Source organism: Helianthus annuus, chromosome 8 (genome assembly GCF_002127325.2).
Source record: "Helianthus annuus cultivar XRQ/B chromosome 8, HanXRQr2.0-SUNRISE, whole genome shotgun sequence".
Classification (NCBI taxonomy): domain Eukaryota; kingdom Viridiplantae; phylum Streptophyta; class Magnoliopsida; order Asterales; family Asteraceae; genus Helianthus; species Helianthus annuus.
In genome coordinates this window covers 34,240,451-34,312,539 of record NC_035440.2, presented here as the reverse complement: position 1 = coordinate 34,312,539, position 72,089 = coordinate 34,240,451, and the positions used below count along the sequence as shown (strand labels likewise).

The 72,089-nt window shown below is 37.5% G+C and overlaps 2 protein-coding genes, 2 long non-coding RNA genes and 1 other non-coding gene across 5 annotated transcripts; 3 read left to right on the top strand and 2 right to left on the bottom strand.

The window, feature by feature from the left end:
* The first annotated feature begins 31,290 nt into the window (after positions 1-31,290).
* On the top strand, positions 31,291-32,561 carry LOC118481246. The gene is made up of 3 exons (XR_004865009.1): positions 31,291-31,329; positions 31,674-31,743; positions 32,378-32,561. It is a non-coding gene; the product is annotated as an uncharacterized LOC118481246 (long non-coding RNA).
* A 2,725-nt stretch (positions 32,562-35,286) lies between these two features.
* On the bottom strand, positions 35,287-39,503 carry LOC110872602 (scarecrow-like protein 14). The gene is made up of 2 exons (XM_022121418.2): positions 37,019-39,503; positions 35,287-36,933 (listed from the first exon to the last, which is right to left on the bottom strand). Exon 1 carries the CDS (start codon positions 39,210-39,212, stop codon positions 37,125-37,127), a length of 2,088 nt encoding a protein of 695 aa, XP_021977110.1. The 5' UTR covers positions 39,213-39,503; the 3' UTR covers positions 35,287-36,933; positions 37,019-37,124.
* Positions 39,504-50,709: 11,206 nt separating this feature from the next.
* LOC110869851 (cyclin-B1-1-like) lies at positions 50,710-53,886 on the top strand. Its single transcript, XM_022119062.2, has 5 exons — positions 50,710-50,763; positions 52,746-52,779; positions 52,935-53,182; positions 53,345-53,495; positions 53,678-53,886. Exons 1-5 carry the CDS (start codon positions 50,710-50,712, stop codon positions 53,884-53,886), a joined length of 696 nt encoding a protein of 231 aa, XP_021974754.2.
* A 499-nt stretch (positions 53,887-54,385) lies between these two features.
* On the top strand, positions 54,386-54,873 carry LOC118481245. The gene is made up of 3 exons (XR_004865008.1): positions 54,386-54,469; positions 54,599-54,678; positions 54,792-54,873. It is a non-coding gene; the product is annotated as an uncharacterized LOC118481245 (long non-coding RNA).
* A 3,142-nt stretch (positions 54,874-58,015) lies between these two features.
* Positions 58,016-58,122, bottom strand: LOC118481429. Its single transcript, XR_004865638.1, has one exon. It is a non-coding gene; the product is annotated as a small nucleolar RNA R71 (small nucleolar RNA).
* Between the last annotated feature and the right edge of the window lie 13,967 nt (positions 58,123-72,089).

Below are 72,089 nucleotides of genomic sequence, written 5' to 3'. Positions count from 1 at the left end.
CAGGCCTACTGCAACAACCCAGGATACCACAGTGGAAATGGGAAGAAATATCCATGGATTTTGTTACCGGTCTGCCTAGATCTCAGCGTGGGGAATGATACTATATGGGTGATCGTGGATCGACTCACCAAGTCTGCACACTTCCTGGCTATTAAGGAAACGGATAAGTTCTCCACCCTCGCAGACGTTTATCTTAAAGAAGTTGTTTCGAGGCACGGGGTGCCCATCTCCATTATTTCGGATCGAGATGCACGATTCACCTCAGAACTTTGGCAAGCGATGCACAAGGCATTTGGCTCTCGTTTAGACATGAGTACAGCTTATCACCCTCAGACGGATGGGCAGTCTGAGCGCACGATTCAAACTCTAGAAGACATGCTTCGGGCGTGTGTTATCGATTTCGGCAACAGCTGGGAAAAAAACACCTCCCTCTAGTGGAGTTTTCGTACAATAACAGTTACCACACCAGCATACAAGCCGCTCCATTCGAGGCATTGTACGGGCGTAAATGCCGGTCACCTCTCTGTTGGGCAGAGGTGGGGGATAGTCAGATCACGGGTCCAGAACTTATAGTGGACACCACGGAAAAAGATCGCACAAATACGACAACGCATGGCGGCAGCACACGACCGTCAGAAAGACTACGCGGATAAGCGTAGGAAGCCATTGGAATTTCAGGTCGGGGACCGGGTATTACTCAAAGTCTCACCCTGGAAGGGTGTGGTTCGTTTTGGGAAACGGGACAAACTAATTCCACGGTATATTGGACCGTTCGAAATCACTGAAAGAATAGGCAAAGTGGCCTACAGACTAAACCTACCAGCTGAACTCGGTGCAGTTCACAATGTATTCCACGAGTCGAATCTGAAGAAGTGCCTGTCAGATGAGACCCTCATAGTTCCTTTTGAGGAACTCACTATCGACGGGCGGTTGCAGTTCGTCGAGGAACCAGTTGAAATCACGGACCGGGATGTTAAGGTCCTCAAACACAAGAGAATCCCTCTTGTTCGAGTTCGTTGGAACTCCAAACGTGGCCCAGAGTACACCTGGGAACGCGAAGACCAGATGACAGAAAAGTACCCCCAGTTATTCGGAACCAATGCAACCACTACTGAGGCTGAAGCTACTACTACTGAATTTCGGGACGAAATTCCAAATCAACGGGGGGATGATGTGACACCCCAGGAAAACAAGTAAACGATACAGCTTACCTAGCTTCCTCAGTGAGTGCGTACCAAATTTCGGGACGAAATTTCTTTCAAGTTGGGGATAATGTGACAACTCGAATTTCCAAGATTCCTATTTTGCATTTATTGCACGTTCATTTATTGGTTGGTTGTTTAATTGCACAAATAATTGGCTATGGAATTGTATACGTTTCGATTCAATGAAGTGAATTGTGTGTTTGTGCATGGTTATGTGTTAATCGTGATAGACTTGTCAAATGCATAAACTTGGTGGTGAAACTGTGAAACTGTTTGAGATGGTGTAATATTGTAAAATATAATAATTGAGGGTGTGTAGAGTGATTAGTGAAACTTATATAATACTTAACCCTAATCTTTCACTAAACCTCACACAAGAAACAAGGCACGTACTTTCATTCTTTGGTTTTCTCTGGCAATCATCACATCATCATTGGCAAGCTATTCATCACTTTCGATTTCACATTTTCTCTAGAATCAACACAAGGTAAATGATTACTGTTTATTGATTGTTTGATTGTATCAATTCTTGATTATTGTAATACTTGTAAACCCTAGCTTTCATGTGATGTTCTGTGATTGTTGTTTTTGAATTTTGAGTATTATGATAATGATGTTGATTAGTGAATGATCATTTGCATGATGTTAAGACTCAAGGCATGTTAGAATGATTGACTGATGATTGAGTGTATGAATTAGGGTTCCTGTTCGTAAGAATGTAACTGATGAACGAAAGAAAGCGTAACTGTTACAATCGTGCTTGAATGATTCGCATGTTTTGATGATTGGCCAACCTTTGAATGTTGTTTAAGTCTGAACTTTAAATATGTGATGATGTCCGAGTTTTATAAAAGGGTAACTGGTCCGAACTCTTTAATAAACACTATGGTCCGAGTTTTGTAATGATGTTAAGTGTCCGAGTTCTTTAGCTTATGAACGTCCGAAGTTTACTTCATTTAAGTGTAGTCCGAGCTTTAAATTAAAAAGCGGATCCGAGTTTTGATTAGATAACCTAGTGTCCGAGTTTTACATACATGCAATGGTCCGAATTATTTGTATGATAGCCTAAGGGTCCGAACTTCATTGGATGCTAAAGGTCCGAGTTTTTTCAAATAAGGAGGTGGGATGTCCGACTTTTTAATCCCCACCCTTTGTCCGAACTTTATACCAAAAGGAAAAGAGGTCCGAACTTGTGGACTAACTTAGGAGGTCCGAGCTTTACTAACACCACATGTGGTCCGAGTTTTGTTAACATCACATGTGGTCCGACTTTAGAGCCCCTCTTGTCCGACTTTAAATTGATATGTATCTAGTCCGACTTGTAAACAGGGGAAGCCCCCCCCCCCACACACACACACACTTGTCTGAGTTTTAGAATGGCAAGGCCCTGTCTATTTTGTGTATGATTAATATGAGGCCCTGAGTTGTATGTTAATTGATGATTGTATCTGTTAGGATGTGTATGTCCTTTGTTAAGCCACCAACTCCGTTAAACTTGTGAAATTATTAACGCTGCTAAATGTACGAAGGATGTAACAGTGGCAATTAGGTTAACATCCACGTTAGACTAAACGGTGTAAACAAAGACATGACGCATGAATTACGTGAATACGGTTAACTGTTTACGTGGTGAATGATTCTTTATATATAATCGTATGATACTGAATGCAACTGTATGATCTTGCATGTATGAAGTATTCTATGTGATATCATTCTATACACGATAAGCACACAACACACAGTTGCTTGAATATCAATGACTTGCAAACCCTAATTGGATGCAAACACTTACATCGTATCATGTGCAATATAACCTAGGTCGTGTGTAACGGATTTAGACACTTGATAAACCCTAGAGCATAGCATACCGAGCAAACCAAGGTGAGTTCACACAGCCAAGGCATGGGGTTCCCAGGGTGGGAATGGGATTAATTTATTTATTTGTACTTCTCTGGATAATGGAATGTAGTGATGTGATCCTCGGGTGAGGAAGGTGATTGGTTAAGATACTGCTAGACTAGTGATGCTTATAGAACTGATCTTCGCACACACGCCGGGGTTGGCTGCGATAATATGACTGATCTTCGCACACATGCCAGGATTGGCTGCGATAATATGACTAATCTTCGCACACATGCCTAGGAAGGCTGCGAACTATACACTAAAACTTCGCACAGGTGCCGGGTGGCCGCGATACAAACATACCTAGTCTAGAATACTTGAGAACTTTCCCTAATCTTCGCATACATGCCTAGAGGGCTGCGATACGAACTACTACGATACATGACTTAATGAACGAACACAAGGTTTACTATACTATTACAATTACTGAACTATAAACTGTGAACTCGCTCAACTAGTTGTTGATCCTCTGTTACATGCCTTGCAGGTCGTTAGGTACATGGAGCTTGCACAGGGAGGAGCAGGTCGTTGTGGAGCATGGATCATGAATGCTTAATTAAATACTTATGACATTTTATACATTTTATTATTTATGTTGGGTTTACTTACATGCTTCCGCTACTTGATCAATGTTTGGTTTTGGACATCAATCATGTCGTGATGAATTACATTATCTACTTTTATTATTAAATGATGTGTTCGATATGATTGGTGGCTTGATCCTGGTCAGTCACGCTCCCAAGCGGTGATACTCCGCGTGTGGATTTTGGGGGTGTGACATAATCAGCTATCATAAAATCAAGATATAGTATCAGGATATGGGCTCAGAATTTCACCCATAACAATTATTACCACCCGAACTTTAAATGTAACTTATGTATTTTCAGAAAATACTCTTAATTGCGTATTTTCATAGAAGTATTATTTTGGAAATGGTATGAAGCAAAATATAATATTTTTGGGAGAAATATTTATATTTTGGAGATAGAAAGTTTTAGACAAATGAATTAAAATATATTTTATTAAGTGGGACTTAATAATGTATTTCTGAAGTTATAAAAACGTACATGTATTAAAACCCCCATCCTTGGGAAGGAATATAATTAATACATAATTAAGAAGTGTAAATACGAAATAGTTGCCTAATATTTCCCAAAAACGTTAAACCTTAATCCAAGGCACGGTCGTCCGTCTAATAGAAGTTAGTACGTGTAGGTCGTCACGCAGCTGGTTGACAGGGAGATTACTATTTCGAGACGCACTTCAGTGAGTTCATGTCCCCCTTTTCCTTTAACTGTCTTCATTTTTTATACTGCGGGGGTGAAATACATGTTACTATGATTACGAATACTTTTTACATGGTATGGTTAGCGTAAGGAGGGTTACTACTTAGATCATGTGAGTGGGTAGGCGGGAACTGGAGGCCATTAATCCTCATTGTAGGACCGAGGGTCTTTAGCGGTAGATCTATCTGGGTGTAGCGAGCCCAGCCCCAGGCCCAACAGTACGGACCTCGGGGTGACTTGGACGCAAAAATCTGCTAGGTTTGAGTCTTCCTACTGCACTTCACACATATCAATGGCCTTGCAAACCATTGGTGATCTCTTTATTTCCTTATTTGCTACATACCAGGGATTTTTATACTTAAAAAGGTTTTACATACTCACTACATATGAACTCGCTCAACATTTTTGTTGATTTTTCCAACTTACATGTATTTCAGGGAATTAAGGATCTGGCACGGTATGCTACGTTCTCATGTTGCGTAAGAGTTATGGGATCATCCAAGTTTAGGGGTTGTGGCTTTTACCTGGATGAGTCACTGTTCTTAAACTGCGTCTGTTTTATGTTTGTGGTTATGTCTTCTGAACAATGTTTTTATTTTGTTATGTTGTAATTCCGTTGCATGTGTCGACATTTTAAAACTATGTTGTGGTACTTTTATTTTAAAACTTTCAATGGATGATCTGCATGGTTTTACTTTCATATAGCTTGGTTGTGATTAAGCTATGGTATTAAGAAGTCACACCAAATAAACCCATGCTTCCGCAAAGCCAGGGTGTGACATCGTAAACATGAATGTCTTAATATCTGCCCAAAGCTGATTTAATTCCTCCATAGATGGCATACTTAACAAGTGCATAACTAAGGTGATTGTCTCAATTTCTGGCCAAAGCTGATTTGTTACAACCACTTTGCACATATGCTTAAATTATTACACTTCTGGCCAAAGCTGATTTGTCTTCGTTTAAGTAGAATTTTTTAACTAATGTACAATGGTCATTATTTATGTCTGCTTAGTTTAACATGCCCTTAGATCACATTAGAACTTCTTCCTTAGTATCATAACTTGCTCATCTTATTTCCACTATCAGCACCAAATCAGGGGATTCCACCTTTGACTGGTGATAACTTTGCTGCATGGAAGGATGCTCTCATGCTTACACTTGGATTGCTGGACTTTGATTATGCTCTAAGAGAGAATAAGCCAGCGGACCTTACCACTCAAAGTACTGCTGCTGAGCAGATTGTTCATGAAAAATGGACTAGGTGTAACCGCGTGTCTCTCATGTTCATGAAGCAGTCCATCAGTAATGCAATCAGAGGAGCTATTCCTGATTCTGAAGATGCTAAAACCTACTTGGAACATGTGGAGGCGCAGTTCAAAGGGACGTCTAAAGCACACACTAGTACCCTTATCCTCAAACTTGTGACAACTAAGTATGATGGGAGGAGCGGCATTCGCGAGCACATCATGATGATGAATGACATAGCCAATAAGCTGAAGGGGCTGGAAATGGAGATCAGTGATGGTTTCCTTGTTCATTTTATCATCACTTCGCTTCCTTCGTCCTTTGAAGCATTCAAGATCAATTACAACACTCAGAAGGACAAATGGACGATGAGTGAGCTGGTCGCCATGTGCGTACAGGAGGAAGAGCGCATAAGGATGGATCGCACTACTGATGTTGCTAACTTCACCACCTCCAACACTAAGAAAAGGAAGAACCATCATCAGAGGAAGGATGCTTCTAAAGTCCAAAGGCCCAATCCTAATACAAGTGCACCTTCCAGCTCTAAGAACTCTTTAGGCAGAATCCGCTGCAAGTTCTGTAAAAAGGCAGGACATATGCAGAAGGAATGCCCTGACTTTAAGGAGTGGCTGGCTAAGAAAGGTAACGATTATTTTGTGATACTTGAGTCCTATAATTTAAGTGTTCCTGCTAATTCTTGGTGGTTTGATTCTGGTTCTATGGTTCATGTTACCAATTCAACTTAGGGATTCCTTTCAATCCGGAAGCTGGAAAGAAACCAAAGAACGCTTAAGGTTGGGGATGATCGAGAATTAGAAGTGAAGGCCATTGGAACATTACAATTAGTTATGAAAACTGGTTTATGTATTAAACTTTATGATACCTTATATGTTCCTGAGGTAACTCGGAACCTTGTATCAGGACCAAAGTTAGATATGGACGGTTTTATTGTTTCCCATGGTCATCGCAAACTCTCTATCCTCTATGATTCTGTTCTTTATGGTACTGGTATTCTGGATGGTGGTCTCTATAGATTAGAACTAGATGATGGCTTTTCCAAATCTTTTTTGTCATATAACATTAATGAATCACTCACAAAGATGAAAGAGAAACGAGACTTAGAAACTTCATCCATGTTGTGGCATCAACGTTTAGGCCACATTTCAAGAGAACGATTAAATCGTCTCGTAAAGGATGAAGTCTTACCTCCTCTCGATTTCTCTGATTTTAGAACATGTGTCAAATGTCTTAAAGGTAAAATGACATTAGCGAATAAGAAAGGTGCCACCAGGAGTTCTAATTTATTATAACTCATTCATACTGATGTTAGTCGTCCCTACCAAATCACTGGCATTACAGGACATACTTCATTTATCACTTTTATTGATGATTATTCTCGTTACATGTACTTGTATCTTATTAAGGAGAAATCTGAATCTCTAACAACTTTTAAAGATTATAAGGCTGAAGTTGAAAAGCAATTAGATCGTCAGATTAAAGTTGTGAGATCAGATAGAGGCGGTGAATATTATGGAAGACATACTGATGTGGGTCAAGCTCCTGGTCCATTTTATGAGTTTTGTAAGGGCCAGGGGATTGTGAACCAATACACCATGCCTGGTACACCTCAGCAGAACGGTGTCGCTGAAAGAAGGAATCGTAACCTTATGAACATGGTGCGTAGTATGTTAGCCAACACTAATTTACCATTATTCCTCTGGACTGAAGCGTTAAAAGGAGTTGTTCATATACTCAATAGAGTTCCTTCTAAGTCTGTCCCTAAAACTCCTTATGAACTTTGGACAGGAAGTAAACCGAGTCTTAAAAATATGAAAGTATGGGGCTGCATTGCTGAAGCAAAACTTTACAATCCTTTCCTAAGGAAACTTGACCCTAAAACAGTTACCTGTTTCTTTACCGGGTATCCTGAGAACTCTAAGGGTTATCGTTTCTATTGTCCTTCTCATGTCACCCGTATTGTTGAAACCAAGCGTGCTGCGTTCCTGGAGGATTTCAAGGTCAGTGGGAGCAGTACCAACCCTTACGAAGAATTGCATGAAGTACAAGACGCGGGGGGAGTGACTCATCGCTTACCATTACTCCGATTACTCCTCTTGTACCCAATGCAACTACTGTACCTGAAGCTTCTGCACCAACTCCAAATTTACCTCTACAATCAGAACCCATTATACCTCATGACGAAGGCACATCAAACGCACAACACCAAGACAACGCTGAACCCGATAATCCACTCAGGAGGTCATCTAGGCAAAGAAGGCCTACTAATTGGGATGATTATGTTACCTACCTGACTGAAATGGATCCCGGAAAGCTCAATGATCCTATCTCTTACAATGAAGCCATTAGCAGTGATCAGTCTTCTGAATGGAATAAAGCAATGATTGATGAGCTTGAATCCATGAAGAAAAATGACGTTTGGGATTTGGTAGAATTACCCAACGGTGTCAAACCAGTAGGATGTAAATGGGTGTTCAAAACAAAACTGGATCCGAATGGTAACGTTAAACGCTTCAAAGCGAGATTGGTTGCAAAGTGCTACACTCAGAAAGAGGGAATTGATTATCAAGAGACATTTTCACCTGTCTCTCATAAATATTCATTAAGGATCGTCATGGCCCTAGTAGCTCATTTCGATTTAGAGTTACATCAGATGAACGTTAAAACCGCTTTCCTTAACGGAGACTTGGACGAAGATGTTTACATGAAACAACCTGAAGGCTTTAAACCTGAAGGTCAGGAGCATTTAGTCTGTAAGTTGAAGAAATCCATTTACGGGTTAAAACAAGCATCACGTCAGTGGTACCTAAAGTTTGATGAAGTCATGAAGAAACAAGGTTTTATGAAGAATCAAGTGGATTAATGCACCTACCTCAAGATGAGTGGGAGCAACTTTACTATACTTGTCCTTTACGTAGATGATATTCTATTGGCAAGTAATAGTTTAGACATGTTGCATGAGTCGAAGCGTTTACTCCCGCATAACTTCGACATGAAGGATCTCGGAGATGCTTCTTATGTCATTGGCATCGAAATTCACCGAGATAGACACAAAGGGATCTTAGGATTGTCCCAAAAGGCTTAAATAGATCGTGTCCTTACACGGTATAACATGCAATAGTGCAAACCCTCCGTCGCTCCAGTAGTTAAAGGAGATGTTTTCGGTTCATTCCAGTGTCCGACAACAGAGGTTGAGAAGGAGCAAATGAGCCAGATACCTTATGCGTCAGTAGTCGGGAGCTTGATGTATGCTCAAGTCTGTACTCGCCCAGATATCGCTTATATTGCTGGAATGCTAGGCCGTTATCAGACTAATCCTGGCCTAGATCACTGGAAAGCAGCTAAGAAGGTACTTCGATATCTGCAAGGGACAAAAGACTATAAACTGACTTATAGAAGAAGTGATCATTTAGAAGTGGTGGGCTATTCTGATTCTGACTTTGCCAAATGCAAAGATGACAAGAAATCCACTTCGGGCTATATCTTTATGTTAGCAGGCGGCCCAATCTCTTGGAAGAGTCATAAACAACAGTTGACTACAACTTCCACAATGATGGCAGAGTACATTGCTGTTTATAACGCAACCTGTCATGGAATGTTGCTTAGAAATCTGATCACTGGACTCAAAACCGTTAATTCCATTTCTAGACCATTGAAGCTTTATTGTGGTAACTCAGCTGCCGTTAGTTTCTCGAACAGTAACAGTTCGACTGGAGCTGGTTTATATCTCGATACAAAATATCTGTCCGTACGTGAATGAGTTAAGGAAAATAATCTTTGTATAGAGTATATTAGTACTAAAGATATGCTTGCAGATCCGATGACTAAAGGTCTCCCTCCTAAGGTTTACGAAGAACATGTTCGGAATATGGGATTTAGTAAAGACCTTATTTGAGCATATTGTACTAGCTTATGTTTTATGATTAATGAAATTTCCTCAGTTTGATTTTGTATGTCTCTTAGAATATGTTCAACCGGTATAATGGCATATGGACAAATAAAGTTACAAATCAAATAAAGGGCTTATGCGTATTTTGATCATGACGATCAGGTTTTAAATTAAGGCTATAGTATGACTAATGGGGGTCCTAAGTCGCATAATGATTCAACGGCTGTATTTCTCTGCTATAGTACTTGTTTAAGGCTAAAATGAGTGTTAACTCCTGATCAGGCTTATCTAATACTCATGGTAAATGATTACTCGGCTAAGTGGGAGAATGTAAGATTAAATATATTATGTTTTAATATTTAATCTAGTAGCCATTATAATCATTTACATAATATAGATCAAAATATATAATAACCTATTAAATAATTAGTTGGTAATTGTTGATGGACCATATTACCCTTATTAACTAATTGGGTTTCCTCCTGGGTGCTTATATAAGGAGACTTATGTAGAGGTTAAGGGGTTACTCAGTTACACACTTAGACATAACCTATTAGTCATAACATCATCATATTCGACCTCTTCTCCATAACCGAATTCCCTTGTTCAGTTCTCATCATCACCATCATCAGTTAGCACCCTAAGGAGGAACCAGATCACACCGACAACTATGTCGAACTCGATGTCATCTTCTCTGACTGGATTCTCCACTGCACTGTCTGCTGTAATAGGTATGTTTTCATGTTTTCTATTATGAATAAACAGAACTGAACCAACACCTCATCATCTCCGCCATTTTCACCGCCGTTCTCTACCTCCTATACCATCCTCATCCTCCTTCATTCTCCGTCTCCAACCTCCATATCTCACAGTTCAACATCACGTCATCTAATCAGCTCACCACTAGATTCAACCTCACCGTTTCAGTGACGGTTAGTTCTAACGGAGGTGAAATCGGTGACGGTTTGGTAGCGACGTTTGTGGCAGGGAAGAAGAGTACGACGTCGTTGAAGGCGTTGGGGTTTCAGGGAACGAATGAGGGTCGATTGGGATAATTTGGGGTTAAATGAGGGAAACAGATGGGTAGATTAAAAGACATTAACGTCCTCACGTGGGTGTCACATGACTACAATTAACTGGGAAAATTAACTGGGTTTGAGGTAAAGCATATAACATGTTAGGATTTGTAAACATTAGGTATGATTAATGTAATTATTAAAGACAAATGACATGATTTGGAATAACATAGATACATAAAGGACGAGTTTTGTAATTTACTCCATAAAAAATACATGAAACAAATAAATTGAGTGAACAATTTCACATATATAGAGAATCATTATTCGATCCATATATCTATTCTCTATTTCAAGGAATTAGATAGAGTGCAAAAATAGATAAAAACCTCAAAAATTTCCTTTAATTATAGGGTTGGAATGATATATGGATTCTTAGGTGAGTACTCTTTAGCAATCTGTTTATGATCCTTATCAAATAGGATGCTTGTGGTTCACTGGCTAGGTTTGAAAAACCAAATATATCATACTTAATAATTTGCGTAGACAATGAATGGTAATTTTCTTAGAAACTATTACCCTTTTTATTTTAATATTTTTCTAATTCAAGTTTAAGTTAACTTATAATTTAAAAAATATACACCATTAACCAATTTAGTTTTCATTTAATTTTATTTTTCTTTAATAACTTGTGTTCATTAATGGAATTGTATTCAAGTTTGATAACGTAAACTATAACAAGTGCTGGTACCGTAATGAACCAAATCGATACCAACCGAAATCGAATTCCCACCATATCGTGTGGAGTCTTGTTCGCAGGTTCAATTAGTTCAAATAGACTTAATCAAACTGGTTATGTAGTAAGTTCATTGCTCCGCCGACCAGTCAGGCTCTAAGTACATCAAATTTAAGGAATACCAAATTAGCTTCTACATAGTATGAGGCTTTTTAATATAAAACAAAAGAATTAACTTATGTTTAAGTAGAGCTGTTCAAATTGCTCGTCGGTCGACACTCGTTCGATGCTCGCTCGGAAAATGCTCGGAGTTTGCTCGTTCGATTCAGCTCGATTAAAAAATGTTCGGTTCGGTTTGGTTTGTAAACGAACTGAGCACGAGCAAAGGTCCGCTCAGTTCGGTTCGGCTCGATTTATCTTTTAAGATATATGTGTGTGTGTGTGTGTTTGTGTGTGTATCATTTTTATTGAAATGACTAAAACCAGCATCAACAATGTTTGGTCCAAGATCCAAATTGTAACACCTCGCAAAATTACGTCCAATATAATAAAGACACGTGTCATGAAGATTAAACGTGTAACACCTCGAGAATTCATGTCCAATAATATATCGACACGTGGCATGGACTTAAAACGTGTAAAGGATTGATCTAGAGGGACTAAAGTTGACAAACAAGGAATATATGTGTGTAAAAGGATTCAAGGTGTCAACAATGAATAAATATATCTTTCAATAACCCTACATGATGTTTATACCCTTAAACGAATGAGTCATGGATCATACGAAGCTAATTGTGGAAGAAAGTGAGAAATTACAAACTACAGGGGTTAAATGTGTCAACATGTTTAAAGTATACCTCTGAGTGACCTTTTAGCAAACCCGAAGCTTTGTAATGATTAATTATACTCACGAGAATAAGTGATAAAAATTTCACAAGGTTTCGTTAAAGTATGAGAAAGTTATGACAATATTCGTATATGAGGGGTTAAAAGCGTCAACGTTGGAATTTAAGACTTTTCGGTGATCACAAAGTTAACCAAGGACTTAAAAAAGTTTTTATATGTCTTGGAGCCCTTAAAAGTTAAGTTAGAGGGCCAAAAATGCAAGAAATAAAGTTAAAAACACGTTTACAAGGACAAGGGACCTAAAGTGCAAAGTTTAGAAACTTGTAACCTGAGTCTGGACTTCACACGGGGCGCGTAAGGGTTGCCCAGAACCTTACACGGGCCGCCTAAGGTGCCCAGATGCAGATTCTTTGGACAGGTGTCTGTTTCAGCAAGTTACACCGACTTAGGAAGCTTGTTTTCGATTCTATGGGCTTGTTTGATGGTTTATAATGGCCTAGGGACACTTGGAATGATCAAGAATCATTCATAGACTTTGATGGTTTATATAAAGGCCATGAGTTGAGTTATTCAAATGCTCATTCACTTGAAAACTTCACAACTTCACTTCTGGAGGATTTTGGAGCTCAAGCACCCTTCCTAGTGATCTCTAGTCGTGCATAGGACCTTGGTAAGTGTCATTAACCTTCCTTAATTCAGTTTTGCTTAGTTAATTAGCCTAAAGTCAAACCGTCGTAATTAAGATTTGACTTCGTCATTAATCTTAATTTGTCCAGTCAAATTTCAAATTGAAAGTACCTATGATTTGGTAATTATGTGGGCAATAAACCCTTAAAAGGGCACCCTCTGATTCCCACTCTATCTAGGTCAATTGTCGGGTCAAACTTAATTATAAAAAGTCAACAGAAAGCTAATTTTCAAATAAATGCATAATTAGCAATGTAGAAGCTATGCAGCCTGTTTTGTCATTAATATAACTTGGTAATTAATGTAAGAACATGTCTAAACATGTTCAACTCGACAATTTTCAGTTTAAGCTCGGTTCGGAACAGAAAGTCGCAAAAGTAGACTTTTGCTTTGACTTTCAGTTCTGACCCATTAGAGCATAGTTTAGAAATGCCTTAGAGCCTTATTAGGACCAGGTTACATGTTAGTACAACCCTCTGTGATTATACAACTTGGTTGATTAGTTATCCGATTCATATGCATGTTTCCGTTAAATGCTTAAATGTTGACTATTATGCCATTTTGACCTTATAACATGATTTCTGAAAATATAAAAGAATAGAAACTTTAGTTACTAATTTATAAACTTGTACCTAAAATTTGACATCAATTTGAGGTCTAGATTAGGAGTTATGCTCAATAGCGTAATTAGAAAGCTTTTTAGTAAATAAATGGCGTAATTAGCATATAGCCTATCTAAACCCAAATTTTGATACCAAAATTTTTACCCACTGATATAAAATAATATTTTGGGATTTTTGGAGATTTTTATTTATTTTTTAGGTTTAGCATAACATAGAGTTCTAAGCTTGATTCGGTATTTGTCGGTTTTGTCCTTTTTGGCTATAAAATGAGTTTTACAAATCCTTTTGATACCAAACCTTTTTCTACTGATCCAATATGATAAATAGAATATTTTAAGCCTTTTGGAATAATAAAAATATCAGCTTTTCTTATAAAACCCGGAAATCGCTTAAAACTACCTTTTTACGCGTTTTAAGCGCATAGTATGTATTAAAACTATTTTAAACATATAATGTTTGATGCCTACTGATATGTTCAGTACATTTTTATATTTTAACAGTAAGCAAAAGTTTTAAATTCATATTTCCAGTTTGACCTTTTAGGCTTAAGTGAAATTACCAAAATGCCCCTACGGTGCATAGTTTAGTTATAAAGGATAAATTTCACATATATACAATACCCTACTGTTATAACTTATTGAATTAAGTATTTTTACTGATTATATCAGACCTGTAATTCAGATTAACATTTAAACTCTTTTATAACTTTTAAAATGACCAAAATGCCCTTACGGGGCATAATTTGAGTTTAAATCCGTTTTGGGCATAATAGAAGATATCTTACTGATGTCACAACATATTTAAGGCATATTAACTTAGGAAACCTGCATATGACTCATTTGGTTACCCGTTACACATTTTTGCGTTCGGATCGGCTTATGTGACTAGTTTGCATAAATTAGCCGAAACGGGTCAAACCTTATCATTTTCATCTCAAAATCCAGAATGTGTTTAGTTTACCCTTATTAAACAAGTGTCCAAGCTTGTCGGGTCAAACCCACATTCTAAACCGGTCTTCGTTTTATCATGCGTTTGAATCGTGTCTTCCTTTTGAAAACTAACCGGTCTAAGTCTAAGCTTAATTAAAGACCCGTTAGGATTCTAATAGGTTATTAAAAACCTTCGTTCCAGATTAGGATCCCAGTAAAAGCTACGTGCACTTGCTGTATTTGATTTATACTTTGCTCAGGTAAATACTCTTAACTTATTTTCCCTATACGGGCTTGGGATACGGTATTATAATAATACCGCTTGGTCGGGTATGTAGTCATTTAAATCGGATTGTGATTGATGTATTTACATAACTCGTTTTATTCTGTATTATTTGGTGTATGGCCTTTGGGGGTTAAATGACCATGTCCCGGATATCCTTGGCATCATTCAAAGAAATGGCCACGACCTAAGCACGAGGTGTAGGCGTACACCTGACAGTGCATATGTAAAAACTGGTAGTCCACTTAAAGGAATCAACCTTGTGGGTATTATACATGTGGCGTGTCAGTTAAGCTAGACCGGCCTTATAAACCGGCCCTAATGGACGACAAATAAGTAAAACTGTATACAAGATTATTTTAAATAATTGTCCCAAGTTATAAAAATATATTTTTTCCTAATTGCATTCAAATTAATTTTCAAACTCTTTTCAAAATGAGTCAGTTAAGTTGTATATACCAGTGTAAACTGACGTATTTTCCAAAAAGGCTAAGTGCAGGTACTATACGTAATAGGCTGGCTACTCCAGGCATCAATAATCAAGTCTTGCAAGGTTGGATGCATTAAGTCTGTTGAACTATGTTTTCTTTTCTTTGATCCTCCTGTGGATCTGTTTCAACTACTTTGTGATACTTAATATTACAATTTATTCAGTTGAAATAAATATATCTTTTGCTTCCGCTGTGCATTTAAATTTGTGTTGTTTGACTATGATGATATCAACTACGTCACGATACTCCCCACCGGGCCCACCGGTAATACGCGGAAATATCGGGGTGTGACAATGTGACAACCCTCATAATTCCATGTATCCGTACAATTTATTAATGATAATTAAAGTGCTTGATGACTGTGTTGAATCATTTAACTGCTCTCTGATTTCTGTGTTATACTTACATGTGCTTGTTAACATACTAGTAGTGTACAGAACATTTACTAAATAGTCCGTTATGCTTTCCTGAGTGTTGAAAATCAAAAATGTTACAAATATATATATATATATATATATATATATATATATAGTGGAGGGTTCAAATGAGAAGAAATTCTTTGTAAGAAGAAAAAAGAAGAAATTTCAACCAATAGAAATGCTTCACTAGACTTCATTTAATATTTGTACTTAATGTAACTATAAGGGTATATTAGTAAACTTACATACATCATTAATTGGTAGTTTCATCTTTAATAACCAACTATAATAAATTTGTAACTTATTTTTAAAATATATATTTTTCCCAAAAAATAAAAATAAAAATTCATTTATAGTGTAGGATAAATACGAGGCGTGTAGGATAAATTACGAGTTGTGTAGGATAAATTTCAATATGCGTAGGATAAATTTCGAAATGTGTAGGATAACTTTTGATGTGTGTAGGCAAAAATATTTAGTGTGGAGGATTATAGTCTTAATGACTAATTAATTAGTCAAACATAATAATAAATGAAATGAGAAAAAAACTATTTAATGTTTTACAATTATACCCTTTTATTCTTTTTCTTCTCAATAAAATTTTCTTCTCAAATGAACCTTCCCCTATATATATATATATATATATATATATATATATATATAGGACACTTTACGGATTAATTAAGCACTTTAACGGAACAGTATCAAACCGAACAACCGGACATTACCCGGAACACTAAAATATTACCAGAGGCATTGTCTTTATTTTTCTGAATTAGTTATGGTCCCCGAATATCATAACACGCACTACATAAATATCTAGTAACTAATACCTAACTAGAATATTTGGATTGTAAACATAAGCTAACTAAATTAGTTGAAACCCAACCAAGCACCCCCCCCCCATTTGATGGTCACCCTAGAGGGAACCACCCTTGATTATCTTGATTTATTTAATGTATATGTAGTGTACTAAAGGGGACATTGGACCTAATAGACAAAGATGGGTTGGAAGACTCTTTATTTAGCCATAGGATCACCACCACTTTCACCATCTTCTAACTCAACAACACTTCTCTCCTCCTCTCTTATTCATCTCGGCCGCCAACCACCATCACCATACCACCACCTTCAACTCATTTTTCATACATTCCACAAGCATACAAAGGTGTTAAAGTGCATACAACGAAGCTCAGTGTGTTCGGAAGTGGAAGGACCTTCTCTATTTGCTATTAACCACCACATTTCTTCTCTTGAACTTCCCTAGTCTTGAACTAGTGGTAATAACTTAGATCCGTTCATTTTTCATGTTATTTAAGTGGTTAATAGTTAGATTATTATGAAAACTTAAGAACACTAGAAGATCATAAATAAAGTTTTGAACATAGAGCTAACCTAATGATGAAATGTTGTTGAAATGTGATAAAGTGATGTTAATATGAAGTTGTTTTGATTCTTGTTGATTACCTGATGATTTGCTTGTTAATATTGATGTTTGATGTCGTCGTGATCACTAAACATGTTAACGGAATCAATCGAACACGAGTTAGAAAACTAAAAGCTGAAAAACAGCTTCTGTCCAAGCTTTTACAGCCAACTTCAGTTGGCTATAAACAGGTCAATATTTAACGAAAAACTGATTTTCTTGAGTCTATAACGTACTATTTCGAAATACGGTTCTAATGGCACTGGAATCATAATTTTTGGACTTCGTTTACTATTTTTAAAGATCTATTTTTGGACAGTAGCTCAAGCTGCGTTTTTACTGCAGAAAATATGTGTTATGTTTTTCATCATAACTTGAAATCTGTGTAGAATTAGGTCATGAAATTTGTACTGTAGATGGACACTGATGTCGCCGTAGTTCACCCACTGGAATTTCGTCAATCGGATTTACGATGAATTTTTAATAAATTATTCCGTGGACTGCAGTCAGAAAGTAATGAATCCGATTGCAGTCTGGTAAATGATTTTTTTATAAAATGTCGGTAATAAATCGGATCCCGAGATTTTTACATAGTAATATTTGGATAGTTTAGCACCTTCTGTAAAAAGTTGGGAATTTTTGGAGTAAGATAACTATTTTATTAAAATGCCCGAAAACAGCCCAGTTTTGGATATTAAAGCTGAAATGACATAAGTAGTAAATTGCGTGTCTAAATGTCGAGTATGTTATCTGAGAATGATCTAACATGTTATATGTCAATGAAAGTAATATGTGCAGTATCGTATGCTCGTTCTTGAGTAGCTATAGGTGGAATGTTTATATGAGCGTGAACTATTAAAGTGAATGCATGTTATGTAGTAGATACGTGTAGGAAATTTGTGCTCTATTTGAAACCACTAAATGACTAACTAGTAATCATATTAGGACGTGATTGACCGACCTTGACTGTTAGCTATTTTTGAGAGCCTAACCGAGCAAACCGAGGTGAGTTCACACTTTTCTACAAAGCATGGTAATTCCCGGTGGGAATGGGAATGGGTTCAGGAATAGGGATTCCTCGTCCTGTTGGGACGGAATTAGACTTACCAGACTAGAACTCTATCAGGGAAGTCCCTCCCTTTATATCGACTTAATCGCCGAGGCTATGGTGAGCGGGTCATTAGTTAATAGCGCTATTAGGTTTAACAAACCTCACACCGTACCAGTCGGACGGGCGTGTTCTAATGGACTATGGCACGTCGGTGATGATAGACACCGACGCTAGGGCACAAGTAAATTTTCGTTAGTAGTCGATATGATAAACGAGTCTGGTAGTTTAAATAATGGGGTAGCCCCCACGGCCGGAGTGCCGGGCTGGATAGCCAGTGAAGGTGGACATGGGATGGTTAACTAATAAACGTTTTTGAACTATGGGGTAACCCCCACGGCTGGATAGCTGATTAAGATTAAACTACGTTTTTTGGAAACAACTCTAAAATGGACAACCAACCGTGAACTCACTCAACTTTGTTGTTGACTCGTTGTTACATACTTTGCAGGTCACTAGATGCTATGGGGCTTGCACAAGGAGGTGGTCGTTGTGGGATGCAAACTGTTATGTCCCGTACTTAATAAATAAACTTTATGAATTTATGAATCTTATGTTCTGGGTCTTTAAGCTTATGAACTACGAACTTATGTTTTGGTTTAACGTCTTATGCTTCCGCTGATTAAATTGAACTTGGTTAACTTCCTTTTGGTCACCAATTGTATTGTGGTTGGTTTTATTTACTTAAATACGTTGTTCAATATGATTGGTGGCTCGATCCTGGTCATGTCACGCCTCCAAGCGGTGATACTCCGCATGGTGGATTTTGTGGGTGTGACAGACAAAACATGTAATGAATTGATCTGGAGGGATTAAAATTGTCAAACAATGTATATATGTATGTAAAAGGATCCAAAGTGTCAACATGCCATTCTTGTGCCTCTAATTGACCTCACACGACGTATGTATTCTTTAATGGATAAATTGTCGGTCATAGAAAGCCGTTTGTGCTTAAATTGAGAATTTTACAAAACATAGGGGTTAAATGTGTCAACATGTTAAATGTTACCTCTGAGTGACCTTTTAACGATCACAAAAGCATTGTAATATTTGTATTTTTGCTCTCACGAATACCGGATAGTAATCTAATGGAGTTTCGATGAAAACAAGACTTTTTGGGTGATCTCACAACTAACCAGGAGCTTAACGGAGTTAATATGTGACTCAAGGCACTTGATAGTTAACTTTGGGGTCAATAGTGCAATAAAAGAAAGTTATTTAAACTTAAAATGGACCAGGGACTGAAAATGCAAAGTTTTCAAACTTTTAACCGGAACTAACCATTGTCGCGGGCCGCATAGGCCATCTCCTTTTCCTTCGTGGGCCGCGTAGAAGGTGTCAGCGACCAAAAAATGGACAGCTGCATGTTGCAGCCTATCCACTGCCTTTGCATGAGTTCTGAGCAATACCTGGGGCTTGTAAATGGTTTTTACTGCCCTAGGGACACTTGTGAACATCTGATAACCTCCTAGGGACAGCTGCAATGATCCAAGAGCATGCATTTTCCTATATAAGAGCTTGGGTTTTCATTTGTTTATGCACACTTTGAAAATTTTACTCTCAATTCACTCTCTGGAGCCTCCTGGTGTTCAAGGAAGCTTTCTCAAGTTCAATATTCGTGCTAAGGACTCTTGTAAGCGTTCTTAGCTTCTATAGTTAAGGTTTTATTAGCTTAATAACCGAAAGTCAAAGATATCGTAATTACGCTTTGACTTTGTGATTAATTACTAACGGTCCAGCCATTATTCAAATTGAAAGTGGCTATGTGTTGGTAATTACGTAGGTGTTAAACCCTTAAAAGGGCACCTTCTAATTATCACGTTATCTCAGTCAATTGTCGGGTCAAAGTTATGAACAAAAAGTCAAACGAGTCAGTTTTTTACAAAATAATTCATAACTGATAATGCAGAAGTTATGGAACATATTTTAACACCTTAATAACTTGGTAAATAATATAAGAACATGTTTAGGCATGTTCAACCCGACAATCCTGAGTTTAGGCTCGGTTCGCAACCGAAAGTCGCAAAAGTAGACTTTTTCTTTGACTTTCAATTCTGACCCGAATTAGCTTAGTTTAGTTATGCCTTAGGGTTCCTTTGGGACCACATTGTATGTTAGGATAACCCTCTAAGTTTATGCTACATGGTTCCTTAGAAATCTGAATCATTTGCATGTTTCCGTTAAATGCTTAAAAAAGGACCATTTTGCCCTTTTATCATTAAAACGAGATTTTTGAAAATGTGAGAGGACAAAAAACTTTATTACTGATATATCAGTATGTCCTAAAAATTTGACATCCGTTTCTGGTCTGAAATAAGAGTTATGCACGATATCGTAAAACGAAAGCTTTTTATTAATTAAATAGCATTTTTGGCATAAATCATATTTAAACCTAATTTTTGGCACCAAACTTTCTACCCACTGTTATAATATAATATTTTGGGATTTCTGGAAATTTTTGTTAAATTTTATACTAATCATAACATAGAGTTCTAGCATAAATTCGGTGATTGACGATAAAGCCCTTTATGTTAATAAAATGAGTTTAACATATGATTTGCATACCAAACCTTTTCCAACTGATATCATATGTTAAATAAAATATTTTAAACAACTGAGACTGATCAAAATCTCAGATTTCCTTAAATAACCCGAATATCGTCAAATACCGACTTTTATGCGATTTAGGCACATAGTATGGTTTAAAACCATATTTAGCACCTAAGACTTGTTACCTAGTGATGTTATGAATAAATTTTTATACTTTAACAGTAAGTTTAAGTCTTGAACTCAGATTTCCAAATTTGACCCTTAAAGCATATGTGAAATGACCAAAATACCCCTACGGTGCATAATTTGGCCATAAATGATAAATTCCACATATGTATGATATCTTACTGATGTTACTTGTTAAAATAAATATTTTTACTGATTGTTTTAGACCAGAACCTCAGATTACTATTTAACCTCTTTTATAAACCTTAAAATGACCAAAATACTCTTACGGGCTTAAGTTGGTTTTAAATTCGTTTTGGGCATAATGGAATATATCATACTGATATCATGACATATTTAAAGCATATTAACTTGTGGAACTTGTACATGACTCATTTGGTTACCCGTTATGCATATTCGCGTTCGGTACGGTTTATGTAACAAGTTTGCATAAATTAACCGAAACGGGTCAAACCTTATCATTTTTACTTCAAAATACAGAATGTGTTTAGTTAACCCATTTTATACAAGTCTTCATACTTGTTGGGTCTAAACCACATTCTAATCCAGTCTCCGCTTAATCTTGCGTTTTGAACCGTAAACCTTTCATTAAAACTAACTGGTCTAAGTTAAAACTTAAATAAGACCCTTTAGGAATCTAATAGGTTATTAAAACCTTCGTTCCAGCTTTAGGAGCCCGGTAAAAGCTACTTGTACTTGCTGATTTGAAATACGACTGAGAATAAAGTAATTTTAGCTCAGGTAAATACTTTTAACTTATTTCCCTTATACGGGCTTGGAATACGGTAAATTATTACCGCTTGGTCGGGTATTGAATTTTTAATCGATTAGTGGTTAAATCATTGAGATAACCCGTTTTAATCTGTTTGGTTTGATATAAGCCTTTGGGGGGTTAATGAGCGTGTCCTGGATATCCTTGGCTCATTCATTTGAAATGGCCACGACTTAAGCACGGGGTGTAGGCATACACCTGACAGTGCGTATGTAAAAAGATATACTCACTTGATGAGGATAACTCGCCGTGGGTTTATATTATGTGGTGTGTCTATTAATCTTGTTCCGGCTTCTATCCCGGGTCCTAAACATACGACAAACATATAAATCTGTATACAAGATTATTTTTATAATTGTCCCAAGTTATAAAAGAATATTTGTGCCTTGTGCATTCAAATCAATTTTCTTAAATATTTTCCAAAGAGTCGGTTAATTGTATTTACCAGTGTAAACTGACGTATTTTTCAAAAAGACTAAGTGCAGGTACTATGCGTAATGGGCTGGAAACTCCTAAGTATTAAATAAAGAGTCTTGCAAACTTTTGATACTTAAAGTCTATTGAACAATGTTCTCTTTCTGTTTTAAGATCCGCCTGTGGATCCATTTACAATCCGTTGTGTAATATTTTATTATACTTTCAAATTCGGTTTGTATTATTATTTTAGACTTCCGCTGTGCATTAAACTGTGATTATTTGACTATGATGATATCAACTACGTCATGATACTCCCCACCGGGCCCACCGGTAATACGTGGAAATATCGGGGTGTGACACAAATAGAGCTCATTAAAGTAATCAGAATTGAAATCCAATACCAATAGTTCATTCTCCAATACTTAAATGTCCATTTGAGTAATTGAGTCTAAATTTCAAATACTAACATGTGAAGCGTCGATCAATACTTAAGTCTCAACCCGCCATTTGATTCAGAAGTGCAAGACCCTAATAAAAACCCCCCATTGGCCATCGTTATTCGATTTCTCCATCGCCACTTGCCAAGACGCCAACTCACCAGGGTTTTGCTTCAATCGATTCATTCAATTTCAAACTTCCGATACAACAACGGTATGTTTCAATCGGTGTAACGCCCTAACACTTAATAACTTAAAAACGACGCAGTGGAAAAAAAGCCTTAAAAATTTCTTTCACAATTAGACACATTACTTACATAAAGGCTCAATCACAAAATGTCAAGCATTAACTAAAGGAAATATACAACATTTACTTCCAATTAACACTTTAAGACGTTGCATAAATAAAGCTATGTGACCGTTCTTTCCGTACAATCCTTGCTCTCGACTCGATCTATGCTCGCTTCTCTTCGTTAGTGGTAGAAGAAATCCGTGTAATACCTGTGGACATCACATACAACATAACCATTAGTCATTAACAACATCATACGACATGATTCTCATATAGTCTAATAATGAAAGACATTTAACAATAGGAACTTTGATTCATTCAACTATCCTCTCGTATTTTCTTGTTCCGAGTTTGACTTCGATACCTCATGAACCCGGTGTTCTTATACCTGCATTACATTTCAACCTCAAAGCACACCATTAGCAATCGTTAATGCCCAAACAGAGGGAAACCATTCCTTCGTACATTTATAACATCACGCATTCACAAACGTATACGTTCCTAATTCCTACGTGCATTCATAGCAACCCACCTTCGTACATACATACGTTATAACATACGACCATACAATCTTATTTAACTATATGAGTGCATATACGGTTACGGGCTCCTGCTTACTACTTTTCACACATACTCTTACGTTATCATGTCAAAATTTTAACTTTCTTAACATTAGGCATTATACATATCGACATACACACTCACTTGTTTCTAGATACGTTTACTTATAAATTTTCCTTCACTTACATGAGGGAAATTCCATACTTTTACTATCCGGAGAACAATAACATTCATTTATAATAAAACCACTATTTAAGGTATTTATTTGCAAACATATACGCGTTTACAATCGAGTCCGGGTACTGAAACGAACTAGAAAAACAAGTTTTGCCAGCTTACTGGCTCTCACGGGGCGCAACAGATACAACCCCGGGCGGTCGCGGGGCGCGAGAGTGGTCGCGTTGTGCGACGGTAAAGCTGGTTTGATGTCGCATAGCGCGACAGCCCCTTTTCGACAGAACCATTTCTTTTGCTGCTGCACTTTTTGCCCAACTATGCATTCTAACCAATTCTCAACTTAAAACTTACATAACTTATGACCTAGACGTCCGTTTTGAGTAATTCTTGTTTCTATGCGTCCGTAATTTAATTACAGATCCGTTTATCATCCTAACTGACATCAAAAGCTGAATTATAAGAAAAAGACTTATAGATCCTTCATGCCATTATTCGACCCGTTTAATTTCGTCATTTTAGTTCCGACGTAACTAACTACTTTCAACCCCATTAATCTTTCCTACCTTGGTAATTCCAATCATTACTTAATCAAACAAGATTTCCTTGCATTCGTAATTATTAAATAATCCCCTACGCATACTAATAAGTGAGTCGGAAGTCACTTACCTCGTGCGTCCAACTTTGTGCGTAGCTTCCTTATTTACCCTTGACCCATTGCCCTTCCATGCTCATATCCATGTTGACATGGCTCCTACACTTTCATGTTATCATCAACACTTTCTAGTTAGCACACATACCATTTGTACTTGATTATGAGCATACCATTTGCATAATTCACATTTGACTTGCACTAATCAATCCTAACAAGCATACGACATGTACCCGATTTCACATCCTTTTAAACCCATATAATCCATCGTGTCATTACATTATTACATATTTATATACCATGTACCATACGATTATCTATAATCTTATAATCACAACGAAAAGTCTAACCATATTCCTTGTGCGTAGTTGACTTTCAAAAGTCAACGATTTATCATTTTAACTTTCGGCTTAATCTCATATACTCATGACATCATAATAGGCTGTTTTGGGGCATCCGTTTACTGTACTTATGAGCTTGCAAAAATTACAATCATTTTATGTGACGTGCCCCTCGGAGGGGTTATCCTTGTGTTAAATTTTTAGAGTCTAACTCTTTACCAAAAATTTATAAAAATTCATTTACTAAGCTGCAATCAGATTCGTCACTTTTGACTGCTGCTTACGGAAAAATTCATTTAAAATTCCTCGTTTATCCGATTGACGAAATTCCAGTTGGAGATTTTTGGAATCACCCGAAGCTACCAACAGTAAAAATTTGAGATCATAACTCAATTCCTAAATTGAGTTATGACATTCGTAATGGGCTGCAAATTCTGCCAGAAAACGCAGCCTGAACCTTCGATACGGAAAAATTGATAAAACGTTCATTTTTCGTCGAAAAAATGCAATTCCAGTTGGGTTTGAAAGGTTTTTCCTGGGAGTTCATCTTCATCACAAACTCAATAAACATTAGTTTTTGACAAGATTTGACCCAGTTACAGCCGATTACATTCGGCTGTAACTTTCTGGACATATTTAGTTTTCATCAAATCTTTTCTAAATGTCTCTCATTCTAACTTCACCTAAACATTTCATCATACACTTGGCGTGCGTACTAACATCTAAGCATAATGTACATGTATTTTCATTCTTTTTCTTCCTAATTCTTTAGTTTCAATTATCAACTCAACAAAGCATCAAACTAACTTCATACCATATTCAAGCTAATTAGCAAGAATTCATCATCTATAACATAATATCAAGAATTTAACAAAGATTAGACATGGGTGACATACCCATGTCGCCATCTTCACTATCTATGGTGGGTTTCACCTCCAAACACCTAATTGATCAAAATCATGCATAACACATACTCCATACGAGGATTATAACACTTATTCATGCTCAATTTTTGCATCAATTCATGGATTCACCATGACCCATAACATCAAACATCATCAAAACATAAAATTAAACTTACTTAATGTGAAGAACACATGGATGATCAAGAATCCTTGTACATGCAATATAATTGGCTGAATTCTCCTTTCTAATTTGATGATTCTTGTGAATTAGGGTTTCACCCTTTTTCTTCTGCTTGGTTCGATCCCCAGACAAACACACACAGTGTGTGTGTGTTTTTTATTTTCATTTTTTTATTCTTTTAATTAATTCAAGATTCCACTTTGGCAACCTTAGTCCCTTAGGTTTAATACATCATCATAATTGCCACCAATTTCATTTCCTTTACTTATCTTGTAGGCATTTAACTAAGTTTAATAACTTAGTTATTGTATTTCATTTATTTAACATGGTAGCACACCTACACATTTAATAATTTGAGTCTTGGGGTGTTACAATCGGTCAACGATTGATCTTCCTGCTTAGTCAATCTCGATAAAACTAGTTGAATGTTTTTGTATTCCTTGTTATTTGTTAAATTTTTACTTGTGTTCTATTGGACGAAATATCAGGGACAAAAACTGCACTTTATTCTAATAACTAGCACTCCCATTGTCACTTTCCTTGTTTATTTTGCGACGCTCGATACTCGCTCGACGTTCGTTTGAAAAATGTTCGAATCGAAAGACTTCGGTTCGGATCGGTTTGTAAACGAACCGAGCACGAGCAAAGGTCTGATCGGTTCGGTTCGGCTCGTGAACAGCCCTATGTTTAAGTGTTATGTAGTTCGGTTATTTATTTAAAGTTCATTTTGTCTTAAACATTAAACAACTACGTAAATGCATAAAACATATATGACTGGGCGGACCCAAATAGAGCGGGTCGGGGTCCCTGGACACCAATATTTTTAAAAAACTAGTAGATCCGGTATATTAAGGAGTTGTTTGTTTACCTCTTAATGAGACTCTTAATAGTTCAGACCTCTTACTGGTTCAACACTTAATGGTTCAGACTGTTTGTTTCGCGAGCTGATGTCTGAATGGTTCAGACATTTGCCTCTGAATAGTTAAGCATTATACTGAGTCTGAATGGTTAAGACCTCTAATCTGAATTGGTAAGACATTTGCCTCTAAATGGTTAAACATTATACTGGCTCTTAATGGTTCAGATCTCTTACTGGTTCAACACTTAATGATTCAGACCTCTTATTAGTTCAGCACTTAATCATTCAGAAGTTGCCAACCAGCCCCTAAATTTTATAAGGGCCCCATAAATACAATTTGATGGACACATAGAAAGAAAATCAAAGCTGGTGTAGTGGTAAACCCCCCTTCTTTACCAACAAGAGGTCATAGGTTCAATTCTTGTATAGCCTGTTTTTTTTGTTTTTTTTTTAAATCTAATTCAAACCTTACTCTGACCCGACTCAAAAATTTTAACATTTTGTTATATGATAATTTTAAACACAAAAAAAATGAACCCCATTAAAAAAAATCTCGAGTACTCCACTAACTGAAAACGTAATAAGCAGACTTATATAGAAAGAAACAGTTCATGAAGTTATTAAATTCACCCAATATGAACAAATAATTACAAAATAAAATCCAAAAAAGAAAATTATTATTATTAAGCTAAACAAACCAAACAGAAGAGTCAAACACATGTTTCTCTTCTGGGTCCCTTTGCAAAGACCATCTCAAGATCAGGTGGCTGGAAGTACCCGTTTTCCGGCGGATCCCTTTGCTTCAAGTACATCTGTTTCTTCCTAGGCGCGGGTGGGCACGTCATCCGGATCTCACACCCGCTTCGCTTCGGTGTCCTGCAACCTTCTTCAGGTTCCATCGAGTCAAATCAGAGACTAATTCTTTGTAATTTGGTAGTGAGTGAGTTGTGATTTTTTGGTGGATATAAATTCGAATATATTTAAAACCACATGAACACTTTTCTAGCTTGTTCCGGAAAGGCCAATTTGACTTGTCAAAAAGCGCGGGAGAAGCAAGCTGACGTGGATCCTAGGTGGAAAAAGGGGCGGTGGTAATTTGCTGATGTGGTGTACACGTGTGGGGATGGGAGTGGGTGAGAGGGGGTTTAGAGAAGATAGTGATTTCTGAAGTGGGCCCACATGAACTTTATTTGGCGCGCTTTTATATTTGTTTAGTGATGGAAATGGGTGCTTTATCTTTTGTGGATGTGATGGGTCCACGTGGCAAGTTTTTGTGGTGATGGAGGCTGCGAGGGGCATGCTGGATGAGACCGGTTGGTGCCGTTTTGGTGGATGGAAAGTGACCGTCGGTTTGGATTTATCCATGTGTTCATATTCAGATTAGTTAAAGTGTATGGTTGTAAGTTTTATCACTTGTTAGATAGTGTTTTCTTATCTAGGTTAAAGTCAATTGTGTTTTATTGCTTTATAGGTTGCATTTAGAATAATCTAAATGGTTGTTTGATAACATCTGAATGGTTAAATGCTGAACTAGTAAGAGGTCTGAACAATTAAGAGTCTGTATAATGCTTAACCGTTTAGAGGCAAATGTCTGACCAATTGAGATTAGAGGTCTTACTCATTCAGACTCTGTATAATGCTTAACCATTCAGAGGCAAATGTCTGAACCATTCAGATATCTGCTCGTAAAACAAACAGTCTGAACCATTAAGTGCTGAACCAATAAGATGTCTGAATCATTAAGAGTCTCATTAAGAGGTAAACAAACAGCCCCTAATATATACACGCAGTCTTAGATTCTATTGTTGTTCCATTGACCTACAAGATTACTTATTTTTATACTTTTATATTTTAAACTGAAAGTCGGTTCACTTTTACGGTGACTTCGTCTTATTGTCTACACAATTAAGTGGAATTGAAATTTGAAATGTATTTGGTTCAAAGAATTTGATAGAAGTGAAATTTTATTTGTGTAACTAAAATAAATTTGTCTGTTTACAAGGGGGGACGGGGCACCCTCACGGGTACCCTTCCCGGGTTCCTTCTTGTGCCATAAAACCACCGCCACCCACAAGGGTAGGCAAGGTGGGTATGTTTTCCCACAAAGACTAGACTACCCATGAACAATTGTGAATGTTGATGCAATTATTTGACCATTGGGATTGGTGGTGTACTAGAAGTGAGATGTCTTTCGAGTTTTAATTATGCTCTTCCCCAAAAGTGGAGTTGGCGGTTTGTTTCGAGAAAGAATGTTTTACGAGTGAAAATTATTAAAGCTATTAACGGAGATAACGTAGGGATTGTGGATGGATAGGGGGTGGCAATTCTAATGGGGCGTGGAACCGTATTATTAAGTCTAGTAGATTATTGAACAATAAATGGATCATTATGTGGTCTACGTTAAAGAAAGGGGTGGGAAATGGCGAAGGCATGTTTTGGAAGGGTCATGTAAAATTATATGGCTATTATTGGGCTTATAATTTGATTCCTAATTCATCCAGTCGTGTGTATTTATTGGGCTCATATTGAGCTTATGTGGGCTTATTATGGGCTGGTCCATGTCTTGGTGTAAGTTGTTATGTTTGTTACTGTGGAAGATATTTTGGGAAACTTGTTGCAACCACTTATGGGCCATTATTGTTATTCCTGTTTTTACTAAGGACTTGTGTGTAAGTTTCAGGGGTTCCGGATAAACATTGGGAAAGAAGTTGGGCTTAAGTGTAACTTTGTCAAGTTACATCATATATAATGAGTTGTTGCAGCTAGGGTTTCATTATTGATCACTTCCAGATCCTTCTGTCTCTCTCTCTTGTTCGTGCACTCAAAGTTGTAGAACTTGAAGGTTTCTTCAAGTTCTGGGTTGCTGCTGTTGAAGATCATTCATAGATCTTCAAGATCTATTGTAGATCAGTGTTTGTTGTTCATTCTGTCGTTCAGATCCTGTGGATCTCAGTTGTTATGGTTGTATTGTTCTAGATAATCAACTGATTTATCATCAGTTGATTACTTATACTTGTATTGTTCATTAGATCTTACACTTTGTAAGATCAAGGGTGGTTGGGTGTTTTTCTGGGTTGGTAAATAATAAAAGTTTTATGTCACCGTTTTATCACTATTTCTGGTGTTGTTGTTGTTGATTGCTTTGCATAAAACTGTTCATACCATTTTTACATGGTATCAGAGCTTCATCGCTCCTGATCTGTTATTTCCGCTGTTCATTTCTGATTTTTTGTTGCTTGTTTGTGTTTAGGTTTTCCCTGGTGTTCTAGGGTTTGGATCGGCTTGATCTTGGGCATATTGTTCAGATCTGTTTACTGAAACCCTATCTTAGGGTTTCTTTGGTTGTGAAAGGATTTGTGCTGCTGGTGTTCATACTGCGTTGGTCTCTAAAACCCTTGAAGGTTTTAGGGCAAACTAACCTGTGTGACACTTGGTTTTCTGGACATCAGGTTTAGTAGTTCTTGAAAACTACGAACCTGATATACTTTCAAGTATTGCACCCTCTGTAAGATCGTTCTATCCTATTTCTTTTCTGTTGTTGGATAGTTGAAGTCGGGGTAGTGAGGACCGGCACATATTTGTATTGTTTGTGTTGATTTTTGTGTTGTTTTTTGGTTGGTTATTGTTGCTGTTGTTACTGTTAGGGTTCGGCTCCTGAGTAAAGGCTTGTCCAGGCACCTTGAGTGATGAACCTGGAATCTGGTCCCTGACTCAGTTTCGCCTTGTCTTTAGTTGATTTGGTTCTTGTGTTTGTTTGTTGATAACTTGTTGTTGTCTGTTTGTATATTTGGTGTTTTTTGTTGCTTGTCATTATGCCTGCTGAAACTGCTCCTAGTACTTCTCAGACGTTGATTAGTAAATTGGATATAGGAGATCCGTTGTACTTACATCCTAGTGATTCCAGTAGTTTAACTATTGTTAGTATTAAACTCAAAGGAACTGAGAATTATGCTGTGTGGTCTAGTGCCATGAAATTGGCTTTAGAAGCTAAAAACAAGTATGGATTTATAGATGGTAAGGTTGAAAAATCTAAAGATGATGAAGTTTTGGCAGCCCAATGGGATAGATGCAATTCTGTAGTACTTACTTGGTTATTAAATTCTATTTCAGAAGAATTGTTTCTTGGTCAAGTTTTTTCTAAACTAGCTTCTGAAGTTTGGACTGATTTAAAAGAATCCTTTGATAAGATTGATGGTTCAGTTGTCTATGATTTGTATAAAAAAATAAATTGTATTTCACAAAATGGTAGTACAGTTGCAGAATATTATAACAGGTTGACAACAATGTGGAAGCAGTTTGATGCAATGCTTCAACTGCCTTCATGTTCTTGTCAAGCTGCTAAGGATTACAATGATTTTTCAGCTCTTATAAAATTAATGCAGTTTCTCATGGGGCTTGATGATGTTTATCAGCCTGTGAGAACTAATATTTTGACAAGAGAGTCATTTCCATCAGTAAAAGTGGCCTTCTCTATTGTATCTAGAGAAGAGTCACACAGGCTTTCTAGTAATGGATCTAAAAACCAGAATGTGTCATTTGTCTCTAAGGCTAGCCAAAGTTTTGAGAATAAGAAAAGGTCAACTAGAGGACCAAACAATCTTAAATGTACTCACTGCAATATGTTAGGTCATACCATAGACAGATGTTTTGAGATTATTGGTTATCCATCAGGGTTTAGAAGAAGAAATAACAATAATACTAATAATAACTCTTCTAATAGAGTTAATTCAACTAGTGTTAATAATAATAATAATAAGTCTAATTCTTCTGTTGGTAAATCTGCTGCTTCTTCTGTGTCTGGATTGCCATTTACTTCTGAGCAGATTACCAAGCTGTTAAATCTTGTTGGTGAAAGTTCTCAGTCAGAGTCTCAGAATCCTAATATAGGAGGTGAGTGTTTTAATGTGTCTAATTTTGTGAGTTGTTCTAGTTCTAGTGTGTTTAACAATAGTCATGTTTGGATTGTTGACTCAGGGGCGAGTCAACATATGGTTAAGTCTGATAAATATTTGATAAATGCTGTGGATGTCTCTGAGTTTAATATTACTGTTAGTCATCCAAATGGTACAAAGGTTAAAGTGTTAAAGATTGGTAATATTGAGCTAACTAAAAATGTTATGTTACAAGATGTTTTTTATGTTCCAGATTATTGTGTAAATCTGTTGTCTTTACATAAGTTAGCTAAGGATAATTGTGTGTCTGTTGTGTTTAATGAGGATAGTTGTTTGCTTCAGGATTCCAAGTCAAAGAAAATCCTGATGAGTGGTAGGCAAGATAGTGGGCTGTATGTTGTAGGAATTAATGGTAATTCCACTTATGCTTGCTTTAATAGTGCTGTGAAATCTGTTACTTGGCATACTAGATTGGGACACCCCTCTGATCAGGTCTTAGCTGTGTTGAAACAGTGTCTTAACTTAAATTTAAATGGTCATAGTCCTTGTGATATTTGTCACAGGGCTAAACAAGTTAGAGTCCCATTTCCTTTAAGTGAACATAAAACCAAAAGTGTAGGTGATCTTGTTCATCTGGACTTGTGGGGTCCATACAAGGTCACTAGTTATGAAGGTTTTAGGTATTTTTTGACAATTGTTGATGACTTTTCAAGGTCTGTTTGGTGTTATTTTATGGCAAGTAAAACTGAAGTGTTTGAAAACTTAAAAGGGTTTTATGAATTGATTCTAACACAGTTTAAGAAAAAGATTAAAGTGTTTCGTAGTGATAATGGGACAGAATTTGTAAACAATAATATGAACATATTTTGTAAAACTAATGGAATTTTACATCAAACTACGTGTTCCTATACACCACAGCAAAATGGTGTGGTGGAAAGGAAACATAGGCACCTTTTAAATACAGCTAGGGCTTTGATGTTCCAAAGTGGTGTTCCATTGAGGTTTTGGTCAGATTGTATTCTAACTGCTGTGTACCTGATTAACAGGTTACCCTCCTCTGTGTTGAATAGTAAGAGTCCTTTTGAGGTTATGTTTGGTTTTAAACCCTCCTTGTCTCATTTAAGGAACTTTGGATGTTTGTGTTTCACTACTGTTTTAAATGAACCTGATAAGTTTGCATTTCATGCTGATAAGTGTGTTTTTCTTGGTTATTCTAACATAAAAAAAGGGTATAAAGTTTGGAGTTTAGACAGTAAAAAAATTTATTTTTCAAGAGATGTAAAATTCTATGAAAATGTGTACCCTTTTAAACTTAAAGGAATAGATAATCAAGAAAGAGGCTTTGAATTAAATCTAAATCATTTAAATTTTTTTGATATAATAACATCTGAAGTTCCTAACACGCCCAATGATGAAGAGGGTACAAGTGGTGCACATGATCCAGTTAGTGATGATCAGCAACCACTGCAGCCCTCTACATCAGCCCCTGTTTCCGGGGTTGAGACTAGTCAACCGGTGGAACAGGTTGGCAGTAGTAGGTTAGGTAACAGTGGTAGGGCAGAGGACACTTCTGGGTCAAATGATGACACCAACCAGTCTGAGGGCACTCAGTCTGTTAGACGTTCTTCTAGAAATGTTTCTATGCCAAAAAGGTTTAATGAATATGTTGTTGAAGGGAGGGTTAAGTATGGCATAGAGAAATGTGTTAATTACGCTAATTTGTCTGTTGAAAATATGAGTTTTGTGTCAAATCTGAATAAAACAGTTGAACCCACATGTTTTAGTGAAGCTGTTAAAGATCCAAGGTGGGTGGAGGCAATGAATAAGGAAATGGAAGCGTTATATAAAAATGGTACTTGGGTTCTAGTTAATTTGCCTAAAGATAGAAAAGCTATAGGCTGCAAATGGATTTATAAAGTGAAATATAAATCAAATGGTGAAATAGAGAGGTTTAAGGCTAGGTTAGTTGCTAAGGGTTTTAGTCAACGTGAGGGTCTAGACTTTGGTGAAACATTCTCTCCTGTTGTAAAGATGGTCACCATTAGATGTGTATTAAGCTTAGCCATTAAAAATAACTGGAAAATTTATCAACTAGATGTTAATAATGCATTTTTGTATGGTTCTATTTCCGAAGATGTTTATATGAAACTTCCACCTGGTTATTTTTCTGAAAATGAGACTCGTGTATGCAAATTAGTTAAATCCTTATACGGGCTTAAACAAGCCCCGAGACAGTGGAATGAGAAATTAAATGAAGTTCTACTTAAAATGGGGTTTGTTCAGAGTTTGTGTGACCACTCTATGTACATTATGTCTGTTAGCTCTGTTTTTGTGGTGTTACTTGTTTACGTTGATGACATAATTGTTACGGGGAATTCTGAAGTTGACATTATTAGAGTTAAAACTGTTTTGAGTGAAAGTTTTCAAATAAAAGACTTAGGTGTGTTGAAGTATTTTTTGGGTATTGAAGTGCTTTATGTTGATAGTGGTATGTGTTTGAATCAACGCAAGTATTGTTTAGAATTGCTTAGTGAGTTTGGTTATTTGGGTGTTAAACCAGTAAATACGCCTATAGAACAAAGTCATGTTATTAGTCATAAATTGAGTCAAAATCAGTCTCTTGTGAAGGATGTTACTGGATTTCAGAAACTGATAGGCAAACTTATATATTTGTCTATTACTAGACCTGATATAAGCTATGCAGTTCAGTTTCTAAGTCAATTTATGCATGCTCCACAAGAGTGTCACTTACAGATTGCATTACGTTTGCTCAAATACTTGAAACAGTCCCCTGGAAAAGGGATTTTGTTTAGAAAAGATAATGACTTTGTGCTAAGAGGTTTTGTTGATTCAGACTGGGCTAAGTGTCTAATGTCCAGAAAGTCTGTTACCGGATATAGTATATTCTTAGGTAATGCTGTTGTATCTTGGAAGTCAAAAAAACAAAGTGTAGTTGCAAGATCTACCGCTGAAGCGGAGTATCGTGCTATGTGTACTGCTTGTTGTGAAGTTATGTGGATTTTGAACTTATTAAAAGAATTGTGTGTTGAATGTACTTTACCTGTGAAGTTGTTTTGTGATAGCAAGTCTGCAATCTCGATTGCGTTTAATCCGGTCTTTCATGAACGGACTAAACATTTTGAGCTTGATTTGCATTTTCTAAGAGAGAAAATCTCAGCTGGTATTGTTGTTCCAGAAAAGGTAACTTCTGAACAGCAATTGGCTGACTTATTTACCAAAGGTCTGAATGGGTCGCAACATGATGTGTTGTGTGAGCAGTTGGGTATGCTGGATGTTTTTACTGTATGAATTATGGGGGGATGTAAAATTATATGGCTATTATTGGGCTTATAATTTGATTCCTAATTCATCCAGTCGTGTGTATTTATTGGGCTCATATTGAGCTTATGTGGGCTTATTATGGGCTGGTCCATGTCTTGGTGTAAGTTGTTATGTTTGTTACTGTGGAAGATATTTTGGGAAACTTGTTGCAACCACTTATGGGCCATTATTGTTATTCCTGTTTTTACTAAGGACTTGTGTGTAAGTTTCAGGGGTTCCGGATAAACATTGGGAAAGAAGTTGGGCTTAAGTGTAACTTTGTCAAGTTACATCATATATAATGAGTTGTTGCAGCTAGGGTTTCATTATTGATCACTTCCAGATCCTTCTGTCTCTCTCTCTTGTTCGTGCACTCAAAGTTGTAGAACTTGAAGGTTTCTTCAAGTTCTGGGTTGCTGCTGTTGAAGATCATTCATAGATCTTCAAGATCTATTGTAGATCAGTGTTTGTTGTTCATTCTGTCGTTCAGATCCTGTGGATCTCAGTTGTTATGGTTGTATTGTTCTAGATAATCAACTGATTTATCATCAGTTGATTACTTATACTTGTATTGTTCATTAGATCTTACACTTTGTAAGATCAAGGGTGGTTGGGTGTTTTTCTGGGTTGGTAAATAATAAAAGTTTTATGTCACCGTTTTATCACTATTTCTGGTGTTGTTGTTGTTGATTGCTTTGCATAAAACTGTTCATACCATTTTTACAGGTCACTAGTTGGATGATGACACACTGAGGGAGAGATTACCTAGATCATCAAAGTGATTGTTCTATTAGCTCTTGGAGAGGGGTAGATGGTCCTAACGCCGGCCAGTTAGAGGAGGTCAAAAACTAATGATCAGAGGTTTAATAGCGAAAGGGATAGGTGGTTTTGGGATTTTGATGCGGATGATACATTAACGGTTAAAAATATCCCAAGGTTGATTGTTCATATATCTTGATCTTTTGGTCCTTCGGAGACAAGATGGAATAAGGTAAACACTAAATCGTCTGCCAAATAGACTACATTTGGTGTATTGGGGAATTGACATCCCAAGGGTGGTTTGTCTTAGTGTGTGATGCGAGGGAGGAGCGTTTGGAGCATATTCTAAGTAGTTGTGAGTTGCGCCTTGTGTGTCTCGTGTTTGATTTTCAGTTGGCTTCATATTCAGTCGCCTTTATCTTTCAATTCATTGGAGCTTCTTCCTTGGTTGGATTCTTTAGAGATGACAATGCAAAAGAAACATATAGTGCACGCCTGCACGGTATCATCCTTGCGACTTTGTAGGTTTTATGGAAAATTCATAATGACATGGTGTTTGCTTTGAATGATCGGGTCATGAGGAACAATCTTGACTCTATTCTTGGCTTTTCATTTTTGTGGATAAGGAATAGAAATAGATAGACTAAATTTAGTTGGGCGGTTTGTTTACAAAATGTTCTTGTTTTTGTGATAGCTTTTGGCTAGCCGTTTTTATATATTCCGCTGTTCCTAGAAAAAGGTTAGGTGGTAAGAATCCCTTCAAGTGTAGAACTTACAAAGAGAAATGTCCTGTATCATGCACGATTTGTTCGGCCTGTGGTTCTGATCATATGCTCATCTCTTGCCCACTAGCGGACAATGTTTGGAACGACATTTGGAGGTGGTGTTGAAGCTCAACGCCTAAGGGTAATTCTGTTCAACGAGGTTTGGAGGTGGTGTTGAAGCTCAACGACTAAGGGTAATTCTGTTCAAGGCCTGCTTATGACCTCGAATTGCATCCAGGGTAGTAACGTGCATAAGAATCCAGTTCATGCCATCGTGTTGACGTGTTGGTGTTTATGTAGTTTATTTGGCAGGTGAGGAACAATTGACTTTTTAACAACAGAGGATACAAGAGTTTAACGTGTATAAAGTACAAGTGGATATAAGACTTTTGTTATCTGATATATTTTGTAAAGAACTATTTTCTGAGCTAGTATTTCGTCGTTTATTAGCTCGAGCTTTAGCTCGCCTATGATCTAAGATGTATTATATTATAACATGAACTGAAACTCATAAAACTTATTTGTAAACAGTCATGGAGGTTGTCCCGACAACAACTTCCATGGCGGTGGTGGCAGTGGTAGCAGGTTGCGGTGGCTAATAATAACTTTATTGAAACGATAAAGAAATGACATTTTACAAAACAATTACAATACATTGTCACCCTTTTTTCCATTTCACAAATTATAACTCTTTATCTTCATCTGTGCAATATGCTCTAACTGATTAAACAACACCCAACTTTCTCGCGACTTAGCTCCTGCAACAAACAAATAAACACCATTAAAGATGAATCTTTTTTGTTCAAGATTAAACTTCCAATACCAAAAAGTAAATCAAAGTACCTTGGCTTGTAGATTCATGATTTCTGACCAAGGCGTTACAATAACTAGCCCAGCAAGAAAAGCAGCCCGTCAACCCGCAAACACGACCCATTTAACATCCCCAGGATCAATATACGGGTTTCCATGAAGAAATTGCATATATAACACGCCCTTTCCACCCCTGCAACATCCAATAACCATCTTCATCGATAACAAAATCTTTATGGTAATCAGAAATCGCCCAATCTTTAGCCTTCTTCACGATTTCTTGATCTATCGCCACCTGGCGAAACCCAGCCCGTTGATTCCTCACCTGCCATTGTTTATAAGTCTCGGGCCGTTCAATCCTCTCACCACCTTCACAAGCTATAACATTCATCGCCTCCCGACCCCATATCGTTTTCTCAACCAGTATTCGATCTTCGGTGGAACGGTCAACAGTGGCATCAAGCATATCAAACAAAGAAGAAAAGAAAAACAAAGCCTCTCTAAACCTTGTTAGAAAAAACGGTGCATTATACGCCCCGTTCACAATCCCATGTATAAAAATTTCTGGGTTCATTTTCCTGATAAGATCTAAAACTTTACTCCTTGGACTATCCACCATGACTGATTCATCAAGTAAGTTTCGAAACCTGTAAGCACAATTTACAACAAGTGTTTCGTCATCATCAAGCTCAAGATCCTCGATTGTGATTGTTTCCCATTTTTGTGCTATCGCTTTGAATTTAAACGGAACGCCAAATCTTTCAGCATAATTTGCTAACCGACGCCCAGTTTCTTCAACCCGTTGGGCCGGTCGAAAACCAGGACATGGGAAGTCAATCCCAGTTATTCGAAGCTCGGGTGGCCCACCGGGCCTACTTGAAATACGTTGTATAAGGCTGGGCCATTGGAAACCGTAAAGAATACCAAAATCTATTATGTGGAGTTTTGCTTTGTTTTGTGCAACAGACATAATAGTTTTGTTGAAAACAAAATGAGAAATTTTAGTAAAAGGGAAGCACCCGAGGAACAAATGGTAAGCTTTCAATATATCAACAGCTGATGTGGGCCTAGAAAGAAGAGCTTTGTAGATTCCGGTTCCTGAACCGGCCATACGAGCTTCAAGCCCAGCAGAAAAGTAATGGGCCAATCTTTGCATCCCATCACCTGTGGGCGAAGCATGCTCTCTTATCTGTTTCAGTAGATCAGTCACACCCCTTTGGTCATTGGTGGAAACCGATTGTGCACACAGGCTCAAAAGTGTTCTCAAATCCACCACTTCCTTTTGTTTCTTCCCACGCGCTTTAACCCCATTAGCCCCCTTGGGTTGACCCGGTTGACCTTTACCAGCAGTCTCTTTACGAACAAACTCATATTGAGAAGGATGAGTTTTCGCTCCGCCACATAGCAACATGTCGTCAAACATCTTCGATCGCACGGCTGGCTCGCTATAAACCGCAGACTGCTTCGAATTCCTTCCATCCTCGACGAGATCTTTAGTATAAGGATTCTTTCTTCCTCTCGACACATCTGGAACGGAGCCAGTTTCAAGTTTCTTCTCCGTCTTGATCACCGCCTTTTGATCCAGGACACCGACACCTATACTGTCTAAAACCCTACCATAGGGAAGAAACCTACTTGCTTCATCTAAACCCTTTTGAAACTGCATAGACCGGTTCTCACAGAACATATCTGGAAAACTTAAAATACTCACAGGCGAATCCACAAACCCATCGACAACACTACTAGTACCGCTAAACAAGCCGTAAGACGGATTAAACCTAGACTGTGAATCAAAACTAATCGACGTATTCGGTAAAACCGGAGATTCACAAACATCACAGGTAAGACCTGTACCATTCATAGAGCCAAAAGAATCTACCGATTCCGCAACACGATCTACATCTTGATCATCTTTGACCATAAGAGCATTATAAAAAGACTTTTCTGCAGCTTGAAGAGCGGCAGACTCTTGAAACATACAGTTTTTCTCATCTATATCATCTTCCATAAGCATCTGGTTAATATACTTAAGAACTAAATCACTAAAGTCAGAATCCTCATGAAGATCACCTTCATCTTTTAACCTAGATTGAGCTACATGATTACTAGGCCCTAAATTCCAATCATCGTTGAAATTAATTGACCTAAAAACATTCTGATCGGATAAAATCGAAGCATAATCGTAGCATTTCATTGTTTTCAGATTCGATAAACGATTATCCGTCATTGTTTCGAAAAAACAAACTAAATTTAGCTTAAATAAACATTTATTTCCAGATTTTTATGTGATTTTGAGTGTGTATACTATAGAATCAAATGAGCATTTCAGATTGCAACGTTAAGATGATATTAGCAGAAATTTGAGTACGGTGAAACTGAAACCCTAAATGAATTGTGGATTCAGGTATAGATATAGATGAAATGAAAGGTAAGTGAGTGAATATAGAGAGAATTATTATTACCAGAGAGAAACCCTAGGTGCGACCAGGAGAAAGTAAACGAGTGAAGAAAACACGGAATGGGTTTTGGCTGGGAGTTGACTATTTAATAGCAACATAGGAAGCAAAAAAAAATTATTATATTATATATTAGCTGAATACTGTATTTTATATTATAAAACTAATGCCAATGAGTTGGTGGTGAACTAGTAAAAGAGAAACATGAGGTTAAGTGAGTAGGCGGCGATCACTAGTTCGATTATTAAACTAAGCCGGTTTTACCTCACTTCAGTGTCATGCTTTCGAGCGAGTGTTCACGGGATTCAGCCCTAAGTTGGGGTTTTTTCCAGTTCAGAGACGAGTGTATCCTGATATGATGAATTTCGTCAGTAGCTCATTTGAAGGAATTGTTAGCCTTAAAAAAATATTATAAAACTAACATATTACCTCTTTTATACGAATGTTTTTTGAGCAATTTTTAAGTTATTATAAGAATATGTAATCTTTTATTCCTTGAAAAGGATAAGATTCTTGATAAAATGACGTACAATTGTATATATAAATAGGTTAAAATTGATAAACTAGTATTTTAACGTTATTAAAGAATCTACATGATATTCACGTGAATTAAAAGTTTTCTACATAATTTTTAGAGTTAATTACATAGTTAGTTCCTGTGGTTTGCACAAAATAACATACTTAGGTACTAATAGTTTAAAATCACTTTCTAGGGTATTATCTTTTTATTTTGTAACGTTTGAATGTATTAACTTCTAGTGTATTAACATGGTTAGTCCTTGTGGTTTGCATAAAATAACACATTTAGGTACTAATAGAATGTGATTTTAAACCTACAAATAACGTTAATACCTCCAAACGTTACAAAATGAAAAGTTAATACCCTAGAACGTGATTTTAAACTATTAGTACCTAAGTATGTTACTTTGTGCAAACCACAAGGACTAACTATGTAATTAACTCTAATTTTTACATAGGTAATGATTATGTAATTTCTTTTAACGACCAATAGAATCAATCCCGAGCACTCTCGGGCACCCACTGGACCAAACGGAGTACTCCGAGAGTAACACGAGTCCACCACCAATTCCGGGGAAAACCCGGTAACTCACCCGGCCGTAGGCACGACGATGAAATTACCAGTACAACCTGTTTGGCTCAAGGATTGAACCCAGGTTTCCCTAAATCTCCTATCATTGCCCACCAATGCCTCACTCTGCACCAAGTAAGAGTTGAACTTGCATCTCTCAAGAGAAATGCAAGGCTTTCACCACTTGATCTAGAGATCATTGGCGGTAATCTCTCTTCTCTATTAAAGGAGTATTAGAGCTAACATAAACAATGCTTATATGTTAATCTCACACACGCGCCAAGTAAACAATTCTTATCTCATTATTACATCATCATAATTTTATTACTTCATTTATTTAATTAATTTAATCACTTCAAAATTCAAACCCATACGCTGCCAACAAAAACACAAAATCTCATTTCAAAATTCAAACCTACCGCTCTCTTTCTCTTTCGTTCTCTCTCTCCCTCTCAAACCTGATTCTAGATCTGGGGATGGAGATGCAGATAGAGGAGAATATGGGACGACATCACCTACTAACCCGTTTCCACACCTGTAGGTCCCTCTTCGGAGGATGACGAACCTAAACCTTGTTATACAAACCCACTAGCGAGTGCGGAATCCAAGCTAGCAAGCAAACCGGGATGAGACAAGCATAAACACAAACACACAAGGGTTCACCGATTAACACCACTGTATTAATACGAATGAAGGTTTCGGTTACAAGCACAATGTTTACAAATCTAACTTGCAAACTCTCTAGTGTGTGTGTGTGTGTTTTGATAGAATGCTCTCAAACTCTCTCTATGTGTGCATCTATCTAACAAGTCTCTCAAGTCCCTTTCACACAACACACTACATGGGTATTTATATACCCAGCTCAACATGTCTGGTCCGAAAGATCCGATAGATGGTCCGAAGGATCATCTATCGATGACAATGTGTTCGAAGAATCCACAAATACTTCGAAGGATTGCATATCCTTCGAAGTCTCAAAGTATCCTTCGTAGCCTATCTTTCGAGGTCATCGAAGGATCTACAATATCCTTCGATGAGCTATCCTTCGACACAGAACATCTTACAACATTTCACAAACTGTTTGGCCAAGTCAAACCAGGAGGACGGTTGACTTGGTCAACTTACAGGACTGACAAGGACATCGTTTACATATAGACCGAATACAGACAAAGTACAGACACAAGTGCATCAACAAACTCCCCCTTGGCTGTAGCTTTGTCTTTATCTTCTATAGTTGTAGACTCGTCTCGAACTTCGATGGTCTTTGGTCTTCGAGTTCTTAAAACTCTGATGTCCTTTCAAGTCTTCAATGTCGGAGGATCTTCAAAGTCTTCACGTATTGAAAGCAGAGAGTGTATCAACAAACTACCCGTATCATGTAGGAAGTGTGTTAACAAACTCCCCCTTAACATAAGCTCCCCCTTGAGTTATGCTCGTGAAATACTTTATCTTTATGAAGTGAGATCCTTGTGGTGTTGACGATGGTCAGCGGAAACTCGATCATCTTCATCATTTGAGTGCCTTCACGTCGTGTCTTCATTCCAAAGCTTTGTCTTCGACCATGTTCTCCTAGCCTTTAGAATCTGCACATGCAAGAAATCTAAACGCGTAATGAGAACAACTGCTTGGAATATAGTTAATCATAAACAAGTGACACACGGATGACCATGTCACAATCAAACACCGTCCGACAGTTTGAAAGTTTTTCAAATTTATCAATTTCAGATTTCAACTTTCAAAACATGCAAATTTCGACCGTTTATGAAGATTTAGTCATTTCGGTTTTCGTTCAGGTTTCAGGCAACGAAGACTCGAGTTCCAACATCGTACGATCGAAAATAAAATAGAAGTAAAATCTTTTTGGCTTTTATAAAGTTTAAATTAAAACACACCTAAAATCTTTTTGGTATTTTTGAACATTTGGAATGTAAGAACTGAAAGCAGTAAATTAAATATGTACAGACATTCTTTTTGCGAGTTTCGAGGGTAAGAGAATCATATCAGTGTACGGTCATACCAAAACACTCTTGTTGTTCAGTTAGTTAACATTAAGATAAGCATCCTATAACAATTATCGGTATTGTTGTCCACTTAAGCTCAACTTATCAGATGTAATCATGTTTAGGAGATACATTAAGGTATGATTTAAACTTACCGACCGGTGTTCATCCACATCACGACACATTCCCGTATCAAGGTATGCACGAGGGTTCATCTTACCGGTGAGTATACCGATTATCATCTGTTTGACCGTATATTGATGTGAGATTCTCACTTATTTTGATTTGAAAAACAAGCCCTATGTGATAGAATCACTTATTGATGAGGAACTTGATTTTCATATGCATGAGGGCACAGGAGCAAGTCCGTGAACAGGTCAGTACTTCCGTACAGCAGAGAGACGAACTTGACTCCCGGATAGAATGTGATATTTTATCACTTATTTGATATGGACATGTGATTGTTTATCACTTATTGAGGTCGAATGCAGTATGAATTATGTACACGTATGTATAGTATCATGGAAGATCTAGACTTGCGTCCCCGTTATTTTTCGGTAAAAGATACAACCATGATACCCAGATGATAAGCAGCATAAAGACCGAATATCTCAGAACCTCGGCAATCTATCAAACGAAATTTCGGTACTAAGACCATATGCCAATGAATGGTTCCCACCTGGTCTTCAGTCGATTAAGATTTATATCACCCTGCACACTTTAAAATGATTGTGAGCCTACCGATACATCTTATATAGAGCTGCTTATCGTTTTTCATTTAAGGTTTAAAGAGGTTTGGGTAGACCACTGATGTACTATCATTTTCTCTTTTGCTCGCCAGGAAACTCATTTTTGCTTTTCTATTGTTTTTGTGCTTTTGAATTTTTCGATGTTTTTGGATTTTCAGATTTTTGGATTTACTCCCCCTAAAAACAATAAACGAAGACAAATTTAAAACACAAAGATATTTACAAAAATGATTTTCCGATGTTGGTTTACTCTTGCTTGACCTTAATGCCGTTTACCAAATTAAGTTTTTATCAGAAAAGATTTATCGAATTTTGGGAAAATCAGTTGGCACGTCGGTAAGCGGTGCGGACCATAACAACATTGACGAGTTTCATAAAGAAACAATCACGTGTGAGGTGATATTCGAGATCAACGTGTCAGGCCAAAGAGTGCTGTACAAGACGATATAATTCATATAGCAGCCTAAAAATCAACAAGTATAGGAGAAATTAGAAATTTAAAAACCGTATACTGCAACTGCTTCGTGCATTGCAAGAAATCTGAGCACTCTCCCAAACTGGACATCCACTGGATGTGGACTTCAAAGTCGATTTTGTAGCTACTGAAAAATCTCTTCACAGCAACACGATCAAAAACCTTTGGTTCCGGCTGGTCTTCCACATTGCACCAGCAAAAGGTCTTTGTCTTTCTCTTTCAGAAGCGGTGTGCGGATGTTCAATCTACACCACGGCATCCGCACATCGTTCATTGTATTCTTTCCTGAGAACCCGATCAAAAACCATAGCAACCAAATTTTGGCGCGTTCTTCATTTGGTCGAATTTTGCAACTTCATTCAACCACGTTCTTCTTCTTTCTCTTTTTCTTTTCTCTCTCTCTCCATCAATAGCAACAACATTCTCCTAGATATAACAATATTTCGGAGTAGTATGTCGCCAATCTTGTGCATGGACGCTCCACTATCAACAATCCTAAAACTATCAATAGTTCCTCCTGGAACATCCTGCACACTCGTTCAGAGATTAGTTGGAGAGGGGGACCCAAGCCTTCACAGACTTGGGTCGTCCGTCATCATCGAGAATTGTAACATCCATTTCCCGATGATTCGGAATTGATGCAGCTCCCCCTGAAACAGTTACCGGTTTTGGTATCCAAATCTGTTTCTGTTTTTCATGTTTACCATCCGATTTAACAGATTTTGTTTGGATGACCTCCGGTTTTAAAACTTTTTCAACTTCTTTTCTTTGTTTCTTTTTCTGTTTCTTTTCTCGTTGTTTAACAAAACGAGGGTCCTGTTTTGGTGAAACAGATCTTTTATTGTAACTGTTACCATGGGGGGCATCAACTTTTGACTTTCTCTTGGTGAGATATGGACAATTCTTAATGATGTGTCCATACTCACAGCATTCAAAGCATGATCTCCGCTCAACAAACCTCGGAGTATCATAGCTGTAACAGCTGGATGATGAACTTCGTGATCTTGAGGTACTTGGTCCTACATCACAACCGTTTGTTTGTTGTGTATAGTTGTTTTGACTGTTTCTTTTCAAAATTTTACTTTGTTTAACAGAATCCTTGTTGGATTTGTTTTTGAAAGTATCAATTTTATCAGTCCCTCTTGATTTCACGAAGTTTATCTTCCGATCCTTTTTCTTGTTTTCGCCCTGTTTGCCTTTTCTATTCTCTTGGGCGGCATGATGTTGTTCATGGGGATCATCAACCTTTGCTTTCAACTTATGAAGATATGGACAATTTCGAATTATATGTCCAATTGTACCACATTCAAAACACATTCTCCGCTCTACAAGCCTCGGAGAAACATGTTGATGACCAGACGGAGAACCAGACACTGAACTTTGTGATCTAGATGTGCTTGGACCTAAGTCACATCCATTTGTGTGTTGGGTATAATTGTTCTGATCATTTCGTTTTAAAATTCTAACTTGTTTTACAAAATCAATGTTAGATTTATTTTGAAATGTTTCAAGTTTGTCCGTACCCTTTGATCCAACAAAGTTCACTTTCTGTTCTCTTTTCTTAGCTGGAGCTCTTTTGTTTTGCACCCTTTGAACCTTAGGTTGCCCAACCTTAGATTGTTGAATTTTAGGTTGTGTAGCCTTAGGTTGAGTAGCCTTAGACTGCTCAACTTTAGGTTGTTGAACCTTTGGTTGTTCAGTCTTAGGCTGCTGAATTTCTGGTGCTTGAACATTCTTGTTCTGAGCCTTCTTTCCCTGTACTTGGCCCTTACCCTTCCCAGAATTGACTTGTTGTTTTCGCTCAACCGGTAGTTTTTGGTTTCCGTATTGTTTTCTAACTTGTTCACACGGAATTGGTTCACATTGGGTTACGGTTACTTTGCTACCTTTGTTTCCCAAAAACTTATCAGTACGTCCTTCAAAAATTTGTTCAATTAAATCTTGATTTACATTCTTAATTGAAAAATCTTTGTCAGAGTAGATCTTGCTATCTCCTTTGAGCGTATACAACAAGTTATTCCCTTCAGGGCTAACTACAAGGGATTCCATTGCCTTTGACTTTTCAGTCTTACTCGGTTTCACTGGTGGATCACACAGAATGTGATTCTCGATAGGAATATCTGTTGTAACCGAGTCAGACTGTTGCTTCACAATTTCTTCAGATTCATCGTCCGAAGAATCAGCATCCTCAATAATGGGAGGACTCTGTTCCTTAACACACGATGTATCTGTCACGTTCTCAGATTCTGATTGCCCCGAGGATGATGTACCAGTTGTGAACCCGAGGCCTGCTGCAAAGTCATCTGGACCGAGTGGCACAGTAGGTTCAAAACGGGGCATATCCTCGTCATTAGGCAATTTGGAATAATTGTGATTTATTGGGGGAGGACATGATTTGTAACCAATACATTTGGTATCCCCCTTTTTCCTTTGAACATCAATGATGTGATCCAATACAAAGCGGGAATTGGAATAGCTTTCCAATTTCTGCTTGATTGTCTCACATTCACATCGAGCTGTTGCTAACTCTACCATTTGTTTTTCAATTGTGTCAATAAGATTATTATTAGCATGTTGTTTCCGCAAAACAGCCTTTTGTAATTCAGAAACATCATATTTTAATGACGCAATTGTTTCTTTAAATTCCTTTTCATTTCTGGTTAAAAATAAATTAGCTTCGGTTGCTTTAGAAAGGTCCACAATCAATTCTTGATTGTGTTTCTGTGTGATTTCAAACAAACTCTCCTTTTCTGCATATTCTAAACACTTAGCACATTCAACAACAGCAGAAATAGAATCAGGTTTAGAATCACATACCTGACTGGAATCACTCTCAGGTGTTGGCCTTTCTGCATCAGAATTAATAACCTCCCTTGATGATTCACATTTAGATCCATCCTCGCTCGAACTTGAACTTGAAGTTGTATCACCCTCAACTGAAGTTGAGACATCTTCATCTGAACTTCTGTCATGTTCAGAACTGTCATCATTTCCCGAGGATTCACCATTGCTTGCATCTTTGACAATTTCAGCATACAACGTCGATGTTGTCTGACTACTGTTCTTTGGATCAAGAGATGATGGTTCTACAGTAGAGCGATGGTGTTGTAAACCAACTGGGGGTAATGGATTTCCATACAAGTCTGTGGTTGGAGTCGGCTTTACAGGAACTTGTATTGGATTGCCAAACCAATCTGTTGTTATTTTCGGTTCACTTTGCCTTTGATTGGTAACTGATGCCCACTGATTTGCAGATATCATGGCAGCTGAAGGTGGGGCAATAGCCTGCATCCAAGCAGTCTTGAAATCTATTTCAGATTGAGAAGCAGATGAATCAGATGATTGCGGAGCCAAGGATGGTGTAGTCCACGCGGATGGATCCCATTGACTGTCTGTTCCCATTTCTGCAGTAATTCGAGATGGTGTGGGAGATTCGGCCCTTGATGGAGATAAAATTTGTACACGTGTATTTTCCACTGTCGAAGGATCAACCGAAAGATCACACGAAAGACAAACACCAAACTGGTCTCGAAAGATGATCTTTCGTAAATTGATATTCTAAACGTGGGCTTTACACAACAAAGCTTATTGGTTTATTGGGTCGATGCACCACTCAACAAAAATGACGGTGCTTTGGAAGTGCTTTTAATGTGACTTAATTTAAGCACCCTCTACGTATTAATTGGTCACTTGGGGCGGTTCCTTGGGCCGAGACACACACAACAAACAACAAAGTTATTATTTATTTTTTTTTTTACTTGGGCTTGGGCGGTGCACAATCAACAAATGGCAGTCACTTGTAGGTCCCTTTGGGCGGTGCACTACCAACAACAAAATGACGGTGCATTAACTGATCCTTCGAAATTTTAATAATTGATCTCAAACAACAAACAACCACATGCTTCACATGCATATGTCAGATAATGCTATTGGACCTTTCAAACTTAATTGTTTGATAATGATGAATGTACACACCATAAATGCTTTCAAGAAAAAAAATCACGTGAACTGACCAAAAAGAAATGTCATTGGACCGATGAAATTGTTTGTTTGAATTTAACCTTTTTTTTTATGGAAATTATTTATTTTCTTGTGGAGTGCCTTGGGCCAACAAACAACACAGTTAGTGGTCTATAAGGGCGGTGCACCACAATCAATGACACATCTTTCAATGTTGTTGAGGGATAAAGGTGATTGATGTGACCCTTGAACAGTTGGTTGACCCTTCGAGACAAGCAACGTTGAATCTGATGATCTTTCAAAGTTGAATCTGATCCTTCGAACAAGAAAAATGATCTTTCGAAAATTTTGATGATCTATCGATTCTGTTGTTATGACCCTTCGAAAAGAACAAGAATAAATATCTGATCTTTCCCACAAAATATCTTGATCTTTCGAAAACAACAAGTTGACCTTTCTATTCAAACAAATGACCTTTCGAAAAAGAATGATCTTTCGAATAATAAAAGGATGACCCTTCGAAGAACTGCTTGATCTATCGATTCTGTTGTGATCTTTCGAGATATGAAGAAATCAAGAACATTATGAACACAGCAAGAACACGGTGACTGTTAGATCTGCAGATTTGACGAAAACTGACCCAAGACTTGAACAAAAACCCGGTTTTAAACAAGGTAAAGAGCCTTAGCTCTGATACCACTTGTAGGTCCCTCTTCGGAGGATGACGAACCTAAACCTTGTTATACAAACCCACTAGCGAGTGCGGAATCCAAGCTAGCAAGCAAACCGGGATGAGACAAGCATAAACACAAACACACAAGGGTTCACCGATTAACACCACTGTATTAATACGAATGAAGGTTTCGGTTACAAGCACAATGTTTACAAATCTAACTTGCAAAGTCTCTAGTGTGTGTGTGTGTGTTTTGATAGAATGCTCTCAAACTCTCTCTATGTGTGCATCTATCTAACAAGTCTCTCAAGTCCCTTTCACACAACACACTACATGGGTATTTATATACCCAGCTCAACATGTCTGGTCCGAAAGATCCGATAGATGGTCCGAAGGATCATCTATCGATGACAATGTGTTCGAAGAATCCACAAATACTTCGAAGGATTGCATATCCTTCGAAGTCTCACAGTATCCTTCGTAGCCTATCTTTCGAGGTCATCGAAGGATCTACAATATCCTTCGATGAGCTATCCTTCGACACAGAACATCTTACAACATTTCACAAACTGTTTGGCCAAGTCAAACCAGGAGGACGGTTGACTTGGTCAACTTACAGGACTGACAAGGACATCGTTTACATATAGACCGAATACAGACAAAGTACAGACACAAGTGCATCAACAACACCAGTTCCAGTTTCCAGGTTTGTTGTCAAGGTGAAATTGAAACTCCAAGAGTCTGTGAAGTCTCACAATCTGCTTCCTCGAAACGATTACTATTTCAAAAGATTCTGCTTCATTTCATCTCAGTCGATTCTTCGACACTTGCAACGATTCTGTTCTCTGTTTCACACTCAAATTCTGTATTTTTCTTTTATTTTGGCTGACTTCTCAGGTACACACCATTAACCTGATTAATGATAACAAATCGCTTATTTTCTGCGATGATTTTGTGTTTCATTTAGATAACAAGAAAAGATTGTGCAGTTTGTGTTTATACAGTATGCATAGGTCGATATTGATTGTGTTAAGTTGGTAAAATTTTATGCACACCAGCTGTTTGATGAAATGCTTGAACCGAAACACACTTTGTTTTCAACGAGATATAGCAATAATTATCAGTTGTATTGTTTGAATCTATTTTAAATAAGCACATTCTCAACTAAGCAAACAGGTCTAGGTTTTTAATTTGTTTTTCTGGAATTTTTTTAGAGATAGAAAATGCTTCTGTTTGAGGTGGGGTTTTGTGGATTCTATTAGCAGCTAATGGGGAGTTGTTTAGATCTACATTTCAGATTGTTTCTAGTCGTTATTGTTATTACTTTAATGTTAGCGACAACCTCGATAAAATCATATAACTTTGACTCATTTTCATATAAACGGGTCAATTTGGGTGTTGTTTTATCTCAAACGATTCCAACAAGGGTTTAAGTAAAAAAAATTACTAAAAGGGAATAGGTTGAGCGGGGCAAATGCCAATGGTTCAGTAGTAATGGTATTTTTTTGTGTTTCTATGATGTCTTTTGCAGCATCTGTTAGTATTAATCCAATGATCCAGACAACGGTTCCACCTCTGTGTCAACAGATGGCACCTGCACCATGGTTTCCACCATCACCACCTGTAACTAGCGGTTTTTGGAATGCCACAAATGTGCAAGGTTTGTTGAAGGAATTCCGGAACACTCTTGATCTTTCAGAAGCAATGTGAGTATACAATAATCATTTCTAAAGCGAACTGTTCTACTTTTAGTGTGATAGATCTTTAATATTTAGGGTTTCTTGTAGGGAGAAAGAGTTGGAGACACTTATTGCAATGAAAGGTATCGTACAGCATATTGAAGGAACATATGACAGAGCTAATGAAACTGCAACCAGAAGGGTTTCGAAGTTTTTAGAGAATATTAGGATATCATTGGATACTTAAGAGAAAATCTCACTGGAAGTGGCTAATGGTTTGATAATGAAGCTAAAAAACGAGCTTGAACCATTTAAGGTTATAACCAATGATAAAACACCATGGGAGGAGAAGTCTGCAATAGTGAGACTGTCGAATAAAATGCAAAAGCACAAAAGAAAAAAAACTTTAGCAGAAAAGAAAGTGACAACGCGTTGGGGAAATGCTTGCAAAGGTTGTACTTGTACCTATATTTGCGTTTCCCTTTTCTTTTCTTTCGTTTTTCTTTCGTCTTTTAGTTGTAGTTTGTGAAACTATGAATTTCTACAATAGGAACGTGAGCGATTTGACCAAGTTGATCAAGAAGCTGATGAATGGAGGACTAGGGAAATTGCAAAGGAACCGCTAGGCGTAAGGTCTAGAAAATGAAGGAAATTGCAAAACAAAAGGCTAACGAGGAGAGGAGATTAGAATCTGAGGTAATAATCTTGTAATGTACGGTTGTAGTTTATCTATTGTTTATACGAGGTTGTTAGCTGCTGATGCTATAATTATATAAAAGAGCATATGTTTTTCCTAATTTATTTTTATGTTAATTTACGCTATTTTAACTTAAAGAGCAATTCGGTCAACCAAATCAGCAATTCATCCAATCGAAAAGCAAAATATAAGCACAACAACAAAGGCGATTCATTCAAAAAGTGAAATTGTCCGCGTTTGCAGTTCAGATTGTAAAAAATTAGCGTTTTGAGGCAGATGAAAAAGGTGTCTACGAACTACCAAAAGTAATCACCGTGTTCCTCACCACCGCGAGACTTTCAGACCTTGGTGATTTTGGCGAAGAATCTTCTCTTTGGGACGCATCATCATAAATTGAGGTCAGGTACACTTTAATTTTAGGTCTATTTCAGCATTTTGGTGTTTGTAAGAACTTATTTTGGATTTATGTTGTTAAGGTTTTGTATTTTTGGACTATTCCAGGTCTATTTCAGCATCTGTTTGAATGGAGCGTCAGGATTATTCGACTGCCAGATACATTATAGTATGATTGTTCTGTTGATTTTTGTTTTAATTTTGAAATATGTTTGTTTAATATTAGGTTAGGATGTTGATTTTGTTGAATTTGAGATGTTAGGGTTTGTTTAATCAATGAATCAAATGGAGATTGATCTAATAATTTTGGCGAGTTAGCGGGTAGCGTTAGTAATATGGTTCTAAAGGTATATCACGGGTGCTAATTTTCGATTTTGTTATCTGATGTTTAGCATTGCTATCAGTTATCAGGTCCCATTTAATCTAAACTTTTCAACTCAAGTATGAGCCTAATACATTTGTAAGTATTGCATTAGCTTCAATAAATTATTTAAACCTTTACTTGGTTGAGTTGGATATATATACATGCACAAAAACTGTTTCCATGTACCCGCTCACGTTGTAACAATATAGGGCATGTTTGGCTAAGCTTATTTAAGGTAAAAAGGACTTTTTGTGCAAATGACTTATTGACTTATGACTTTTTGAAAATGAGTTTTTAAAAATATGTTTGGCTTAGCTTATGGGATGGGAAAAGCAAATAATTCAATAAGTTTAATTCTCATTCTATTTTAAAAATTTGATTTACGAACCATTTTATGAAGGTAAAGTTTAATTCTCATTCGATTTTAGATGATTAAAAGACTGAAACAAATTTTGTGGTGAAACAAAATGGGTTGCAGGGACAAATCTTATGTGATTGTTTTGGCAGGAGGTTGGATTTGTGTTCATTTTTGTTTTTTGAGTTTTTAAAAAGGGGATTAATGTAATTTTTGCGTCGTGTTCCAGTTCTGGCCAAGAACAAACAAGAGAGCGAAATTACTGACTGGATTATCATGGGTTTGATATGTAACAATGTTTTTGTTAATCATGTGATATTAAACGTATGTTATTGTGGGACATGAAAATGATGAGGTTTTGTATTGCACGCCAACTGTTTGACGAAATTACTGACCGGATTTGTTATTTATTTGACAGATCCCATTATAGGCTGAATTACGAACAATTAATTATAGCGTTGATTGAATTACACACATCTTGCACCAATAGTCATTGGGCTGCTGCTAATAACATAAGTTGGTATGAACCAATAAGCCAATCATTAGTGCTTTTACATAGGTTTCTAGGGTTTCGGAGTTCGATCTTTGAAATAGTTATCGAAATTGCAGATTCGGCTTACATCGAGGAAGGTGCAGATGCTAATGCCAATAGAATCTATATACCAGATCATTGCTCCGCATGTGACCGGAGGCACGTGTGTCTAGATACTAGAGACTCCAAATAAAAACATATATTTTAGAAAAGCCACACAACCACACGAAGCAAATTAGGTTGTTAACTTTACTACTAGGTTGCTATATACGTGTTACATTAATGCATCTGATATAGACTTTGATAATTTTTTATGCTAAGTTGTGTAATTTTGTAGGCTTACAAACTTGCTGAAGACATTAAGGAAAAAGGTGGGATTAGGAAGCAATTTCAATTAAGTTGATTGATTCTCCTCCTTATTTATGATTATTGTTACTATTACACTTTTATGGATGATGCAAATGAACAACTAAGGCCCATATTTTTCGGTTCAGTTTACAATTTTATGTTCCAATTGTTAACATAGATGAAGCTGACATCACCAACGAACTAGCCGAAGTTGAATACGTTGAAGACATTTACATGTTCTACAAGCTCTCAGAAACCGAAGGCGGGTTACGGGACTACATGAATTCAAACTCACAGCCTGATCTCAATGCTAAAATGAGAGCTATATTGACCGATTGGTTGATTGAAGTTCACCGCAAGCTTGAGCTGATGCCCGAGAGTCTTTACTTGACCATCAACATAGTTGACCGACAAGATGATACTGGCGTTCGGCGACGGAGCTAATGATGTTGGCATGATGTTGCAGAAGTGATCAACAAAAATGCATCAAGGGCTCATAACCAGGTAAGAAGTTTGTTTCATAATAGTTGTTTATATATATTTTGTATTTAATTTAATTATTGTTGAATAATTAGCAATTGCATATAGGTTGTTCCAATATCTTTCGCGAGTTCGGGCAAGTTCGTGAACCTTAGCGCCGTTATGCTTAGACTGTGTGAGCTGTTTTGGATGCAAATTCAACAAAGAAAGACAAAATCAATCCTAAATACGTATTTTATGGTTCTCGATTGGATTTCAAGTAAGATACTTTATCGATAGCAGATTATATATGTTTTTTTGTCATCAACATTATTTTGACCGTCAAACTCAACTCAACACACAGAATTAACCTGTGAATCACTAGATACGTACCATCAAGTTGTGGCTGCAATATGTGAATTATAGCATCAGACGCCAGTTATCGTTACTGAAACACTGTAGGTTTACGAGTTTACCTTCTCCGTCGATTATTGAAGAGGATTAGGTGTAGCGCTAAGAGCGATAACTCTGTAGCGTTGAAGGAAGGGGTTTCGGAAGCAGAAAAGGAAGATTATGTGAAAGCGGGTGGATCGGAACTGGTTTTTGTTCAAATGCAACAGAATAAGTGTACGGAGATGCAGTCTAGGCTTTCTAAAAAGGTGAATTGTTAATTATTTTACTGTTTTGGATTTGATGTTGTGGATACTTGTACTTTGTGCTTTTTGACATGCACTATTGTATCTGTTTGATTTTGGGTTAGTTATTTGAGTTACTAAATAGAGATCACATTTCCTTTGTTAGTGGATAGTTCTTTAATTGTCATATTCTGCAGTTTTATAATTTAATGGTCGGTGTCTCCTTCGTCGTTTAATTGTCATATTGTGTAGTTTTATAATTTAATGAAATCATATAGTAAAGGGAATTTTGAAGGTTTATGGTGAAATTGTTGAATAACAACTGTCTATTGTTTGCTTTTATGCATTTTGATTAGGACAGAATATAATCAGGTTTTTTGAACTTTGTTAACTTAAGAACTTGTGAGACGACAATTAGTTGCAGTTTTCTTTTCATAAACATTAAGAAAATTGAATATGTTTAAATGATTGGATCTTATTGTAAGGTAGCTAACTTGGGTATTAATATGGAACAATTATTTTTCAACTTACATGTAGAATTCTTCGAAGAGCAGCGTGCGTAGGCTTCGAAGCCGGGAACGGAGCTTGAGTTCTTCGAAGAGCAGCGTGAAGTGAACCGGTATGTTTTTTAGTGTATTATTTATTTGAGAACGTCAGTGTTTATCGTTTATCTGATAGGTGTTTGTTGATTGATGAGAATTTAAATGGAAGTTACTTCTAACAATTAACTAATTGATGTGTTGTGAAGGAGTTTTCGATGAGTAACGATGATCTCAGACCGAGAAATGACAACATATTGGCTGGGATGTTATTCATCCAACATGTAAGGTATTAAATCTGATTCGTTTTGGTATATTTCTCAAATCCTGTTTTTGAAGCTTATGCCAGGCTATAAAACTACATTGGGTATTAATATGGAACGGTTATTTGTCAATTTACAGGTAGAGTTCTTCGAAGAGCAGCGTGCGTAGGCTTCGAAGACGAGAGAAAGTTGCAGGAATACGACCTGATGAAGATCTCGATATATTTATGAAGGTATATGAGACATTTAGTAATGCTTTTTCAGCATTCATTATTTAAATTTATTGTTATTTGTTGATTTAATAGATAAATATATTTAGTGTTTTTGGCGTTGGCTTTAGGAGGACATGAAACATCTCTTGATGTGGAATACATCCTAAAGGTGTATTTTACTACCACATATTATCTATTTATTTATATTTAGAGTAAATTACAAGTTTTGTCCTTTACGTTTACACCAAATTGCAGGCGCTGTCCTTTTTTCCAAAAGTTTACAGGCGGTGTCCTTAAACTTTCAAAATCTTGCACGTTACGTCCTTTATGCCAAACCCAGTTAACTTTTTTGGTTAAATCTGGTCATTCAAGGGTATTTTTGTCTTTTTACCTATATATTTAATATTAATATTAAAAAATACTATTATTATTATTATTACTATTATTTACATATGTGGAATCATATATCAGATTCTCCCCCTGACTCTTTCTCTCTGCAACTCACTCTCTACCCTCTACCACTCCCTCTCTTACCACCATCAACCACCGCCTCAACCGCCATCCCCACCGGTGATGTGTGTAAAATGCAACATATAAATTACATCAAATGAGGCATAAACTAACTCTTTTTAAGTACTAATGTTGAAAAAAGAGTGTTTTTGTCTTCCTTTTGTATTTTCAGGATGAAATGAGCTCAAATTCACAAAAGAAGCAAAAAGACAGCTAAATCTAACATAAATACAAGAAAAGGAACAAAAGTGGATTGCCCGACCCCTCAACGCATCCTCCCAAGCAAAAAAGAGAAGTCAGAAGACTGAACACGCCCCGTGCTCAGCCAGCACGGGGCCGTGCCCAAGAAGCAGCAGGAAAGACAAACCTATAGAAGCTTCTATTGCCCACCAACGGGCCGTGTCCAGTGAGCACGGGGGCGTGGCGAAAGTACAGCAGGCGCATTAATTGTAATTGCGAATTACAATTAATGAAGAGAGAGAGTGTCAGACGGGCACGGGGCCGTGTCCAGCGGACACGGGGCCGTGCCCAGCCTTCTGTTCAGCCTATAAATAGGAGTGCTTGGTTTCATTTCAACTCATCCATTGGCACACCACCTCTCTCACACTTCATCCACCACCCACCACCATCACAACACCATCATCCACCACCATCATCCATTGTCCATCATAGAGTGTGTGAGTCGTCTCGGGATCCAAGATTGATCGTAAGAGTTCTTGACAATCAAGGCCATGTTTGCCTAAGTCTCTTACATCACTTGGTGAAGACAAGTGTTTAGTATAATACTTTTTATTTTTAATCTTTTGCACTTTTTATTTGGTTTTGTATTAATGACTTTAATAACTAGTTGCTTATGTTGAAGGTGATCTTTCCTTATCGTTTGTCCGTGGTGTCTTGGCATTATTTTCCTGTCTATATAAAATAAAAGATTTTCACCATTCATATCTCCACGGTCTATATGGAGGTATGTTGGCTACCTGGTCGGGGGTTAAGGGAACGGTTTGGTAAGGGTCTTGCCCTTGTTCAGCGTTTAGAGGTCCTGCAAGGGACCTGGGTCAAATTTAGTAGGATCTCCTTCAATGCCCATAGGTATTGGATGGCGGGGATCCAAACTCTTTGACCCCCTCATAAGTTAACTACTATTAATACTATAACCCGGCTATTTAGGACTGTATCCCTGCTGACTCAGACTACTTAGCCGAGGGTAACGTCACCGCCAAAAGCGGGGCCTACCATAATTTGCATTAATAACTTAATTCATTATCTTCCAATAATCCAGCCCTTTAGGATTGTATCCTTGCTGACTCAAACTACTGGGTTGAGGGTAACGTCACCTTCAAAAGAGGGGCCTACTACAATAACTAAGATAATCTCTTAAACAAGTGCAAAAGTGCAAAAATAATCAAAGGTTATACTAATACACGAGTCGGATCCAAGTGATTCATCTTGTCTATCTGTTTTTATTTTTATTTTATTTTTCAGCATTTAGTTAGTTTTTATTTTCTTAGTTTAAAAACCTTTTCTAACTTTTTGATTTGATTAGACGTTGAGGATAAACCGGTACTAAAAGCTCTTGTGTCCTTGGACGACCTCGGTATCTTACCAACACTATACTACGTCCACGATGGGTGCACTTGCCCATATGTGTGTTTAGTGTTTGTAAATATCGTGTTTTATAAATTTAAAACTTGGCTAAAAGTGTAAAAAGGGCTTAAATATACATCTAAAATATAACACACTTCACGCACATCAAGTTTTTGGCGCCGTTGCCGGGGACACAAGGATTTTAAGAAAGTTAGGAATCAACGGCCTAATCATATTTTTATTTTTCTTTTTAATTTTTTAGGTTTTTCTTAGTTTTTCAGCTTCTGCAGAGCTCAGCATGGGCCGTGCCTGGTCGGACACGGGCCGTGCCCAGCATCGTTACTGGCAGTTTTTAGTTTTCCGAGTTACAGAAGGCTGAACACGGGGCCGTGTCAGTGCAACACGGGGTCGTGTCCAACTTTCCAGTAACTGGGATCTGGAAAACAATCACTGTAACTCCGACCACGGGCCGTGTTCGCTGAGCACGGGGCCGTGGTGAACCGTCTGACCAGCATTCTTTTCTGTTTTTATTGCAGGACTTGGAACCAGACGCCATCCTACGTAGTGTATGAGCTCCAGTTCTAATAAGGACATAAAAGAACCTCTAGAAGAACCCGAACGCTTTCTCAGAAAAAGACTAAAAGCTAAAAACCAAGAGAAAGTTTCGGGGAATCCACCTATGGCGGACCAACGTACCCTCATGGATTATCTACGACCCACCGTAGGTAACCTAGGCGCCGCTATCAATGCACCGAATGTTGAAGCCAATAACTTCGAACTTCGGCCGCATTTGATACAAATGCTCCAAAACTCCGCAACCTTCGATGGGCTTGCGGACGAGGATCCCCATCTACATATTACTAATTTCTTAGAAATATGTGATACCTTTCGGATCAATGGAGCATCAAATGACGCCATCCACCTCCGAATGTTTCCTTTTTCACTAAAAGACCGAGCGAAAGCTTGGCTCAACGCCCTCCCAGCTGGATCAGTAAACACCTGGGATGAACTAGCACAAAAATTTCTATATAAGTATTTCCCTCCCGCTAAAACGGCTAAATTAATGACTGAAATTAATACATATTCATAAGAGGACGGGGAATCCTTATATGAAACTTGGGAAAGGTTCAAGGAACTATTACGCAAGTGTCCACATCATGGCCTTGCGATATGGCAACAAGTATCCACTTTCTATAATGGATTGTTGCCACACACAAGGCAGACACTTGACTCTAGCTCCGGGGGACTTTTAGGTAATCGCCGCCCGCATGAAATATATAACCAAATTGAGGAAATTGCTCAAACCAATTTTCAGTGGCACACTCCCCGAGGCAATAAATCTATTGCCCCGGGCGCCCATAAGGTTGATGAAAGCACTTCTTTGCAAGCCCAAATCGAGGCCCTTTCTTCAAAAATAAAAAAAATTAGAAATGACAAAAACAGTCTCGGTTATGGCTTGTGAAGGGTGTGGTGGGCCACATGAAAATTGGAGTTGTATGAAAGAAACGGAAGATCAACAAGAGTCGGTAAGCTACATTGATAATAGACCTAGGCCGTCGGGTCCTCCAACGGGCACCTACAACCATGGATGGCGAAGCCACCCAAACCTTGGTTGGAGAGAGCCCGGCAATAGTAGTAACCAACAAACCCAACGAACAAACTTTCAACAACCAAGAAATGAGTCACAAAATTTCACTCAACAACAAGGTGGACGAGAAAGGCTTGAAGATACTGTATCTCGCCTCATCTCCGACACTGAAAAGAAAAACTCGGAAAGGTTTCTACAATTAGAATCAAATTTTAGAAATCAACAAGCTAGTATTCAAAACATAGAAAAACAATTAAATCAACTAGCTCAAAATTTTTCCGAGAGACCACAAGGTGCATTACCAAGCAATACCGAAACAAACCCAAAAACGCAAGTTCATCTCATCAGGTTACGAAACCGCACCGTGGGGCCTGCGGAGGCGCCACCGCCGACAGAAGAAACTGTACCCCCGCCTCTGCAGGAAAAGAACTCCCCTCCGTCATCAGAGCCTGCCAAGGCTCCTCGAGTTCCATACCCCGGTAGGTTAATTCGTCAAAAGACCAATGAGCAATTCGCAAAATTCGAAAGTCTGTTAAAACAATTGCATGTCAATATTCCTTTTATTGATGTCCTAACCCAAATGCCCAAATACTCTAAGTTTATGAGGGACTTCCTCACTCATAAAAAGAAAATTGAAACTTTGCAATTAGTTAACTTAGGCGAAGAATGCTCTGCTCTCGTACTCAACAAACTTCCCCAAAAGAAAAGCGATCCCGGAAGCTTCACGATTCCCTGCTCAATCGGGGATTCCCCCATTCGTAATGCACTAGCCGATCTTGGGGCTAGCATTAACCTCATGCCCTCATCTATGTTTAAAAGACTCGGACTAGGAACAACGAGTCCTACAAAAATGAGCATACAACTTTCTGATCGATCCGTCAAATTCGCGCAAGGTGTCATCGAAAATGTCCTGGTAAAGGTAAGCAAATTCGTCTATCCGGCCGACTTTGTCATACTCGATATGGAGGAAGACACCGAGGTCCCCCTCATACTAGGGAGACCATTTCTTGCCACCGCACAAGCAGTGGTAGATATGAATGATGGAACGCTCACCTTGAGGTACGGGGATGATGAAGTAAAATTCGGAGTTGGGAAGAGAATAGAAGACGACGACCCGGTCAACTACATGAAGGTTATTGATTCGAGTTTGGATGCGGCTCTCCGACGGTGTAACATGGGATGCCAAACATCCCACTCAGAAAATATATAACCTCACATTGGGTCTAGCCAAGGACCCTTATAAACGTGGCGCACCACGGAGGCATTCCGCGGAATTATTCTTAGTTAGTTTAATCTTTTAGTTTTAATTTTGCAGGAATAAAACACACTCATGGTGGTAAAGGATGAAAAGGGGAACGAGAAAAATGGCCCCATGCACAAGAACAAGGCAAGCCGACATGAATTTCTCCATTAGAGAAGGCTCAACACGGGCCGTGTCCAACCAACACGGCCCCGTGCTGAACCCCCTGCAGAAAAATGCCCAGTTCAGGTAACTGGACACGGGCCGTGTTCACCAGACACGTCCCCGTGTCCAGGCTTCTGTTTCATTTCTTTAATTTTTGTTACTGGCACCTGAACACGGGGCCGTGTCCAGACTGCCAGTAACATAAATCTTTGCTTTTTAACACCACATTACACATCCAATCAACCTAAAAATTTATTTTTGGGACACATTGAGGACAATGTGTAATTTAAGTGGGGGGGGGGAAGCTAAAACCTTGAAATTTTGCAAATCCTATTAACAAGCCTTACACAAAACTCTATTGGAACCGCTAAACACCCCAATTTTTTTCAAAAAAAAAAATTCATTTTTTTTACTTGTCTAAAGTTTAAGTTTGGAATCCTAGGATTAATAAGGTTATATTTTTACAAATTTACAACCGATAGCGTCATGATAACAAGAACCAACATAAGAAAATTATGAAACGACATGACAAGCTTAGTTAAAACTTGATTATATATATTTGATCACATAAAAACCCGTTCCCACAAAAGTGAGTTTTGAGCCTTTATTGAGCATACAAATTTACATCTTTAGACTAAATGATCATTTTTCGTTTCATGTGTGAATAGCCGCTTGGTTCTTACGACTCTAGAACTTGCCACATGTTGGATCGTCGTTGACCCTGAATGAGTCGATCAGAAGAGTCGTTTTCCAATTCAAAGGCGGAATCAGTGAATTAGATGCTCAAACTAAATATAATGCTTCACTTTATTGATTCTAACAACGTTTACAACGTGGAAGCAATTCGGCAGCACTTCGTTACAAGTTCCAAGCCGTTACAAATGAAACAACCATGCACCTATTTATAGACTATTGGAACCGCCTTTGTGGACATGCTCTATGAGCGGTCCAGCTAAGATGATGTGGTCCGCTTTTATGAACAATGTTCATATAAGCGGTCCAGGTTAGTTAACTTGGTTCGCTTATATGTTCACTGTCCATATAAGCGGTCCACAATGGTAATTCACCAGTTCTCGTTTCTCGAACCTCGTGCACTGGTTATTCTAACCTATCTTATTCTATTACATGATACAAGACGAAGTCAATAGACGTAGTGCACCAACAGACTCCCCCTCGGATATTGACGAAGTCTTCAGTGAACATTCTCTGTTATGCCACCTCTTCAGTCTTGATCAACTTTGCCAACTTCATCATCAGTAGGCTCCCCCTCTCGTCAAGCTTCCATGCTTTTAGAGATCATCACCTTGCTTTTCAGCTACAAGCTCTTCCTCACTTACAACTTATCTTCAGACTCCCCCTTAGACTCGACTCTACGGGATCATAATCTGGATCTTTCCTGCAATCACTCATACAAATGATAAGTAACAACATTTTGAACATTTTAATCAAATTCTCTAATCTACTCCCCCTATCAACAAACTCAACATATATGGCAGTAAACAAGAATCCAACTCCCTCACATTTAATCATCCACGTCCAAATTAATGATCTTGAAGATATTCACAACCTGTTTTTGAAGTTTTCAAGTTTCAAATTAATGAACTTGTTCAGAAACACAATCAGCTTACTCAGATTTTGAAACTCAGCATTTCAGACATCGGTTTATCGAAAATAACGCAGAAAGCAAAATCTTTTTGTATTTCTGAAAATATAAAGCTGTAAAGAAATATATACAAACAATATTTACAAACAATATTTTTGTTTTGAGAATGCAACAGAGGATCATATCAGTTTTTGACAAGTCACAAGTACCGTTAATCTTTAAATCATACTCAAAATTAAACAATTCACTTATATTGTCGATATACTGATCCATTTAAATTCTCATACAAATTTCAACTGATTCAGGATACGAATTATATGTTTTAAGGCTTAAACTCATTCATGTGTCCCACTTCTTGAATATACTCTCGTATCCAGAATCCCAATATTCAGTCTTACAGGTAAGAATACTACAATGATGTCTGTACATAAATTAGGGGTTAAATGCGAGAACTGAGGAATCTCAGGTCAGAACTTCCGTTCAGCAGAGAGATATCAGTTTCGACTTTGCAGTATGTCCCCTTTAGAGGATCTTTTCAGCTACAACAGATGATTATCAATTTTATTGTCTAATCAGCTGAGGGCTTTATGCTATATTTCAAGCATTTCAGGATAAAGTATTAGCCAGGGACTAGGTCAGAACTACCGTTCAGCAGAAGTCCCAGAATAATACCCCAGACATCATAGAGTATAAACACCTAGTATATCAGAATACGAGACCTTTCAAACGAGATTTCAGGGGTTACCTATATATCCAAGTAGTGTTCCCCACGAAATAAGTAAGTTTGAATTTAGGTTTATATCCCGAAAAAGCTTACTAAATGTATAAAAACCTATCGACATATCATCAGTGAGACTGTTTAACGCTATTTAATCATTACAATTCTTTAGCATACTATAACTGTCTACTGATGTACTATCATTTCCTCATTTTACGTAAAACTCAAATTTTTGATTTTATCATGTTTTTGGCTTTTTCAAATTTTCTAATGTTTTTGTATTTTCTAACAATATTTCTCCCCCTAAAATGCAAAACCATTAAAGAAATTTGACAAACCGATACTGATAGCTTTGTCTCGCCATCCATTTTCTGCTTCTCATGCTCTGTTTTGCAGAAAATATAACATCAAGTACCCCCATGATTTACAACCCATTGATTTTGACAGTTAGAAAACCGTTCTTCAACTTGTGAGTAATCATGTTTGTTCCGCCGTGAGGGTTTCGGCATAGTCCATTACCACTTATACAAAGGAAACTAACATCAAACATCACAATCATCAACCAAACAAACAAACAACCAACAAACAAACAACAATCATCAAACACAATTCAAATTTATTCAAAACAACAAATAAACTCCCTGTCTGACCAAACCAGGGATCTTCAACCTCTTCCCGTGCAACACTCTCACAATCTTCATCAGCACTTAGCACCTGCACATTCAAACTTTATCAAATACACAACCAATTTGACATAAAAATTTCAATCAACAAAGATAGATGCCGATTCATGCTTCGCAATCCAGGAAGCTCCGGCAATTCAGACTATCTAGTCAAACATGGTGTCCACCCAGGCCTCAGCAGCCTTAGGTGTAACCTTGATTCTAGCAACCTGAATTTTAAAGTTTTCAGCCTTGAGCGGTGGAAAATTTGCATCATAGGCAACTGAAATTGAATCCTCAGACGTTTTCACCCCAGAAGTTGAACTTATTGTTTCAGTTTTTGGTTTCCAAATTTGTTTTTGTTTCTCAGTTTTCATGCCAACATTCTCATCTTTCATCAAATCAATATTTTTCTTAACAGACCACACTTGACCTTCCGGAGTACCTCTTTTGTAAAAATTTGTTTCTTTCTGAACCTTTTGAGTTTGAACAACATTTTTAGGTTTCCAAATCTTTTGATGTTTTGTTACACCAACCGATGTTTTCCGACTCTGTGTTGTTCTCAATCTGATTGTGTGAAAATTCCAGGTCTGTCGATTCGGGTCTGATTTCCAATTTTGATTTGAAGCAAACTTGTTTGTGTTAAACCTCCAAGTTTGATTCGAATCAAATCTGGTTAACCTTGGTTTCCCACTTTCAGATTTTTGGTCTTTAACATCAACAGACTTTGGATTTGGACACTTTCGCGCAACATGTCCAATTTGATCACATTTAAAACAAACTTTCTTAGACACATCTTTTGGCTTTTGTTGTTTCTTTTTCATGGCCTCAAACGCAGCATTAGATTGTTTTCCAATTTTGAATTTTTCTTCTTCGGTGAAACTTTTTCCTTGAACAAAACTTGTTGTTGTCTGGAAATTTTGCCTGTTACTTCTATTCCAATTTTGTTCCTTCTTATAACCCAAACCAGCTCTCATGTTTTTCTTTTTAGAACCCGAATTGTTATAAGAACCTCTGTAACCTTTACCAGCAAACTTCGACATTTCAGATTTCTGAATTTCAACCATCTTGAAAACTTTGTCAATTCTCTCTGAAATCACATTCTGAATCGGGAAAACAACGTCTAAGAATAATTTGTCTGATCCAATCATGGTATAAACCAATCCCTTTGAATCATCATTCAAATTTTTCTCGGATGTTGTGTTTTTCAGATATTCATCATGAAAATTTCCTTCATTTTCAACTTGTGATTCAGTTTTACCTGCATCAACTAACTCTTCTTTGAAAACACTTTCAACAACTTTATTAACCACCCCTGAATCATTTAGATCATCAGATTTGGTATAAATCACATCGATGTTGTCGGGTAACTGATCAACCATGTTGATTACTTTTTCCACTTTTTCGCCATCATAGAATGTATAATTATTCTCCAACGGTGGTGGAACTTGATGGTATTCAGACCCTATTCCCTTTTTGTTTTCAGACTCTTTCTCATCAGGTGTGATGTTGAAAATACGTTCCAGAATATATGAAGATGAATGATAACTTTGCAGTTTATTGACCAACTTTTCTTTGTCTGCCAATTCTTGTTTAAGCTTAGCAACATCATCAATATATTGGTTTACCACTCGTTGTTTATCTTCATATCTAGCTTCAAGAAATTTAGTGTTTCTTTGACAAGCACACAATCTATCATCTAGACTTTTGACTTTACTCTTTAAAGTTTCATACGCTTCTTTTACAGTTTCATATGACAGTTTCATTACATCATATTCTTTTTGCAACTCTTGAATTTTGATGTCTTTTGGAACACATTCGTTGCAAACAGCTGAACATTTTTCTTTTAAAGCCTTGTTTTCTATTTCAAAATCATCACATTTTTGTTTCAATTTTTCATTTTCTTGTTTCAAAAACTTTTCAATTTCACTTATCTCATGACATTTTTCGTTGAAAATTTTATTTATTTTAGTAAATTCAATGTCTCTGTTATTGAGTTTTTCATCTTTCTTAATACAAGCACTGCACGTTTCCATGCATTTCTTGCATTGCTGTTCAGCTTCATTATCAATTTTATCAGAAGTATCAGTTTGAATTATTACCTCAATCACTGGCACTTTAGGTTCCTCAATCTTCTGAATCTGATCTTCCTCAGCCACTTGCGTTTTCTCTTCAACCTTCTTTACTTCATTCACCATCTTCTCACTTTCAGTCACAATCTCTTCGACTGTCTTCTTCTTTTTCTCCTCCAGACTAGCAAAGATTACTTTCCGAATGCCTTCTTCAACCTGTTGTTTGTATCTTGGATTCTCCCTAATGCCTTTGCACCAAACATCCACAGTAGGAATAGCAGCAACTAGTGCATCAAGGTCAACTGTCTTTGGATCAACAGTTGGATTTCCTTGAGGATCAACATAGCATCCTTTATCTTTGCTCCACCTACCTGCCCATGTTGCTTCTCTGTAAGCATTATACACATCATCCAATCTCATACGAGCATGTCTTTCTTCTCGAGTCAGTGTTACTTCAGCAGTCATTGCCTTAACTTCTACTTCAGCAACCTCTTCGTCATGTTGACTCCAATCATAGCCCTCATCATCGTAGATGATTAAACCAGGTGATTTTGCCTCTATCAACCCCACTTTCCAATCAAGAGTTTGAACCATAGATTTATAATCATCATCTATACTGTCCACATTTTGATCATAATATGACAAAGCAGCTCTCTTTTCTTTGGATGATACTCCATCAATTTGCTTTCTGATTGGCTGATCCGTGTTCTTGTGATATATTGCCTTTTTGTAATAATCTTCACGAAACGGATTTACACTTTCATCAGCTCTGTTATTTGGACATTCTCTTTTGAAGTGACCTTTTTCCTTACATTTGAAGCAAGTTACTTTGTTCTTGTCAAAACCCATCTTCGTTTCAGGTCCTTCCAAACATTTTCTGCCAGTGATCTCCATGAATCGTTGTGCTCTTCGAATGGCACTTGCCATGCACCAACGAATATCCATGAGTTCCATTTCTTCTGGATCCACCTGATCGTAATCCTCTTTTGTCATGTTAGGATTTCCGATCTTTCCTGCAATTAACCCTTCGTAAGATACCAGAATGGAAGCTAAGAAATTCATATGCTGTTGAGCAAATTCATTGTTTAGCAATGGAGAGTTCTTCCAATCAGAGTTGGAATATGCAGTTGATGATCCAGATGCAGATGATGCATGATATCCTGGATCATAACTTGAAGAGGTATTCTTTGATGTGTCACTGGTCTTTTCTGCCGTAAAGCCCGTTTTGATTCTTGGAGACTCATTGATTCTTGAAGACTCATTATTGTGTAACAATCCTCTTCGATAATACAAACCAAAATTTTGTTGATAATTGGAACTTGACATCTTGTTTTGTTTTTGAATCAACAAATCATGCCCCTCAATCTTTTCTATCAATTGCTCTAATGTCAGTCTCTCAAAATTAACATCTTTTTTCAGCACAATCACATATGTTTTCCAATCATCTTCAGGAGGCAAAGCTTCAACTAGTTTATCTACCATCTCTTCTCTATCTTTATTAATTTCGAATATCTCCAGCTCAATCTTTAAATGACAAAAACGTTCAATCATTTGACGAACTGTTTCATTCTTCATGCAGCTAAACATGTCAAACTCTTTTTTCAACAACGAAATTTTGTTCTTCTTGATATCTTTCCCTCCTTCAGCTTTCACTTTTAATGCTTCCCAAATTGACTTAGAAGTTTCACCATACTGAAGTAGTGAAAAAATATCCTCTCTGATGGATTGTTGAAGTAAAGTCTTCATTCTCAATTCTGCTGAATGTTCCTTTTTATCATCTGCTGTGAAATCTTTTAGTGTGATCAATTCACGTCTATCATTTCTTGGTTTATTATATCCCAAAGTTAAACAAATCCAGCTATCATACGCATAAGCTTGCACCCAGTTTTCAAATCTTTCATACCACCAGTGATAATCTTCGATATTCATGAGCTTTGGTGGTCTTTGATGATTTCCGTACACATTGTCGTAACTCAAACTTTCTGATATCACTTTAGTAGCATTCTTTGGAGTAATTGGTACATCTTCTGAAGTAAATGCATTGTAAAACGTGTTGTAAAACTCTTCACCAAAATCCGACATCTTTAATCACCTAAAAGTAATGACCTGGAAGCAATCACGCAAAACAAACAAACAATCAGTTCAAACAATATCAAGTAATTTTGAAATACACTAACACTTGATTGTCGTGAAATAATCTTGACACTTGAACGAAATCAAATTGATCGTATGAGCGAACACTAATTTGAACAAATAATCGGAACTAATTGAACAGATAAGCGGACCAACAACTTTGACCAAAAGAGCGAACTGGATTGGACCAAATAAGCGAACCAGGACTTGTCACTCGAGCGGACCAGAACTAGTTTTGGAGCGGTTCAGATAAACTGATGTACGAATGAGCGATCCAGGCTATGATCATTCGAGCGGTCCAAGAATGTACACTCGAGCGGTTCAAGACAGTTTTGGAGCGGTCCAGATGCAAAACTGTACAAATAAGCGGTCCTAAATTGTTCGGATGAGCGGTCCTAAACCTATTTTGGAGCGGTTCAAACAAATCCTTTTCGAGCGGTCCTGAAAGTTCGAAAAAGCGAACCTTAGTTTTTAGCCTGTTTCACCCATTTTTAGTCCGAATTTCACTCTAAAACTTTCTAGGGTTTGTAATTGTCCAATAACACACGTCCTGTGAAAAATTCGTCCGATTTTAACCGTGGAAACTTGTCGAAATCGAAAAAGAAGGTGTAGAAGACAGAAAACGGATCAAATTTAAGCTGAACTCTTCTTCCTTAGCTCTGATACCACTTGTTGGATCGTCGTTGACCCTGAATGAGTCGATCAGAAGAGTCGTTTTCCAATTCAAAGGCGGAATCAGTGAATTAGATGCTCAAACTAAATATAATGCTTCACTTTATTGATTCTAACAACGTTTACAACCTGGAAGCAATTCGGCAGCACTTCGTTACAAGTTCCAAGCCGTTACAAATGAAACAACCATGCACCTATTTATAGACTATTGGAACCGCCTTTGTGGACATGCTCTATGAGCGGTCCAACTAAGATGATGTGGTCCGCTTTTATGAACAATGTTCATATAAGCGGTCCAGGTTAGTTAACTTGGTTCGCTTATATGTTCACTGTCCATATAAGCGGTCCACAATGGTAATTCACCAGTTCTCGTTTCTCGAACCTCGTGCACTGGTTATTCTAACCTATCTTATTCTATTACATGATACAAGACGAAGTCAATAGACGTAGTGCACCAACACCACGACGATTAATTCCCAGTCCTTACCAACTTAAACCCAAGTACGTAAATGATGGAGGCATTAGGACTAACCATTTTTCTTTCTACACCATTATTTTTCAATTTTTTTTACCACCTACCCAAAATCCCCCTAGTTAACCCCTTTGAGCCTAAACCTTTCATTTCTTTACCCTAAAACCTTTTCACCCACCAAAAAACCTTTTTATTTTTCACCCTTTATTTTAGTAACAAGCTCGGTTTTTCGTGTGACTAACAAAAAAAAATGATGAAGTAAGAAATAAACAAACAAAGCTATTAAAACAAAAAGCTTGTTTGGAGAAATACTTCGAAATAAAAAGTCACTAAAACAAAGTGTTTTACGAAAACCGACGCTTTTTACACTTCTCGCCCTTTTACTAACCACTAACCCAACCACTCACCTTTAGCTCAAGCCTAACCCTTCACCCAAAAAGTCCTCTTGATATTTACAAAGGTATATAGTTAAAAAGCAGGAGGATTGATTGCTTGGCAAGCTTATGGTAGGAATAAGTTCCATGCTGCTCTCGAGTGATTCACTAAAAATACACCTTCGGCCGAGTGTTGAGTGATTCCCCGTGAGGTATGTGAACTTGTATATAAATGAAATTTTAAAGAGGCATGTTATGCCCAAATAAGTAATTTCTCTTATGAAACGTTCTAAATAAATCATAACGAATAGGATTGTAAATAAATAAAAATAAAACCAAAAAGATCTTGGATTCCCGACACTCTATGACAAGCCAAAAACCTTCTCTTCTACCCATTCCATTTGGGAGTGTAAGCCACATATTAAAGAGTTTTGCTTGAGGACAAGCAAAAATTCAAGTGTGAGGGTATTTGATGTGTGTAAAATGCAACATATAAATTACATCAAATGAGGCATAAAACTAACCCTTTTTAAGTACTAATGTTGGAAAAAGAGTGTTTTTGTCTTCCTTTTGTATTTTCAGGATGAAATGAGCTCAAATTCACAAAAGAAGCAAAAAGAAAGCTAAATCTAACATAAATACAAGAAAAGGAACAAAAGTGGATTGCCCGACCCCTCAACGGCATCCTCCCAAGCAAAAAAGAGAAGTCAGAAGACTGAACACGCCCCGTGCTCAGCCAGCACGGGGCCGTGCCCAAGAAGCAGCAGAAAAGACAAACCTATAGAAGCTTCTATTGCCCACCACGGGGCCGTGTCCAGTGAGCATGGGGGCGTGGCGAAAGTAAAGCAGGCGCATTAATTGTAATTGCGAATTACAATTAATGAAGAGAGAGAGTGTCAGACGGGCATGGGGCCGTGTCCAGCGGACACGGGGCCGTGCCCAGCCTTCTGTTCAGCCTATAAATAGGAGTGCTTGATTTCATTTCAACTCATCCATTGGCACACCACCTCTCTCACACTTCATCCACCACCCACCACCATCACAACACCATCATCCACCACCATCATCCATTGTCCATCATAGAGTGTGTGAGTCGTCTCGGGATCCAAGATTGATCGTAAGAGTTCTTGACAATCAAGGCCATGTTTGCCTAAGTCTCTTACATCACTTGGTGAAGACAAGTGTTTAGCATAATACTTTTTATTTTTAATCTTTTGCACTTTTTATTTGGTTTTGTATTAATGACTTTAATAACTAGTTGCTTATGTTGAAGGTGATCTTTCCTTATCGTTTGTCCGTGGTATCTTGGCATTATTTTACTGTCTATATAAAATAAAAGATTTTCACCATTCATATCTCCACGGTCTATATGGAGGTATGTTGGCTACCTGGTCGGGAGTTAAGGGAACGGTTTGGTAAGGGTCTTGCCCTTGTTCAGCGTTTAGAGGTCCTGCAAGGGACCTGGGTCAAATTTAGTAGGATCTCCTTCAATGCCCATAGGTATTGGATGGCGGGGATCCAAACTCTTTGACCCCCTCATAACTTAACTACTATTAATACTATAACCCGGCTATTTAGGACTGTATCCCTGCTGACTCAGACTACTTAGCCGAGGGTAACGTCACCGCCAAAAGCGGGGCCTACCATAATTTACATTAATAACTTAATTCATTATCTTCCAATAATCCAGCCCTTTAGGATTGTATCCTTGCTGACTCAAACTACTGGGTTGAGGGTAACGTCACCTTCAAAAGAGGGGCCTACTACAATAACTAAGATAATCTCTTAAACAAGTGCAAAAGTGCAAAAATAATCAAAGGTTATACTAATACACGAGTCGGATCCAAGTGATTCATCTTGTCTATCTGTTTTTATTTTTATTTTATTTTTCAGCATTTAGTTAGTTTTTATTTTCTTAGTTTAAAAACCTTTTCTAACTTTTTGATTTGATTAGACGTTGAGGATAAACCGGTACTAAAAGCTCTTGTGTCCTTGGACGACCTCGGTATCTTACCAACACTATACTACGTCCACGATGGGTGCACTTGCCCATATGTGTGTTTAGTGTTAGTAAATATCGTGTTTTATAAATTTAAAACTTGGCTAAAAGTGTAAAAAGGGCTTAAATATACATCTAAATTATATTACACTACACACGCATCAACCGGCCACCCCTACAACCACCATCCACCACTCCACTCTATCTCTTTCTCTATACCCAACCACCACCGGCGCCATCCACCACTGCCCCCACGCCACCAGCCACCGCCACTGTCACCACCATCTACCACCGCCCCCACTCTCTCTCATTTCTCTTTCTCTAGCAGATGCTCAATGACAATGGATCTCCTCCACAAAAAATCAGATCTGAGACGATGGTGTTAACCTAGGAGGTTCTGCTTCTATTTCGCCGGAAAAGTTAGGTCTGAGACGGAAAACAAAATAATTCGCAAAAAGGTATTGCTTTATTTATCCGTTCGAATGAATGTGGTCTCTTCGTTGGAATTATCATCGTTGTCACTAGAAAGAAATTGTTTTGTTTGTTCTGGAGTGGGTAAAATCAAAGATAAAATAAAGGCACGTTGGACTTATTCTTGGGTTTAGGGTTGCTAGCCCAAAGGTGAAAATCAAGAAGCACTGTAAAACTGTTTGTTTTGTTTGGGATCACATGAACAACAACAAAAGGAAAAAAAGAAATTGGGTGGTGGTTTGGGGTTTCAGTGGTGGGTGTAAGTGGTGACAGGTGGTGGTAGGGCGGTGGTGGCTGGGTTGTGAGTGGGGTGAACTAACACACACACACACACACACATATATATATATATATATATATATAAGTTTGGTACATAATAGTCCTTGAATAAAATTTCTTTACAAAATAGACCCTGAAAAGGTGAAATGACAAAAATGCCCTCATGTGCAAGGCACATGACCAAACTAAACTAAAAAATCTAACTGAGTTAGGCCTAAAGGACATAACGTGCAAGATTTTGAAACATTAAGTAGAAAATTTGTCAACTTTTGCGCTAAATGACAGCGCCTGCAATTTGACGTAATTATAAAGGACAAAACTTGTAATTTACTCTTATATTTATTTTACTATAAATAAATATTGATCTGTTTATTTATATTTATTTATGTATTCCATATGTATCTCACGTAGGTCTAATCTTTATACTAACAAACTTTTATTTATTAGTATAAAGTTGGACTTATTATTAACTTTTCTGTTTACTGGACAATGACTTTGAATGTCAATATATATCAAATCCCTGACAATCTATATGAACCGATAATTACTTATTACTTACTAATTAATATAATAAAACGTTACTAAAACTACCCGTGTTTTACACGGGTCCGACTACTAGTGATTATGTTATTAATTGATGGTTTTAAATTTTCATAAGTATGTGTATTTTAATCAAGCGAAGC

What these genes read in the sequence shown, in the direction of transcription:
- LOC110872602 (XM_022121418.2), bottom strand. Translation starts at nt 39,212, where the DNA reads ATGACGGATAATCGTTTATCGAATCTGAAAACAATGAAATGCTACGAT.
- LOC110869851 (XM_022119062.2), top strand. Translation starts at nt 50,710, where the DNA reads ATGAAGGAAATTGCAAAACAAAAGGCTAACGAGGAGAGGAGATTAGAA. An exon ending in ACCGACAAGATGATACTGGC is followed by an intron (nt 53,183 to 53,344) that starts GTTCGGCGACGG and finishes AATTGCATATAG; the next exon opens with GTTGTTCCAATATCTTTCGC. An exon ending in GGTTCTCGATTGGATTTCAA is followed by an intron (nt 53,496 to 53,677) that starts GTAAGATACTTT and finishes GAAACACTGTAG; the next exon opens with GTTTACGAGTTTACCTTCTC.